The 72,089-nt window shown below is 41.9% G+C and overlaps 1 pseudogene; it reads left to right on the top strand.

Moving 5' to 3' along the window:
- The first annotated feature begins 36,059 nt into the window (after nt 1-36,059).
- On the top strand, nt 36,060-40,970 carry LOC140716314 (kelch repeat and BTB domain-containing protein 4-like; annotated as a pseudogene).
- The last annotated feature ends 31,119 nt before the right edge of the window (nt 40,971-72,089 follow it).

The following is a 72,089-nucleotide window of genomic DNA, read 5'->3' as shown; positions in this document are numbered from 1 at the left end:
AGTAGAGATTGGGAGCGCATTTAGAAACGATATTTCAAAAATGATTGGACTCTGGCTTGGTACCGAAGGGCTGTAAAATTTCAAATGTCACCACACTTTTAAGAATGGAAGAGAGTAGCAGAAATAAAAAAGGAGGTAGCTTGATCTCAGTGCTTGGTAAGAAGTTGGATCAATTATTAAAGATGAGGCTATGTAGGCTTTGGTGGCACAGGAGAAGATAACAAAGTCAGCATCGTTTTCATCAGGGAAAATCTTGGTAGAGGTACCTAAATAATTAATTGAGGAGATTAAAAGTAGGATGGATATAGTAGGAAGGAAAGGATGTTGCATATTTTTACTTTCAGATATACTGTTGACATGGTAACACACATGAGGATGCTTATCAAGTTAACAGTCCATTGCATTACAGGGATTTTATTGGCATGGTTAGAGCATTGGCTCATTGGTCGGAGGCAGTGAGTGGGGATAAAAGGATCCTCGTCGGACTGCTTTATTTTTAACTGTGTATCAACGGTTTAGATGATGGAACAGCTGGTTTTGCTGAGTAATTTGCAGATGACTCGAATATTGCCGGAAGGACAGGTAGTTTTGAGGAAATATATAGGCAACAGAAGGAGTTAGACAGATCAGCATAATTGGCGAGGAAATGACAAATGAAATACAATGTTGGAAAGTGCGTGGCATTGCATTTTGGTAGTAGAAATAAACGCGCAGTCTATTTTCTAACAGGGGTAGAAAATCCAAATATTTGAGAAACAATGGGAGCGTCATATTTATGCAAAACACTTTAAATCTTAACTAGCAGGTTTTGTCAATGGTGAGGAAGGCAAATCGAATGCTAGCATTCACTTCAAAAGGTCTGTCATATAAAAGCAGGTTTGTGATTCTGAGGCTTTATAAGACATGGGTGAAGGCATCACCTTCGGTATTGCGAACAGTTTTTGGCTCATCATATAAGGAAAGATCAGATAAAATTGGGCAGCGTTCAGAGGAGGTTCCCAATGGTGTTTCGGGTAAAAAAAAATGTTTATCATTCAAGGAGATTTGAAGCCTCTGTGTCTGTACTCACTGGAATTGACTTGGATCAGTGTGATCTCATTGAGTAATTTCGAATGTTGAAATGCAGAAATAGAGTAGATGTACACAAACTGTTTCCAGAGGTGGGGAGTCCAAGACAAGAAGACACTGACTCATGATTGAGGGGAGTCCATTAACATCAGCGGTACGGAGACATTTCTTTAGCTTGAGAGTGCTGAACTTGTGGAATTTCAATGCGACAGGTAGCTTTCGAGGTTAAGATGTTGAGTGTATTTCAGGCTGCGACTGATATTCTTTTGATTAAGCAAATTATCAAAGGTTACGCGGGGATCGCTAGGGAGTGTGGCTGACTTTAGGAAAACTGGATCAATCATGACTGAATAACGGAGCACGCTCGATGGACCAAATAGTCTATTTCTGCTCTTATGTTCATGGTTTTATCTTCCAGGAAATGATTTTGACACAATTTTAATGCACGGATTTTATATGTCCACTGAAGGCAAACCTAAAGAATAAATTACAAAAAAAACCTGTTAATCTAATATGTGTGTGTATCCTGATTGTTTCATCGTCTGTTTCGATTAATAATTAGCAAGCGGGGACAGAGAGAAAAAAAAAACAACAGGATAATTTTTATGTGTGTAGAGAAAGTAAAACTCATTGATCCTGCTTCATCCACTATTAGCCATTGCAAAGATAAACATGTTTATGTTTCAAAATAAAAACAGGTTTCCAAGTGAAATAAGTTTTTCTGGAGATTTCAGAAAGGAATATTACAGGCAAAATATGACTCCCATCTTGACGGGAAATGAATAAGGACGCAGAGAGAACCGCCGTTGTGGGAGTCCGACATGCAGTTAAACCGATTCACGTCCAGAATACATTGGCTGCTGCCGCACGAGGAACACAGCTGGTCAGGGAGCAAAGGCCATACTAGGTCATGGTTCCCCGATGAGGTGGAAATGCATAAGAATGAGTGTAGCCTCATACTATTAATGATACCGATGGACTGTGAAGTCAAACTTTCCTTCATCACGATGGACTGGCAAGAGTCCTGAGGGCTGGAAAGGGATGATGTCTTATGTCACCTGCAAAACGAGACTCGGTTGCAAGGATCAGTTGCGGGAGGTTGATAGGACAGTACAAAAGGAGCCTGCGACTGAGTTTCATGCGAATAATACTTGTTGAAATTTGAGAGTCCAGGGGACACGCTGAATGGCTATTGCTGGGGTACGTAAGAAATGGCAAACGTTGTTGACAATGATATATAGAATTCATACATTTCCAGGTCGCTCTTCAATGCGTTATACAGACGAGACTTGAAGGAGTAGCACCATATAATTGATTCAAGAGTGAGTATGACGATCAGATTTGCTAATTTATTTTATCCACAGCGGGCACCCAATTCCTGCAGAATGTATTTGATTATCCTATCTCCAATTTCTTTTTTTTTTCCACGTCCATTCACAAGTTAGGGGTGTTTGCAGTGGATATACCAGTGTTGGTTGCGCTACGATGGGTGGAGAAAGCTAGACGAGACAATGTGTTGATATGCTCAGATTCATCCTCAGTTCTAGCAAGTTTTCAATCATACAGCCGGTAAGGTGTACTTTATGAAGCCCTTAAGTCAGTCACAAGAATTGCGAATCAGGGAAGGCAGGTAAAATGCCTGTGGTTTCCAGCTCATGATGGGGTGAACGGGAATGATAGGGTGGATGAGTTGGCAAAGAGGGAGTTAAGGAAGGAAATACAGAAATCCACATTAGTATCAGTAAAACAGAGGCTCAGTGGGTAATCTGAAAAAAAAACACATCCAAATGTGGCAGTGAAGAGCGGACAGAGTGGGGAAAGGGAGACATTTATATCAAATACAAAAGGGTGTCACAGCTACTAAGGTAGGCAGTGGATACAGAAGAGAGGAATTTATGTGGACTAGGTTAAGGGTCGGGCACTGTGTAATAAATAAAACAGGGAACATGATAAGGAAACACCAGACAGGTTTGTGTGAGGAGTGACAGGAAGAGGACTCAGTACATCATGTAATTTTGAATTGCAGGAAGTATGGGATCAGAGCAAGATGATGAGAATTTTTAAAGGGAATTGGGATTGCAGAAATTCACATTTAAAAGGGTTACTGGGCATGAGTGAGAGGCTACAGGTCAGGGTACATTTTGCTTTCTTAAGGGATACTGGGTTTTTTATAGGATGTGATAGATAAGCAGGAATATGGTTCTAGGATGCCCAAAGATCGAAGGATAAAGTATAGATTAGGGTGTGGATTAGGATTTGGAATGTAAGTCTATCGTCGGATCCACAGTCCGGAACAGAAGGTGCCGATAATGCACCATTAAACTGGATGCCAACTGTCGTAAAACAAGAAGAGGAGGACGAAGAAGAAGTTATCCCTCCTAGATTAGTAACTTATCCATAACCTCTCACGGTTACTGCTTGTTGCACCATTTCATCAGATACAATATTCCTCAATTTCTTGTCTTCTATTCCTATCTCCTCCAAACTCTTGATATTACTCCTATCTCCTCACGCCACCCATTCTGACGGTCTCGCACCTCGACTCACTCATTACAAGGCCTCTACCTCCAATACCCTCCCTATTATTTTGGGTTCATTCCATGTTCATCTTGTGCTGATGAAGGGCCTCCTGATGGAATATCTGGTGATCACTTTTTTTTCCATAAATGTTGTTTACCTTCTTTAATTCCTGCAACATTTTGTATGATTTAACTTCAAACTTTACAGTCTCACTCCCGTATAATGAGTGTGTTTCACGTACTATTCTCTGACACTGTTTTGTTTTTGGTTTGCACAACATTTGCAGGTATTTGCTGATTAATGCTAATGGGAAAAATGCATTTTGAGGCAAGACAAATTAGGCATATTTACTGACTCATCCGTGGCGGGTTACCCAGGTCAATCTGGATTTTTTTTTGAAACGAAAGCTATTCGAATACTTCGTTGCCGCTACACCACAAACGACGTTCAAAAGATTTTTTCCTACTACTGGCAATCTAAAGAACTGCATTACACACTAAAAAAAAAAAGAATGGAATGGAACCTTTGCAACAATATCAGATTTTCAACACCCCACTACAGTTGAAGCTACAGGCAAATTTCATCCATAATACTGAACCTGACTAGACATAAACTTATTCCCCAGGGTAGGAAAAACACAGAGCTGAGCTATTTACAGTGGACGAATTGACATTGCATGAAAGCAAGTGTATACCTACATTCGCAGTGGGGCTGCAAGCACAATGCAAATGACAGTACTTTGATTGGACGAGTAATGGTACAAACGGAAGCAAACTGGATGGAATTAACTTAGTAGGGTGCAGTCAATGGAAGTCACGTGCGAAGTGCCTTGCAAACACACACTGAAGAAATTGAGCAGAATGGATGAAATTCCGTGGATTTTATCAAAAGTAATATTCAAGTTTGGTGACCAGTTTGAAGAGGATTACCCCTCTCTGCATTATATTAACTCACCTAGGTCTTGAGTATTTACGAAGGCAACGCTGATGACAAGTACATTCTAAAGTCTCGCAGAATATCAGAAATATTATTCTCCCAGAAGAAGCGTTTTATACTGACACAAATGTCTGTGCCTTTAGAGTTGTTCTGGAGTGTTAGTGACCTGTAAAGAAGAATCCAATTTAAAGGAGGAGGATGTAAATTTGACTCCAGCTTCACTTTTTTATTCAGAAGTGAGACGGGACCGTATACCTTGGTGGAGTGATAATGAAAAGCATTTATGCATTTTTACAGATAACCCGCAAATCATCAATAAAGAGTAAACTTCAAATCCTTATAGAGTTCATTTTAACCATATACAAAATAATTTAAAAAATACTGCCACTATACAGATATCCACAGCATGGCAAATTTTTAATGTCCCCATGCGGGCTGGACGATTTGATCGCTGTGGAGGATTTCGTACATTTGCGGAATAAAGTCCTTTCTAACAGTTTCGCTGTGCCTCTAAAGTGACCCTTGAAGCAATGACAAAGTCTGATTTTATGGGACATCCTCTGTCGTGCTGCCAGCTCCCGACCGATCTTTTAAAGGACCAAAATACTTTATCATACCTTGACCTTTTGTTTTTGCCTGATCTTTCAATTTGTCAATTTTTGCTGCAAACGCATTGCTTCCTGATCTCTACCTACCTCTCCATCTATATTCGTTTCTTAAAACATAGAACATAGAACAGTACACCGCAGTACAGGCCCTTTGGCCCACAATATTGTGCCGACCTATTAAACCCTTCCTCCTATTTAACGCCCCACCTTAAATTCATCCATATACCTGTCGAGTATTCTCTTAATTTCACTAATGTGTATGCCTCCACCACTGACTCAGGCAGTTCATTCCACGCACCAACCACTCTCTGAGTAAAAAACCTTCCTCTAATATCCCCCTTGAACTTTCCACCCCTTCACCTTAAAGCCATGAGCTCTTGTTTTGGGCAGTGGTACCCTGGAGAAGAGGGGCTGGCTGTCCACTGTATCTATTCGCCTTAGTATATTATTTCTCCTCTAATGTCTCCTCTCATCCTCCTTCTGCCCAGAGAGTAAAACTCTAGCTCCCTTAATCTCTGATCATATTGCACACTCTGTAAACCAGACAGCATCCTGGTAAATTTTCTCTGTTCCCTATTCAGTGATTCCACATCCTTCCTATAGTGAGGCGACGAGAACTGAACACAATACCTCAATTGTGGCCTAACCAGAGTTTCAAAGAACTGCGACTCTTAAACTCTATCCCTCCACTTATGAAAGCTAACTCTCGATAAGCTTTCACAGCAACCCTGTCTACCTGTGGACATGTACCCCCAGATCCCTCTGCTCCTCCACCCTTCCAAGTATCCTCACATTTACTTTGACCTTTGCCTTTGAGTTTGTCCTTCCGAAGTGTACAACCTCACACATCTCTGGGTTGAACTCCATCTGCCACTTCTCAGCCCACTTCTCTCAGCAATCTTTGACAATTCCCAACACTATCCACAAGACCACCGACCTTTTTGTCGTCTGCAAACTTTTTAACCCACCCGTGCACCCCACATTCGGGACGTTAATAAAATTCACGAAAAGTAGATGTATTAGAAACGATCCTTGTGGGACACCACTAGTCACAAACCACCAATCCGAATATACTCCCTCCACCATGACCCTCTGCTTTCTGCAGGGTAGCCAAATCTGAATCCACCTGGTCTGGCCAATCCTCCCTGGATCCCATGCCCTCGGAATAAGCCTACCGTGTTGTACCTTGTTAAAAGCCTTACTAAAATCCATATAGATCACATCCACTGCGCTAGCCTCATCCGCAAAGTTTGCCAAATACCATCAAATCCGTTCTCTAAATCATTGACTTACAATGTGAAAAATAGGGGTCCCAGAAGTAATCACAAGGGGAAATTACCAGACGCCTCTATTTATTCCCATCCTCTACCGCCTGCCTTGCAGCCATTCCGCTATCCATGGCAGTATCTTTCCTGTAACGCCATGGGATCTTAACATGCCCAGCAACGTCATGTATAGCATCTTACGAAACGCCTGTCAAAATGCAATGCAAATGACATGCACTACCTGTACTTTTTCCACCCTGATTGTTACTTCCTACAGGACTTTAATAGATTTGTCAGGCGTGATAACCCTTGAAAACATGATGACTTTGACTTATTTTATCATTTCATTCCAAGTCCACCCCACACCCACTTTCATAATAATAATCTTTCCAACACTTTACTAACACCTAAGTCAGCCTCACTGACCTATCATTTCCGCTTTTTGTCTTCCCTCCTTCTTAAATTGTAGAAAGAAAGTTGCAATGCTCCAGTCCTGAGGAACCATGCCAGAATCGACTGATTCTTGCCACATCATAACCAATGCACAGTTATCTCTGCAGAAACCACTCTCTGGACTCTAGGGTGTCGTTAATTTTGTTAGGGCACTATCCACCTTAAGACGTTGGTTTTGCACAACACTATTTCCTTTGTAATGGCGATAGGACTCCATCTTGCTTCCTGAGCCTCACTGGACTCTGGCACACTTCTACTGTCTTCCACAATGAATACAAATGCAAAGTACATTATTACGCCCAGCTGCCACTGTTTTGCTCGATCCCCATTACTACCTTAACAGCATAATTTGTCAACAGTTCAATATCAAAACTCAACTCTCTGTTACTCTTAACATTCTTGACGAAAAAAAAGATTTTGTATCCTACTTTACGTTATTAGCTAGTCTGCCCTCATATTTCATCTTTTTTCCCCCTTCTTCCAGTTTTTTCTTGTTGTGTATTTGTTGGATTTTGAAATCTTCTCAATAATCCGACTTCACGCTCACTTTAGCTAACATATATGCTCTTTCTTTGTCTTGCATGCATTCCTTAAATGAGTTTGTCTCTCACGGTTAGCACGTACGGCCATTTGAAAGTAGTGTATTTTTGCTAGTTTGAATTTTGCCTCTGTTGTCTAATTTAACGCTTCGTTCTGCGTGTATTTGTACCAATTCATTGTCGTGTCCTGCCTTAAAACTATATTTCACCCATCATCCAGTTGTAAACCATCCGGCTCATCGTCAGCCCCATTATACTTCCATATCATTCTCAATCTCTCCCAATTGCTCTAGTAAATCTGCTCGCAAGAATATTGCTCCCCTTTGGATTCAGGAGCAACGCGCCATATGGAGAGCTCCCACCCTCCCAAGAATTTATACCAATTAACCGCAAATCTGAATCGCTGCCCCATGCCCCAAATCTTGAGACATGCATTTATCTGCTACCTCATTCTATTCCTCTCCTCACTATTGCGTGAAACAGGCAGGGAATCCCTAGATTACTACCTTTGAATTCCTGCTTCTTGGATGCAATCCTAAATGTCTGTATTATATTTTAAATTTATTTCTTCTACCATTTTCTTTCTATGTTGTTGGTAGCAATATACACCACGGCTTCCGTCTGCACACCCTCCCCTTTCAGTTTATTGTGGACGCCCCAAATACGTCGCAGACCCTGGCACCTGAGAAGCAAAGTACCATCCATGTTTCTGTTCTCCCCCCACCCCCCGACTATAAAGTCCACTATTACTGCTGCCATCCTCCGCAGTTGCCTACCTTTCTAAGACACATGACCAGACAGTGACAGAGGCACGGTCGTCATTCTTTTCCCAGCGTGTACACAAACTAGCGAACTTATTACGGACGTGTCAGCCACAGGATAGCACTAAACTATTAGACATTTTCTGTTTCCGCTCCTAACAGTGATACATCTATTTATTCTTCAGTACTCTGGGAGTGACTCACACCCTGTGCTTCACTCTCCCTTCAAAGTCAAAGGTCATTGTCCGTGTGTCACTCTCACCATGATCAGACATTTTTAATCAACGGTGTGCAGTAACGTTAGTCCTGACGATGCGTCTCGGCCCGAAAAGTCGACATCGTTTCTACCTATAGGTGCTGTCTAGCCTGCTGTGTTCGACCAGCATTTTGTTTGTGTGGCAGTGTATTGTTGCTGCATTTTCTGCGAGTTTTCCCTTTAAGCGGTATTTGTTTGTTGCATGTGAGTCACAACGGAAACAAGATCTGTTCGGACCAGTGCGCCTCCGTCTAGCCGTTGCATTTTGTATAGGCTCACTTTAATTCCTGGCTAATTATACCAATATAACAATGACAGCCGTCTGCCTCGAAAAGAAAAGCAGTGTGCACTTTTGGGCAGTTCAGTTTAGACCTGTCCAGCGCACAAGCATTGGTGGAAGCAATGCAAATCCTGTTTTGCCCTGTTGTCAGGTTCCGGCTACCAGCATCACGGGGTAAGCCAAAGGAAGTTGAAGAATACGTTTGGCACCAACCTGGCTGAAGTAGTTGCTGGAAGGACGTTCGGCGACGTCCAGCCGTCCTCCGCTGCTCCTCTCCACATTTTCTGTCTGCGTTTACTCCCGCAGCCTTCTTCTCTCCCGAGGGTCAGTGGCGCATTTGTCCATAGCTGTGAATCTTAATCTCCCTTACAAGAGCGTGTCTGTCCCTGTTCTCTGCGGATCAGAGTAAGTCTGAATAATTTTCATTGTCATTGTTTCGTCAGCGAGGAAGTAACACATGAAGTTTGTAGTTGGTGAGCCGATGGACTGTTTGGAAGAGACGTGCGTGTTCATCTCTGCTTTTTGCGAGGCTGCTGGGCAGTGGTGGTAACTGAAAGCGAGAACGACTAGCAGTGTCCACAATACCACTACAGGAGACACGTCACTACAAACGTTGGCACAAATATACGAATATCTCAGCCAATAATTACGCTTTTCTCTTTAAATTGCCGACCCGTGGTCTCTAATAATGATACATATGGAAAGTTTTATTTGAACTGAACGACCTGAATAAGATAAGCCCTTCTGTATTTGCTCGATAATGGATTGTACACTGTATTTTTGGTTTCCGATCCGCCGGAATGCTTCAACTCTTCAGCATGGACTCACAATTTCTGCAGGATATTTATTTTCAAGAATACAACACAGAAACTGATAACGCTGCTAACGACCCATCAGATTCTCCGACAGTCTGTGCCCTGTGGAATTGAAAATAGGATCGGACAAGGAAATATTTTCACTTCTTTATCTAAGACGTATTTCGGTATCTGTGCACACAATGTAAACAATTTCCATACAAGAGTCCCCTTCAAAGCTATGCCATAACGGGAATTGTCCCATATATTTAAATAGGTATTGACTGAAGAAAAATAAAACAACTTCCAGAATATTACATCCGAAAGGGGAAGAATAACATTTCCTCGTTTTCCTCTGTGATCCTGAAGTGCAATGGATCATCGGTCTCCGAACCTGCACGACTATTTACAGTCGAAATGCGCACACTGAACTGGAGACTGTTCATATGGAAATTAGACATGGATGTAAATTAACCATTCAAAAAACACTTCTTCTCCAGCTTGAATGCCATGTAGAAGGTTTCTTGTTTGATTCAGACTGATGGAATCGCAAGATGAATTTCAGACACTGAGATGCTCCTGAAAAATGTTACCACGAGGTAGTATATGCTTCGATGTTGGAAGGTTTTTGCTGATGAGCAGTATGTGAATTTCAAACTCACCAACCTATATCAGATATGCTGCTATCGACGACCGTTATGTCTCTCTTACTCTCTATGCACCTCTTCTCCTGTTCAATACATCTCGCTTTCTCAGCAGTGGTTTCTAGTTTGATGATTCTGCCAGTTTTGTTTAATAAATAAATCACACGAACAGTTAAACACTGAAACGCGCTGTGTCCAATGCATGATTTATTACGCCTTTGCTGTCCTCGCCTTCTGACCCAAATGCGCATTCTGTGAAAGGACGGAGAGAAACATCCATCTTCGTTGAATTTCTGTCTGCAAGTTATTTCTCATACCGTCAGTCATTGATGTCATGCAGTATGTTAGATTGGCAAGGTGCAAAATAAGCATTTTTTCTAGCCTTCCTTATCGAGACCGTGTTGGTTATTAACTGTTATTATATTAACGGAAATTGTATTTATTATTACATTAGCAGATATCCCTCTTTCACCCGATTAGTGATCCACTCTGCTTCCCTTATTCACTATTCCAGCAGCACTGAATTTGAATGCTACCAGTTTCCTTCAGAGAAGAATAAAAACCACCACAGTTTTCCAGTGTCGTGACTACGTAAACAGAGGACCTTGTTATTAACGCGAACAAAACCACTGCTCAAACTCTTAAGGCTTCAGCATATATCTGTGCTATGACACAAGATCAGTGCAACTTAATCTCCCCAACGAGTTCATGCGTGTTTACTATTCTGCCGATAACATTAAACTCTACCTACATTGTGTCTGCAGCAGTTTCTTAAATATATGTTTTGCAGTGGGTTCGAAGGGCTTTCTCTCAATTGGAACCGACACATTTGAACGTTTTTTTTTCCCCCAAAATATATTTTCTCTGATAGCTTCAGTTCAGTAACATGGTCTTGCTGTCGTTTCGCGTAGCGTGTGAATTTATTTCCCTCATCATAAGCAGACACCAGAACTTCACGAAAGTCTAAAATGATAGGACTATTTTCCTTGCATAGAACAGAGGGAAATTGTCCTGAGAAAAAAATGGAGACCGGTCTTCTGCTCGGAAATAAACATCGGCAATACATATCTTCTAAATTTTAACGATTTTGGATATGTTGGAGGAATTCATCCGATAAACATGCTGGCGAGAGTTGCAATTCAGTTAAATGGATGATCCTTCTAAGATCATTAATTAAGACTAGTCCTCGGATACAGAATCGACGCATGGAATGTGTGAAATTTCGGAATGCCGGCCAATATCTTCTGACAGACAGATCACCTCAGTTGATATTTACTGCTCAAAACAGCTGTTATGATGAGGGAAAGCAATGGCTCCAGGTGCGAGCACAGACAGGTAACAAACCGCTCATTTTCATGTGCTATCTGTGCTTGAAACAAAAGAAGATCTCCGATGCTCTCAGTGAATTTGTCCTTACACGGGATTGGCTGAACAATCTCTGCCGTACTGGCGCATAGAGTGCAAGTTGGTCTCTCGATTTATCTCTCGCTCGCTCGCTCGATCTCGTCTTTAGCCCACACACTGCGTCATAGTGATATAACAGCATAGCGTTAATAATTTATTTACATAACAATAGGTAACAAATGCCTGGGCAACTAAGCAAGGCAGGCAGCATCCGTTGAAACGAGAACTGCTGAAGTTTCTGGCCGACACCCGTTGGAATGACATGAGAATTAAACAAAAAAATGAAGCTGAGTAGATATAAAACTAGTGAGAAGGGAGGCAAAAGCAAAATATTACAGTAAAAAAGTCGTGGTAGTAATGCAAAAAGATGAAACGATGATTGGTGAAGGAAGTATAGGGCTGCAGAAGTGGGAGGCAGACTGAAGAAATAATACAGGAGCACAAGAGGGCGGCTACCGGCACCAAGGAGATAACGTGAAAGAGGGAAAAAGGGATGTGGTACAGTGAAGAAGTGAGGGGGAAGGGATTACCATAATTTCCAGAAATAGATGTTCCTGCCAACATGTTCGTTGCTACCCAAGGGGAATAGAAGGTATGTTTCGTCCAACCTAAGTATGGCCCCATAACGACAGTGTAAAATATTATGGATAATCATATCAGAGTGGTAATGAGGAAGTAAAATGGGGCCACTGGTAGATCTCGCTTTTTGTGGCCGGAGGACCACAGCTTTTGACGAAGCGGCCTACTAATCTATGTCGGGTCTCATCGACACAGGAAGCCATTACATTAGCTATGTGACCCCGTCAGATTCACGTGTGAAGTGTCGCCTGTGAGGATTGTTTGAGGCCCTGAATGGAAATGAGAGCGGAGGTGACGGGTGTTTATTACATTTGATTACGCAGGAAGGGAAACAGCTTTCTTTGAAAACCGACGACATCATAATTCTGAGTGTAGATGCGGCGGGGTGCGAGGAATTTAGAAAAGAGGATAATATTTTTTCATGTAACAAGTAAGAAGTAAACCATTAGATTAATACATAGACTGTTCCACGTAACTGACAAACAGGAAGGAATAGCTGATACCCATGCTAGTGCCCTGGATGAACCTTTTACTTGATTCCCATTCTCTAGTCATTTATCTCTTCCTTCAATTAGCTCCCTGGATCTTTACTTCCCCCTCCCCTCCCTGTTTCACGTGTAACCTTGTATTTCCCCCATGCATCCCCGGACCTCTCAAATCTATTCTTCATTTTATTTTTTGTCCAGTTCTGCTGAGGTCTCGGACCGAGTAGCCGACTGTACTCTTTTCCAAAAATGCAACCTTGATCCTCATGCATTTTCTGCGTGTTTTCCTTAACTGTTAGGGTTATCTATGTTATGCTCTATTCCGCAGGAGCTTCTCTACATTTGAAGATTCATTTACTACATCCACGTTTGGAATTATGCTCTACAATCTAGGCACTGATGGTGATGAGCATGCAGAAAGATTTCACTAGGATATTACTTTTTTTACATACCCCGTGGGTATCTTGTGACTGTCTTATGACCACGATGTAATTGAATATCTTGTGAGCATGATATAATGCTCTTGTGTTGGTGGGGTGATGTAATTACCCGCCAGTGTGAGGTCACGTGATGGCATTTTCTCAACAGGTACATAACTGGAAACCCCTTTTGTTACACATTTGAGTCGTTGTTTGAATTGTCAGTTACTCCATTATGCTGCGTATTTGTCTTATGACGCAGTTTCGTTTTAAAGTGGAGTTACACTTTCTACTGTAAGGTACAAAATCTTTGTGCCGGCAGTTTCGTCAATTGCCGTCAGTTTTGTTTGGTGTATCTTTGATTTAATTCTAAAGTCTAAGTTTGGAGAGTGAAGACCTTACTAAAGTACGGGAACCCGAATGATCGACTAAAGTCTGTGTCGTTCGGTGATTTAATATAGGATCAAACTTATTGAATCTTCTTTCAGAAGTCGTAACCTGCATCTTAGATAACCCCTGCTTGTAAGAGCAGGAAGGTTTACGCAGTGTTAATTCGCCAAGAAAAGTATCAGATCCTTTAAGAAGTTTTTATTTCCTTCGTCGTGAATCCTTTGGACAAGGCATATCTCGACTGTGATCAGAAGATTAGTCACTTTCTTCAGATAAATTGTTGCAGTAAAGTCTCTCATTACTGAGTGTATAAATCTCTTGCACTTTCGAGTTTACCACTTTAATAATGTGTTCGGAATTACCACTTTAAGACTGTGTTCGAATTTACAACTTTAGGAACTATTCCAGAGTTAGGCTATTTGCTAAGTTGCCGTATAACATCTAACTTACGGTTAAGTTAGTAGTTTGTTTACTTTCCATTTTGTTGAGCAGACTTTAATAAATGTTTCTGTTTGTTTATAAAACCTGACACAATTCTATATTCATTGTTGCCGAATATGTAACAATTACATGAAGAAAATCTATCGGACATTTGCAGTACTTCAGACAATTTCCAAATAATTAAGGGAGCAGCCTAAAAGACTATAATTTTTAGAAATTATATTTGTTTTCAGCTTTAAACTGCCTATCTCAGTTGCAAAAAAAGTCGGGTAAGCAATAATTTGGGGTAAATGCACTCAGTGAATCTTCGGAAAATATTTTTTGAGATGCTTCAATTTGCAGGATCTTTTTATTTCCGCAGCGCCTTTGATTATGCCACGTCTGAGCAGCTTGGATGGAAACGATTAAATAATTTCGTTATAAGACTTGTGGAGATGAAATCCTTAACTACGCCCATGGACTATGCAGTAAATAGCATCATCTTAGATCCACAAATAGAATCTCTCCCTCTTCAAATTCGAATAATTTCGAAAGGATGATGTTGCTTGTGCGATTCCCCATGAAGACATTGAAAGAGCGGATGTCACTTTGGTTTAAACGTTTGTTTTGAGGAGACGTGGCTTTTTACTGCCAATTCTTGTTCTGCGGGCAAAGGTACAGTACCTGCTAAATAAATTCGAAAATGTCACAGCAGTTTTCTGTTCTGAAGAGATATTGTGATTTGTTGCCTTTTTTTGGTTTATTTATTTTCTGAAGACTTCGACATGCTCCTCCATTGCTTACACAGCAATAACTATTAATAGCTTCACAATTCACGCCAAGATAGTACTGCTGAGTATGTGTTCTGATCAATTAATTCTGTTGCACAAACGTTGTAGTGGAGTCGCAGTCCTGCTTATAGGACTTGTAACATCGGGCGATCAAGTGTCTTCCATATTACATGCCATGTGAGTTTCCTGTCATCACCCTCGTAGCTGTGTACATCCCACCTATGCACAGTGTCAAACAGGATCTATTTCAAGTGAGCAACGGAATCAATAGGCATGAACATCGCAGCATGACAACTTCAACATCATTTTGTCATACCTAATACTGGCTAGCCTGATATCGAAATAATTATTGCCAATATAACACTTGAACAACCAGAAGAGACAACAAACTGGACCACTATTACACTACTGTCAACAGCACTTGCCGTACTTTGGAAAATTGTATTGACTGATTATACTTCTACTCCTGGAGCATAAGCAGAGACTAATATTCGCAACAAAAGTAGTGGTAATCAAGAAGCCACTGCATGAAATAATGATATGCAACAGCGCTTGCATTATTGAATCGCCAGACTGGACTCTATTTAAATATTGATTTCTAGTCTGAAAGAGTATGTCACAATTGTCAGTGTAGTTATTATATTCGGTGTGAATGAGTATGTGATTCCGAGAACATACTGTGCATACGTGAATCAAAAGCTGTGGATGAATATAGACTTTCGAGTTCTGCTGTGGGGTAGTTTGTGGCATTCCGTTCTGGTGATACTGGAGAACAAAAGAAGGACAGGTCTACCAGAGAGAGCAATCATAACCCAAAGGGGGAAAATAAACTAGGAAGAGTGTAATATATCCGAATATTACGGTAAATCTTCCGGGAGAAGTCTCTTTCACAAATTTATGTTTTAAAATGTGTGTTTCTTAAGACCACATGTAAATTCTACTCCAGGAACTTAAAGTGCTACAGGGCTATTCCATCACTGACCTGTTCGTTCATCATAAATCGGGACTTCTGTTTGCGATGGAGCGGCCGTGGTTTCGAATCGGCTGATCATTATTTTGGAGAAGAAGGCGGGCTGGATATTTTGAAGGAAGTTCGTCGAAAAGTCGTCGGAGCTTGCTGGTATATCTCAGGAACTAGACTGCTGTTTTGGGGGTGAGGGTATGGCTGACCTGGGAGCAGATCGTGTTGCTGCCTTCTACTTGAATGCATCAGAGTTGGTGTGTTATGACAGTGTGCAGAACAACCTTGGCTGATTTCAGGGATATTTTTGCGATTATTGTAACACTCTGTTGGACAGTGATAATATATGTTTACGTAAGTCTGTTAGATATGACTGTTGCACGACGATATTGAACCTATGTACTCACAGTTGTAGTGAAGACTAGGCATTAGATAAGCGTTCTTGCGATAACGACTGACAATGCACATTATATTAATGACACTGGGATACATTGATCAGAAATTCTTACTTCCATTTTGACAAGTTGCTGGAGAGGATGTTTCTGTACGGCGTAAATGAATATTTAGAGATTAATGGTAGACGTCCTGCATTTGGAAGTAGAATCTCATTCCTCGCTGGACATGAGGAAGAGGCAACACAAATTCAAGAAAATCGAAGAAGTGATGCTGTACATTGTACTTTAGTAATGCATTCTACTAAATTCCTGAAGTATGCTGAGGAATTTATTAAATACAGGGAACGGTGACTGCATGGAATCAGAATTAACCTGTATACAGAAGGCATATACTTGTAGTAAATAGAGCGTATCCATCTGGAGGTCCCTGACGAATTGCGTGCGATGGGTATCTGTTCTGGGATCCTGGGTCTGTATGATTTTCTTTTTTTTTGTAAGTCCCCTCACTGAATTAGTAGAATGGTGGTTAAATATTTTAAATTGCATAGCCTAGATAACGCTTTAACTGGAGTAGAATGTCCTTGCATGTTATAGAGGGAGTTTCACGGAATGTGCAACTGGAATGAGGTTTGGCAATACACTGAAGTTGTTCAATTTACAATGTCCAACTAAAAAACAGAATGCGAGGTGAATGAAAGAACATCAACTGTTGGGGATGACAGAAAATTAGATTTCAGTTTTATAAATTCTTCATTTTTGGCGCCATTTGATAAGATGGACAAGATGAACCTTTGGCGTGAAGTAGCGCGCCAAAGGTTAAAAAAAAGAGAGGAAGCGTTCAACGGTCCTTTGCATCGAAGCAAGAGGCGGAGAGGGAAGAGATAAAAGAAGCTCGGAGAGAAGCTGTTTTTTTAACTGATCGGGGCATAGAGGCTAGACTGCGCAGGCGCGTGTCGTAACGCACCAAAGGTTCAAAAGAAAGACCGCCATATACAGCGGCCATCGGCGTACGGCCATCGTCCGAGTGGACTGAGGCAGAGTGGGTCGGCATTGGCTCAATCATGCTTCGGCGTGAACAGGCAGAAGCGAGGTTTGAACGGGGCACGACTGCGCACGCGCGAGAAAGTCGGCCTGTGAGATCAGCGGGGGAATTTAAAAAGCAAGCAGAGGCTGAGTACGAGCTTCACTCCAGGTGAGGTAAGGCCGGATAAGCTCCTTTAAATAATTAGCTTAGGAGGAGGTACTGGAGGCAGCAGTTACGGCAGTTGAGTGCTCGGTTTGCAGTATGTGGGATGTCAGGGCGAGCACTGCTAACCCTGATGACTACACCTGCAAAAGGTGCATCCAGCTGCAGCTCCTGACAAACCGTGTTAGGGAACTGGAGCTGGAGCTGGATGAACTTCGGATCAATCGGGAGGCAGAGGCAGAAAAAGACAAGAGTTTCAGGGAGATAATCATGACTACGAGTCAGGAGACAGGTAGTTTGGTGACTGTCAGGAGAGGGAAAGGGTATAAAGAGGAAGAGCAGAGCACCTCCGTGGCCGTTCCCATCAACAATAGGTATACCGCTTTGGATATTGTTGGTGGGGACGACCGACCGGGGCAAGTTGCAATGGTTGCATCTCTGGCACCGAGACTGGACACAGTCAGAAGAGAAGGAGGGAAAAGAGGAGAGCAGTAGTGATTGGGTGTTTGTTAGCTGGACAGATAGGAGGTTCTGTGGCAGAGATCGAGAATCCCAGATGGTCAGTTGCCTCCAGGGTGCCAGGGTGTGAGATATGTCAGATCTAGTTCTCAGTATTCTCAAGAGGGAGGGTGAGCAGCCGGATGTCGTGGTCTATGTAGGACCAATGACGTGGGTAGGAAGAATGAGGTGGTCCTGAAAGGTGAGTTTAGGGAGCTGGGTGCCAAGTTAAGTGACAGGACCTCCAGGATAGCAATCTCAGGATTGCTACCAGTGTCACGTGCAGGTGTGTTTATAAATAGTAAGATAGTGCTGATCAATACGTGGCTGAAGACATGGTGCAGGAAGGACGACTTCAGATATATAGATAATTGGGCAGTTTTACAGGGAAGTTTGGACCTATTCCGCCGGGTCGGTTTACATCTGAACTGGAGGCGGACAAATATTCTTGCATGTAGGTTTGTTAAATAGTCTCCAGTGATTTAAACTAGATACGAGGTTGGAAGGGCAACAAGAGTGTAGGAACAGATGTATGGGGGAAGGAAGGAAAAGAAAACACTGATAAAAAGAGAGAAATAGGAGGAGAATTTCTTAAATGCATTTATTTTAATGCTGGCAGCATTGTCAGAAAGATGGATGAGCTTAGAGCATGGATCGATACCTGGAAATGTGAAGTTGTAGCTATTAGTGAAACAGGTTGCAGGAGGTGTGTGATAGGCAACTAAATAATCTTGGATTTCGTTGCTTGGGGTGTGATAGAATCGGAGGGACAAGAGGAGAAAGTATTGCCTTGCCTGCCAGGTAAAACAATACAGAGGTGCTCTGGCAGTGTAGATTACAGGGCTCATGTAGGGAAGCTATTTGGGTGGAATTGAGGAATGGGAAAGGTGCAGTAACACTTATAGGGGTGTATTATAGACCACCTAATAGGGAGCAAGAATTGGAGGAGCAAATTTGCAAGGAGACAGCAGTTATTTGTAGTAAGCACAGGGATGTGATTGTGGGAGTTTGTAATTTTCCACACATAGACCTGGAAGCCGATACTGGAAAAGGGATGGGTATTTTGGAGTTTGTAAAATATCAGCAGGATAGTTTTTTGCAGCAATACATTGAGGTAACGACTATTGGAGAGGTTGTGTTGGATCTGCTGATAGGGAATAAAATAGGTCAGTTGACGGAGTTGAGTGTTGGGGAGCACTTGGGCCCAGTGATCACAATGCCGTTAGTTTCAATATTGTTAAGGAGAATGATAGAACTGGACCCAGGATTGAGATTTTTCATTCGAGAAAGGCTAACTTTGAGGAGATACGAAAGGATTTAGAAGAAGAGGATTGGGGCAATTTGTTTTACGTGAAGGATGTAATAGAAAAGTTGACGTCATTTAAAGGTGAAATTTTGAGGATACGGAATCTTTATATTCCTGTTAGTTTGAAAGGAAAGATTAAAAGTTTGAGAGAGCCATGGATATCAAGGGATATTGGAAACTTGCTTAGGCAAAACAGAGATATCTACAATAAATATAGGCAGCATGATTAAATGGGGTGCCCGAGGAATATCTAGAATGTAAGAAGAATCTTAAGAAATAAATTATAAAAGCTGAAAGAAGATACGAGGTTGTTTTGGGAAGTAGGGTGAATATAAATCCGAAGGGTAACTACAGTTATATTAATAGCAAAAGGATAGTGTGGGATAAAATTGGTCCCTTAGAGAACCAAAGTGGATAGCTATGTGTGGAGCAGAAAGTGATGGGGGAGATTTTGAACAATTTCTTTCCTTCTGTATTCACTCAGGGGAAGGATTTTGAATTGTGTAAGGTAAGGGGAACACGCAGAGAAGTTACGGAATCTATGACGATTAAATAGGAGGAAGTACTGGCGATTTAAAGGAATATAAAATTGGATTAATCTCCGTGTTCTGACAGGATATCCCGAGGAACTTGAGGGAAGTTAGTGTAGAAATAGCAGGGGCTCTGACAAAAATATTTCAAATGACAATTGAAACAGGGATGGTGCCGGAGTATTGGCGCATTGCTCCTATGGTTCCATTGTGTATAAAGTGTTCTAAGAGTAAACCTAGCAATTATAGGCCTGTCAGTTTGACGTCAGTGATGGGTAAATTTATGAAAGGTATTCTTAGAAATGGTACATATAATTATCTGGATAGGCAGGGTCTGATTAGGAGTAGTCAGCATGGATATCTGCATGGAAGGTCATGTTTCACAAATGTTATTGCATTTTTGAAGAGGTTTCGTGGAAATTTGCCGAGGGTAAAGCAGTGGATGTTGTCTATATTGACTTCACTGAGGCCTTTGACAATGTTCCGCACAGAAAGTTAGTTAGGAATGTTCAATCGTTGGGTATTTGTATTGAAGTAGTAAAATGGATTCAACAGTGACTGGATGGGAGATACCAGGGAGTCATGGCGGATAACTGTTTGTCAGGTGGGAGGCCTGTTACTAGTGGTGTGCCTCAGGGATCCGTAGTGGATGCAATGTTGTTTGTCATATGCATTAATGATCTGGATGATGGGCTGGTAAATTGGATCAGTTGGTATGCAGATGATAGTAAGGTAGGTGGCGTTCTGGATAATGAAGTAGGTTTTCAAAGCTTGCAGGGAGCTTCCGGCCAGTTAGAATAATGGGGTGTACGATGGCAGATTGAGTTTAAAGCTGATAAGTGTGAGGTGCTACATTTTTATCGGAATATTCCAAATAGAACAAACATGGTAATGGTAGGGCATTGAAGAATGCAGTGCCACAGAGTGATCTAGGAATAACGGTGCATAGGTCCCTGATGGTGGAAATTCATGTGGATATGGTGGTGAAGAAAACTTTAGCAATACTGGCCTTTATAAATCGAGCATTAAATATCGGAGTTGGGATGCAATGGTAAAATTGTGCAAGACATTGGTGAGGCCGAATTTGGAGTATTCTGCTCAGTTCTGGTCACCGAATTATAGAAGAGATGGCAAAAAATAGACAGAGTACAGAGATTTACTAGAATGTTTCCTAGGTTTCAGCACCTATGTTACAGAGAATGTTTGAACAAGTTAGAACTTAATTCTTCGCAGCGTAGAAAGTAGAGGGGGGGACTTGATAGAGGTATTCAAAATTATGAGGGGGATAGATAGAGGTGACGTGGATAGGCTTTTTTTTCCATTGAGAGCAAGGGAGATTCAAATCAGAGAACATAAGTTGAGAGTTAGGGGGCAAACGTTTAGGGGTAACAGGTTGAATTTGTTTACTTAGAGAGTGGTAGCTGTGTGGAATGAGCTTCCAGTAGAAGTGGTAGAGGCAGGTTCGGTATTGTCACTTAAAGTAAAATTGGATAGGTATATGGACAGGAAAGGAACAGAGGGTTATTGGGTGATTGCGGGCAGTGGGACTAGGTGTGAGTAAGCATTCGGCACGGACTAGAAAGACCGAAATATCCTCTTTCCGTGCTGTATTGTTATATGGTAATATGGTTATATGAAATGGTGTGTTGTCCTTCATAAACGGAAAGCAGTTTAAGAATTTAATGTTAATATTGCAGCACCATAGAACTTTGGATAGACCACACTTTGTATCATGAGTATTGTATCCAGTTCTTGTAGCATCGTGATAGCAATAACTTAAAAGCTATGGTGAGGATGGAGATTGTAAGTACCACTAGGCTTTTTCGGATTCTAAATCCTGTCATGTGAGTAAAACTTGGGCGAGCCAAGGTCGTTTCCCTTTAAGAGATGGGTATGAGACGGGATTTAGTTGTGGCATTAAATATGAAGGTGTTGTTGAAGAAACTGGACAGCCAGAGAGGTTTTTTTCACTCGAGGTTGGAAGTAGCAAATATGAAAATGTGCAACTTTAAGGCGCTTGTAGGAATGCTTATTGGTGCTCTCAAATTTCGTCTTCCTTCTATGCAAAATGTGGCAGTGGTGTGAATTGCTAAGGGTCGTAGCCGAGTAAGATAAATATAAGATGCTTCAAGATCTTATATTGGCTCGGATCTAATAAAAGAACATTATACGTGATGGATGATTACATTGATTTTGTGCGAAGTAGTTGCGCTAATATCATAAGCCCAAGGTCCTGCACTCATCAATACTAATGTAAACATCGCGTTGATTTTACATTTTCTTCAGAGCAAGTAAGAGATGTTCAATATATACAAGTCATGTCAATGTCATTCAGATTTCTTCAGCAGTCTCAAAAGTATTCGGAAGCTAATGCAATAAGTCATGGGGGGATATCGTCGCCAATATGACAAATTTTGATTTATTTGTGTGTAGCAGGATCGCCGACAAGATAGTGTCTCATACAATACAAAAACTACAGAAGGCTGGAGCTCAAGCACGAATCACATTACCCTAAAACACACAGAGTATCCGTGACATCTATGGAGAACGTGGAGATAGTTACAGAAGCAAACGGCGCCTCATTGAAGAGCGAATTTCAGACTGGACTGGACAAAGATAAATGCACTATCCCTGATTAGGAATCACCGACAGGCTACGCAGCGACGAAGCCAACGAAAATGTATACAGCTATTACAGATTTCCTCGCAAACAGCTCAATTTATGATGGATATATTGCACCGTTGTCCTTTTTCTGTGACTCGTCAAGCTGCCCAAAAATATTAGTGAGTGTTTCCCAATGTAGCTCTTTTAAATAATGAATGAAAGGACGATTTGAACCGCAGTCGCTGGACACTCTCAGATAAGGCATTTGTTTCTGATTTCCAATGTCCGCATGATTGAAGCAGTTTCGGCATCACAATAACAGTTTGATGCAGACGTAAACAGTATGATTTGTGATATATGAGCCAATAATGCTCCACAGACACGCCGCATTTCGGCCACAGGTCTTCCAAGCACTACCAGCACAGTTCTCTCACGATAGTGTTTTATAAAAATATTTATATTCATGTTTATACTAACATTATACGAATACAATTTTTATCTGATAAACCTTTCCGTCGCAAACAAGAGAAAATCTGCGGATGTTGGTAAACTGAACAACACACAAAAATGCTTGATGAACCTAAGATGGCTGGCAGTAAGTTGAGTGGGGTGGGGTGTGGATTCAGTCGATGGTTCAGGACTGGAGAGAGAATAAAAAAAAACAATGCGGCGGAGATTTGAAAGATATGGGAGGGGAGAGAGTAACACCAGGAGATAAGTTAAACTTGGAGGGGGAGGGATAAAGCAAAGAGCAAAGTAAAAAGGACAGAAGACCGCAGAAGAAATAAAAATGGGCGGGGGTGGAGCACAGGAAGGAAGTGATTAGCCGGCTGGGTGATAACATGGGAGTGAATATGGGACGGAAAATGGTGAAGTAGTTGAGGCATTATTGGAAGTTTGAGAAATAAATGTCCATATCATCAGGTTGGAGAAGAACCAAACGAAGTATACGGAATAAAAGGTTTTGTTCCTCCAACCTATGTGTGTCCTTATCAGAACAGTGAATGACGCCATGGGTGGACATATCGGAATTGGAATGTAAAGGGGAACCAAAAAGGGGGTGAAACAGTAAGAAATCACGCTTCTTCTGTCGGAAGGAGCATAGATATTCGGCGACCCACAGACATCGATCTGGTGACTTCAATGTACTAACCTGTAGAGTACAGGGATGTTTTTTTTAAAGTCAGCCAATGGATATTGAAGAGCCTGTGAGATGGCAGAAAATGAGTTCCCACCGTCAATACACGCAGCTGAAATTGAGCGTATAAACCATTAGAAGAAGCGGTGGGTTATATGTTTACTGGAGAACATGTATGCAATCGACTTGCTGAGAAATGCCGTCAGGTTCCGAATGTGCTGCCACGCGCAGAATGCTACGGTGACAGTACAATACTTGATTGGATCCACTGTTTCTCTGATAGTCCTTGATAGTCACTGAGCAGAGATACAAGGCATAGTCAGAAACAAGAACACCGGAGATGGTTAAATGTACCCTCTTATTTTCTCTCTGATAAGCAGCCGAAAACCCCTTTGAAACACGTGCTGACCGATTCACGGAACGGCTGCTGGAACTCCTCTGTATATATTTTGGAGATTCTACTTGACATTGAATGTACCAGCAGGCATTATAACTAACATATGCTTCAGGGTAAGTTCATGTCAGTGTTAAGATTAGTCCTTTTGTTAACCATTAATACTGGGCTCTTATAACATCACCAAAGGTTCCTGCGACACATGACAAAGATTGTGATAAAACCGTGAGTGAATCAAACAATCAAACCCACAACCAGCAACACACACAAAATGCTGGTGGAACACAGCAGGACAGGCAGCATCTAATTTAACTGTCAGTGCTTCTTCTTTAGATGCTGCCTGGCCTGCTGTGTTCCACCCGCATTTTGTGTGTGTTGTTTGAATTTTGAATTTCCAGCATCTGCAGATTTCCACGTGTAAACCCACAACCAGCATTGGAACAGGGACTCCTGGGGGACAGAAAGAATAATTATAAAAAGTAGCCAAATACACAGCATTACCACAGCTTCAGTAATAGAACTGAAAGACTTGAATAAATGCTCCGTGTTCATGATTCCATCGTAATGAGTATGTTTAACGACCAGGGACAGTTTTAGTTTATCATCTACAGAACCGTATTCTTTGCTTGTATTTGGCTAGTACTTCACTGCTGTTATTGTTTGAGTGCAACTTTCTGCCATTATGTGCTCTGAACTATCTGACTCTCCTCCTTTATCTAAATATCTATATATAAATGTAGATATCTCCGACTCTCTGTCTCCCTGCCTCTCTCGATCTTATCATTTTACCATACCGCCTATGCTCCATTCCTGCCTCAGTGTCTCCTGATGTTGTTTATTTTTTTTTATTTTATTTCAGCAAAGATGCACAAATTCTTTCGCAACTGCGAATAAAGCAGCATGTATTTAACAGTCAAAGATACAGACCGAAGCATTTCATTATGACAGAGAGAAAGAGTCAAAAGCTGAATAAAAGGTTGTGGATGAGGGCAATTGGCGTACGATAATAGAATCCATGTGAGACACCGAAGAGGGAGGGCGTCCTCAGATAATCTTGAAATATACTGAGAGTATGCGGGTTGCGACGGCAAAATAGGAAGAAATCAAAATACAAATGGACAGATTGCTTGCAATAAAAGCACTGAAGTGGGACAGGAGAGGGCGGCTAATGACTAGGGGGAAAAAAAAAGATTGCAGGAAATGAGAGTGGAGTGTTTACCAGAACCTGAAAGTACACATTAGTCAATGCAGGCAACCAGTTTACATTCTTATCTTCACAGAATGCTCAGGGTCAAGTCTGACCCGGACCAAGAATCCCCTTATAACAAGCTTATATACCAAATTTTGAACCACAGAATTATTCAGAAGGTATCAATTGCCTTTCTGACAGTAATCAATGGGTGATTAATCCTTACTTGATATTTCAGAGATCTAAAATCCATTTCAATAAATACTGGTCTAATTTGACATTGAACAGCCTCAGTGTACAAAAATTTGTACACCTGTACAAAAGTATATATTTTAATATATTAATTTTTTGCGCATTTTGTGTCACTTTAGGAAAAGTAATCAAATTTCGGCTAAGAAAAATGGTATTCAGAGTGTCTTACTGCTGTCAGATGTAAAACCGTTTCGAATTTGACCCGAACAAAATGTGCTGGATAATGCGGTCATTTTTTGGTGATTTCATTAAGGAATATTCGCACGATGATACCGATTTATTTTAAGAATGACCAAAATTGGTCTGCAACAAGCTTTTCCATTTTAACTGACGAAGTGTACTGCAGCATTGGCCTTTGAGAAGAGGCTTTTCACAATATCGACAATCTGTGAAGCTGCAGTAGAAGCAAATGAGAACATTTGTGAATAAAGCCGACAGGAATCCATTGTCAGGGTAATACAGATATTTCCAGGGAATGACGAGAAGCAGCTCTTGACAGCTTCTGGACGTGTAGGCATCTAATACAGTGTGGAAAGACCCGACTAAGATTTTACTGCTAATGTTGATATTATTATTTCATCAATGGCTTTCTGTAGAAGCAATGTGTTCTACATGTTGTGTTCTGGTTACTGTTAAAGATAAGTGCTTGTGCCGATCAATTATAGGAATGTCTTGTTATCCAATGATGATGGAAGAAGGTTCTAGGGAACGCTGGACTGTCCGTCTGAGTTTGCGTCTGACATTGTGGCAGGTCAATGATTTTTATATATTATTTTTTTGGCCGGGTGACTCAGAGAGAAGCAGGTCGAGAAATCTGATTCACAGATTTCAGCAGCTTCACAGATGGCCGATATTGTGATCGATGAATAATAGTTGGCCCGAGGAAATGCCAGACACATCGAGCTTTGTAAGATTTTATGCCATGCGCGATCAGGTATTTCTTGCCGAAAGACAAAAGCGTGGGGGTGTTATTTACACAGTATTCAGATAAATCGCGGTTTACATGGGCGACGCCTCAATACATCACGGTTTCAGTGGAACCAAAGCCAAACAGAATTAGCAGCGAAACTTTTGGGAGGCTCTCTCACCGCTGTGGTGGTACTTGTTAGCGAATGTGAGGTGTAATCGAGTTGCATCTCCTCAGACACTGATTAGAAACTCTTGTCATTCTGGGGTCTCGCCTGGAACTTAATACGTGATTACAGGATATGGTAACGTCTGCCACAGCGATCAAGCATTGGTGCGATTTAAAAGGGATTACAGGAAAATAAGGCTGCTGCGAGGAACGGAATGGATATCATCAGCGGAAGTACTGATGAGAGTTTTAAGTTCGGTTCCAATATTGCGGAAAGTAACAATCATAGAATGGCAGCTTGGAGAAACGGCGTGCAAAGATGTTCTTTTAGTTCAGACTAACAAACACGTCGAGGGAGTGGATCTGGATGTTATGCTTGTGGTTCCTGGAGAGGAGAGGCCGTCAGTGAAGTTGATCGTGTCGGCAAGGGTGCAAAATTGGAAGTTCAGACACTCCTAGTTGAGGAGGAAAGTTTCAACACTTGTTTCTTCCGAGTGAGGGGGAGAAGTTGTGCAATAAGTGCTTCAGCGACAGTTGAAAAATTTGAATCGTGTCGGCAATTACGCTATGGGTGGATAATGACAACGTCCGCGGTAACTGAATTGTAGGCTGAGTATTTTCTCGGAGGTGAGGTCAACCACGAGAGTTAGGAGGAATATATGACTTCGGTGGAGAAGACCTCAAACATACTGGATTAGTGGCAGTGCTCCGATAATGTGAAAATACAGCGACCGGCAGAGAGTCCAAAGGGTCCGGCTGCTGTGATGGTAAGCTTTTGGAAGACAGCCAACTCATTTGCCGCTTCTGCGTGCAACTCTCAAGGTTTAGAAAGCGATGTCGGCACGACAGGAAGTGTAATGAAGCTTATGTCGGATTTTAGCAACATCTTTCAGCATAAATGGGAGAGGCATTCAGCCGCCACCTTTTCTGATAGACAGACAGTTGCAATCTTGCGGCTAAAAGGAGCATTTCATCTTGCTGAGTGGCGAAACGTCGCCCAGACACGGAGTGTGATTCATTAAGAGACCGATTTTCCCGTAGGATAGGCCCCCTCCATCATTTGTTGAACTGATCAGGAAGGTAAAAATTGGAGAAACGTGCTGGAGTAGTAGGAGGATTCTGTCAGCAGGGCACATTCCTCAGTAGAAGCCTCTGTTGCGAAACAGATCCCTGATGTCAGGCAACGAGCTGTTTACTGGATTTCTTGAAACAGTTTCAAGCCGAGGTATGTCGGATGATATTGGTTGGAACCATCAAGACTGTTAAAACCGACAGGGAGCCGAGCCAACTGCTTGGACGTACTAAGCAGCTAGTGAACTGTCCCCTTGAAAAGGGGAGCGGCCAGTATTCTCTGTATAACTGTGTTGAGAAGCGACATTTCAAGGGAAAATGCATAGTACGGGAAAAACATCAAAATGTCAATCAAAGGTTACTCAAACAGAAGGACAAAACAGGGAACTTTGAAGAGACCAACTAAGGGGACGTCCTGGTGTCTCGGGAGTCGTAGCGGGGTGTGGACGCTCCAATCAACTTGTCAAGGAAAATTGCAAGGTGCCAAACCCTTTTCCTGAAGGCGTAGTGGTCCCGGCTCCAGCTTATCGCTACAGATTGAACGCATTTATGCTAGACGCACATTTGAAATCGGTTTTCACTTTATTCTGCCATGTAGATCATTCCGCAATAGATATTTCACACATCAATCAGTGACGTCACGCCTTACAGTGGAGCTTTGGGGATTTTATGGTTATGGCTACCACTATGATGGTTATTTGTCGTTGAAGCGGCAGTTTCCGATGCAGACTTTGGAGTAGCCGAACCCCTTGATATTTAACGTTGGACAGACCGGTATTCGATTGAGAAGGGTGAAGCTTCATTTCTTCTAGGAGCAGATATTCCTAATGTGAGGAGGCCACTGGGAGTCTGCAAGGAGAGAGTTGGAGAAGGTTTTCTGAGAAGCTTTTATATTAACCCGACGTACAGATATACTTTGAGAAATTGCAAGACCATCTTCGGCAGGAAGATCACCGGAAATTAGTAAATGTGCTGTACTTCCGGTACAAACCTTCATATTGTGGCCTGTGGATGTAGTTGGAATGACAAACTGAGGAGGCATCTGAAATTTCCCAGAAGGCCTGATGTGGAAGCAATCTTTGTAGTCACATCTTTTTTTGTGCGTGTAATAGTGACGCCTGGTGTTCCTTTGAGAAAACCAGGAGGGCACGATCCTTTGCATGAAAGAAAAATACAGTTTGTTCATTCATCTTTCGTGACTCCCCGGTACCTAACGACAGGAAAGATAGAAGGATGGAAGCATGTTAAATTTCGAAAATGCCTTTTCTACTGAGGGGTTGATGTGCGTTGTTTCAATTGTACTCCCGACAATATCCGAGAGACAGAGGATGTCGTTTTTCAGATAAAACATAGAGAGCGGATGTTTGGAAGCTTCTGCTGTAACAGAAGGAAGCTGGCATTATGAATGAGTCACGGAGTCCCTGTTTCTCCCCGATAGATGTAGTGTCTAAGAGGTACGTGACAACAATACGTATCGCCTGTTGAATCTCACGTATTGAACGGATCAGTATACTACTTTGTGGCTTCAGGATTGGAAGGCTTACCTGCGGGAGCGAAATTGTTTCTCGTGCGGGACCTAAGGAATGAGTATTATCGTATATCTATGGGTGAAGCTGACAAACAGAAAACGACATTTTGAATGTGAAATTGGAATCTTCCATTTTCCACGAATGCCCCAGGACATGTCGGGTGTACCAGCCTCGATCCCACGCATCGTGGAGAAGAAGGTGGACACATGAGCAAATGTACATGGATGGTCACATATTCTCCATCTCCAACCACAATGTGCGCGTGGCGATTCTACCGAAGATGTTAGGCCGCCTGAAAACTGAATGGTTAAAACTGTGTCCTTACAAGTGCCTGCTCTGCAATATGTGTGTCAACTACTTTGGGCACTCAAGATACAAAGTGGATACGGATCCTTCCAAGGTAGAAGCTGTGAAACATGTCCATAGCCAGGGATGTGAGTGTGTTAATCACGTTACTTAGATTTTGAGGGTGCAGCTGGAAGTTCGTGAGGACTACCGCAATGTAAGCCACCCTTTGAATCAACCACTCTGCGTTTACCCTGCTTGGGGAAGAAAGGGAGGAGGGCAACAGTGGAAGATGACGAAGTTTATCTTTACTATTCTTAGCCTTTAGGAGCAGGCTAGGGTGAAAACTAGAAAAATAACAACAAAAAAACTTCTGGTTTCTGAAGGAGCAACTGCCAATAGAAACTGTGCTGGTCTTGGCAGACCCAAAATTGCAGAATGCATTCCTTGCGGACTCCAGTTGAGAGTGTTTAGGCCGAGTTCCATTTCAGAAATTGGCATATTCCTGTTGCCTTGAAGTCGCACGTGATGAAGTCCATGGAGCGGCTGATAATACAGAATCTGAGGCCACAAACCAGGCACGCCCAGGATCCTCTTCAGTTTGCGTATAAGGAGAAGGTGGGAGTGGAGGATGCTATCACGTATTTGCTGCACAAATCACTCTCTCACCTAGAGGGGATCAGTTGTGCTGTGAGGATTACATTCCTTGACTTCTCTAGTGCCTTTAACACCATCCAGCCCAAGATCTTAAGGCACAAACTAACGGAGATGGGAGTAGACTCTCACATGGTGGATTGGATAGTGGACTACTTGACAGATAGACCTCAGTATGTGTGGTTGGGAGACTGTAGGTCTGACACGGTGGTCAGCAGCACAGGGGCGCCGCAGGGAACCGTACTCTCTCCGGTCCTGTTCACCCTGTACACATCAGACTTCCAATATAACTCGGAGTCCTGCCATGTGCAGAAGTTCGCTGATGACATGGCCATAGTGGGGTGTGTCAGGAATGGACAGGAGGAGGAGTATAGGAAACTGATACATGACTTTGTGATATGGTGCAACTCAAACTACCTGCGTGTCAATATCACCAAGACCAAGGAGATGGTGGTGGACTTTAGGAGATGTAGGCCTCATATGGAGCCAGTGATCATTAATGGAGAATGTGCGGAGCAGGTTAAGACCTACAAGTATCTGGGAGTACAGTTAGACGAGAAGCTAGACTGGACTGCCAACACAGATGCCTTGTGCAGGAAGGCACAGAGACGACTGTACTTCATAAGAAGGTTGGCGTCATTCAATGTCTGTAGTGAGATGCTGAAGATGTTCTATAGGTCAGTTGTGGAGAGCGCCCTCTTCTTTGTGGTGGCGTGTTGGGGAGGAAGCATTAAGAAGAGGGACGCCTCACGTCTTAATAAGCTGGTAAGGAAGTCGGGCTCTGTCGTGGGCAAAGTACTGGAGAGTTTACCATCGGTAGCTGAGCGAAGGGCGCTGAGTAGGCTACGGTCAATTATGGATAACTCTGAACATCCTCTACATAGCACCATCCAGAGACAGAGAAGCAGTTTCAGCGACAGGTTACTATCGATGCAATGCTCCTCAGACAGGATGAAGAGGTCAATACTCCCCAATGCCATTAGGCTTTACAATTCTACCGCCAGGACTTAAGAACTTTTTAAAAGCTATTATTAATGCTTTTTGAGATAGTGATTTAGATGCATATCATATTTTTTTACTGAGTTAAGAATTGTATGTAATTAGTTTTGCTACAACAAGTGTATGGGACATTGGAAAAAAGTTGAATTTCCCCATGGGGATGAATAAAGTATCTATCTATCTATCTATATTTTTGAAAACTGTCGATTTCGTCACCTGCACCTTGCAGCCTCTGAGCGAAACTTCTACAAAGACAAATTGGTGTTTCTGTCATTGAAGTTGCTTGTGGTTGGGTGTTATCAATTTGGTGACAAGACAAGTTCGAGATCAGAAGCGACAACAAGCCAATCACTTATATCCTGACCTCGGGGAAATTCGATACCACAGTGCATAGTTTGTTGGCGACGTTGTTTGCCAGTGATATCAGTTTGACTACCGGCTGGGAAGCCGTTCCTCTGACGTTCGCATAAAGGAGCCGGAATGACAAGGCTGGGTAGAACAGAGCTGTGCATCATTTGTGAGCTCCTTGTTATGGCATTTCACAAACTTACTGCAACTAGAATGCCCTGAATTTGAAGTAGTTGCCTGCTTTGAGCACTGAAAAAGTGGCAGTAGCTCCGAGATGTGTCCCTTCTACAGTTACCATTTGCTCCGCTCTTGCGAAATAGGATATAACTCAGGTTAAAAGTCGAAACACTCTGCTATACCCCTACTGCTGAGAGAATGGAACAGACTCGAGTGGTGAATCACGGTTCTATAGGTGGTCATGTCTCTTCTCGACATGACATATCATTCCTACCTGTCTTTAGCTCAATTGTTTAGAAGTCGCCTCATGATGCTTAACAATCATTAAGAGACCTACCGTAGGGGATTGGGATCTCTCCTGTATATTCCAGCTTTCTATATGGCCATGTAGCCATGAGACAGAATGGAGTATTTTCCGTTTTCTCTTTGTAATTACTCTGCCGTAATAGGGAGGCGTTTATTTTGTGTTAAGGAGAATGATTCAAGAACACTGAATTCCTTTGCAATTGTTTTAGCTATATCCTTTTACAAGGGTAAAGGAGACAAACGTTATCATGAATATGGACACAAGTGGTTGATGATCAGTAATGAGCGTAAACATATTCCAGTATAAGCACCGGTTAATGTTTTTTTTTAATGTTATACAATTTTCAATGCCGCTCTAGCAACCTGTGCCAATCTTTGAAGCGGTATGAGAATGTGATGTAAAGTCCATGTTACGTTCATTCCATCACGGATTACTTGTGATATGACTTACGTAGGAAGAAAAAAATCACAGGCAAGCATGATAGGACGAAATGTTTCGTAGTGTCTGCATACAGTGAGTGCCTCTAGTGTTGTAAAAAAAAGAGATAGTAAGTGATTTGAAAGTGAGAGGAAGTGTGGAAGACCCGAAATGATAGGAGAAGAGAGCTGGGGGAGGGATGAAGCCATGAGCTCGGAAGTTGATGGACAAAAGGGATACAGGGCTGGAGAATGAGGAGTGTCATGGGACGGAAGGACTTGGAAGAAGGACGCGGGTGGGGAGCACCAGAGACAGATGGGGAAAAACAGGGAGTTATTGTCAGAGGGAAAGAAAGGGGGAAATAAATAAATATATAAATAAATACATGCATACGTACATATATAGTGATGGTAAGACGGAGAGGAGGGGCATTAACGTAATTTACTGTAATCAATGTTCATGCCATCAGGTTGGATGTTTCTCAGACGGATTATAAGGTTTTGTTCCTCCAACCTGAATGTGGCTTTATCTCTAAGGCAGAGGAGGCCATGGATTGACATATCGGAATGGGAGTGGGACATTGGATTAAAATGTGTCCTCGGAGCGACCCTGCTTCCTCTGGCGGACAGCCCGTAGATGTTCAGTGAAGCAATCTCCCAATCTGCGTCGGGTCTCACCAATATATAGAAGGCCACACCGGGAGCATCGGACACCGTATATCACACCAGCAGACTCATAGTTGAAGTGTCGCCTTACCTGGAAGGACCGTCTGGGGCACTAACTGTTGGCGAGGGAGGAAGTGTGAGGGCAGGTGTAGCACTGGAGACAGTTTATCTACTGATGTCAATCTCTGAAGACAGTTTATCTGCTGATGTCATTTCCTTGATCACTCTGTCTTTCTCTCTGGTGATAGCTTTTCCACTGATGTCAACTGTAGCCGAAGCACAGCGGTAAATCACTGATAGCTCCTCTTATTTAGCACTCGAACATGACCCCACTAAGGAGCACCAGGCCATTTTCTCCCACACCATCACCGACCTTATCAGCTCTGGTGATCTCCCATCCACAGCCACCAACCTCATAGTTCACACACTCCGCACTTCCCGTTTCTCCCTCCTACCCAATATCCACAAACCGGCTTATCCAGGTATACCATTGTTTCAGCTTGTTGCTCCCCTACCAAACTCATTTCTGCATACCTCGACACTGTTTCATCCCCTTTGTTCAATCCCTTCCCACCTATATCCGTGACACTTGTCATGCTCTGGCTTTTATTTTCAATAATTTCAGGTTCATTGGCTCCATATCGTCTTATTTTCATCATGGGTGTCCATACCGTATATACCTCCTCCCTCCACCTGGTAGGTCTCATAGCTCTCCGCTTCTTTTTGGATTCCAGACCAAACCCGTTTATTTCTACCACCAGTCTCCACCGTCTACAGAAATTTGTCCTTACTCATAATAATTTTTCCTTTGGCTCGCCCCGCTTTATTCAAACTAAAGGTTTATCCCTGGGCTCCCGTATCGCTCCCAGGTAAGCCTGCCTTTTTGTTGGCTATGTGAATCAGTCCATTTTCCATGCCCATGCAGGTATTCGTCCCCCACTTTTCCTTCGCTACATCGACGACTGCTTTGGCGCTGCTTTCTATACGAATGCTGAGCTCGTTGACTCAACAAATTTGCCTCGAATTTCCACCATGCCCTCAAATTTACCTGTACCATTTCCAAAACATCCCTCCCCTCCCTTGATGTCTCCGTCTCTACATCTGGAGACAGTTTATCTACTGATATCTTCTATCAGCCCACGGACTCTCAAAGCTACCTGGTTAATTCCTCTTACCACACTGTTACTTGTAGAAATGACATCCGCTTTTCTGAATTCCTTCATCTCCGCCGCATCTGCTCTCAGAATGAGGTTTTTCATTCATCTCTCCCATTTCACCCTCATCTGCTCTCACCCGATCCTCCGCCACCCCACTAGGGATAGTGTTCCTTTTGCCCGCACCTAGCACTCCGCCAGCCTCCGTATCCAATATATAAATCTCCAGAACTTCAACTGGATCCTACCAACAAGTACAACATTTCCTACACCCCCCTACTTTCGGCTTTCCAAAAGGATCCCTCCCTACACGACTCCCTTGTCCATTCGTTCCCTTCCCCATCACTTCCCAGCGATCTACCTCCTGGCACTTATCCTTATAAGCGGAACAGGTGCTACACACGCCCTTACACTTCCTCCTTCACTACCATTTAGGGCCCCAGATAGTCCTTCCAGCTGAGGCGACACTTCACCTGTGAGTCTGCTGGTGTGATATAATGTGTGATATATTGCTAAGACCCGACACATTGCGAGACCGCTTCGCTGAACACCTATGGGCTGTCCGCCAGAGGAATCAGGATCGCCCAGCAGCCACACATTTTTATCCAACGTCCCATTTCTATTCCGAGATGTCAATCCATGGTCGCCTCTGCTGTCGACATGAAACCACAATCAGGTTGGAGGAACATCACCTTATATTCCGTCTGGGTAGCTTCCAACCTGATGGCACGAACATTGATTTATGTAACTTCCTTTAATGCCCCTCCACCCCTTCTTATCCCATCTCTAATTTATCACATTTATTTACTTGTCTATTTATTTAGTTATTCATTTATCTATCGCTATATCTGTTTGTTTGTCTATCTATCTATCTATCTATGTATGTATCTATCTATTTATCTATCAGTTTGTCTATCTATTTATGCGTGCATGTTTTTTTCTTATCTCTTTCCCTCTCCAATAACTCCTTGCCTGGTTTCCGTTCTCCTCTGGTGCTGCACTCCCCCTTTCTTTCTTCCAAGGCCTTCCGTCAGAAGATACTTCCCCTTCTCCAGCATTTCAGGCGTGTCTGGTGTGCGATGAGAATAGTGAACCTGTGTAGTCATGGTCGTAGCGAAGGCGAGGCCTCAGCTAATGCTGTTCATACATTCACGAATAGCATTGCACATGATATGGATGACACGGGAAAAGACAAATCAGTAACTCACACTTCAATAGAATGGTGCTATTGGAGGTGATTTGTCGTGACAGGATTTATGACATGTAAAAATCATTGGGGATTGTAACCTTGCATTTGGGATTGTAAGTTCAAGTCCTACTGGTCTAATTGAACTCTTTGAGTAAGTAGCAAATGAATTTATTGAAAAGAGAACAATTGATGCAGTACAATTGTATTTTAGTAATATTGTATTGCCCTTAAGGCATTAATTTAACTGATTATTTTTGTGCATTAAATAAGTTGTTTGTAAATATTTTCTAGTTAATGGTAAAAGCTGATAACTACGTTACAGTTTAACAAAAGTTAAAATTCATTGTCTATGGTACATCACGGCATGTGATGACGTTACCTCCGGTTTCGGCGCGTTTTTGGGTAACTTCCGGTTCGGAGAATAAGAACAGGTGGGGTCCCTGCCTTACGGCATGAACGTGAAAAGATCCATGTCTACCCACAAATCATCATTATAGAAGCAACGTTGTAACTTCATATGAGAGTAGGCATGTTAAAGTAAGCATACTAACGCGGATTCTGTCAAAGGATACGAAATTTGATGAGGTATATTTTCTTGTGCCATTGAAAGCATTGCTAGAAGAATGGTGTTGCCGTCTATCTAAAACCGTTGATGGTCAGTACACCGCATAAATGCTTAAGCAGATTCTGCCTATATGTTGTACTTTTGACGAAACTCCTTTGTAATACACTTTGTTATAGTTTAATTTTATCAATTGTTTACGATGCAAATGTGGTCTTAAGAATGAAACACACTGTATATGTTTGCATTATTTTATCAACAGTTTTCACCATACGATGTTAATGTGCAAGAGTCAATAGTAACTGGTCAACCTTACTACGACTCTGTCTTCATTGGCTCTGGTTTAACGTTGTATTTAGTCAGTGTTTCAATACACTGCACGAGAATATTTCAGTGAAAAGGTGGAATCATTAGATGTTTTGACAAGTGGTACGATGACTTCGCGATCGAGCACCCGGTCGTTTCCATCCGGCGCCAAGAGCAGTAGGACGTGGCTGCCACTGCAAAAGCTAAAGCAGAAGCTCCCAAGGTGCGAGCGTCTTACGCTAACCAACAGGCTAGAATGAAAATGGAAAAGGCTGCTCGAGAAACAGAACGTATCACAGCAGACGCACAAATTCAAATGGAAAAGGCTGCAAGAGAAGCGGAAAATCAGTTGGAAAAGGCAAGGAAAGATGCAAAGTTAGAAGTGCTGATCCTACAACGAGAAGCTGATGTAGCCGCAGTGGAAGCACAAGTGTTGGAAAACGCTGAAAAATTTATCGTTCTAGATGAAAAAATAAAACCTCTATCAGAAAGGGCCGTATCAGAGCACAGCAACGAATATGTCCAATCTCAAATTGACATGCAGATTTATTCTCCCTCTCCGTACCTGCCTTTAGCGTCCCATCACATGTGAAATCAGAGGGAAACTTCGTTGCATCGAAGACAACTAGGGAAGACAACTCACAATCTCAACCCTGCAAGAAACTCAGGTCTGAAACGGCTGACTACAAATACTTCCCGACACCAAATTTACCGGATCCGGCGAAAGCAGAGGCAAAGGCCAAACTCTGAGCATCGAATCGCATCATGAACGTACAAGCTGGAAACATTTCCAAGGGTGTCAGCCAAAGACCACACTAAATTAGGAGAACTCGGAGTTTCATTCACGAGGACTGAAGGTGCTATAGAAGACGAATATTTAACTGGCCTGTTTTATCCGGATACTTCACAATGAATTGGACCAATTTTGGACAAGCTTCCATTTGGGCTGCAGGAAAGGTGGGTGTCTATTGACTCAGGGTACAAGGAAAGGACGGTGGTCTATTCCCTCCCTTTGTGTATTTTAGTAGGTTTGTGTGCAATGAGACGAGGAAACGAAATAACCCTAGCTCTATCAATCAAGATAGCACCACAACTCACACCAAGCCAGTCAAATCCGTTTTGAACAATTTTGTCATCAATAAACGCGTCTCTGTGTACAAAATCGAAGTCTCCACAAACAGCGATGACCCGAGCAAGAAACGTCCATTGGACAGTAAACTCCACCCCCCTCAAAATACAGAATGTTCAGAAACTAACCTTTTGACGAAAGAAAGGCCCTTCTCAAGGGAAAAAAAATATTTTGAGTGCTGTTCCTCTACCGTCCACCTCGCCAAAGAGTGTCCGTTCCCCGTAAAATGCTCGGATTGCAACAACACTAATCACGATGGGGCCATGCATCTCAGTCCGTCACTGCAAACTGTAAAGGCTCCTTCACTCTCACAGGTGGACGCTGGGGAGTGAGAGGATAACTGCGATACAACTATTGTCAGCTAGAGATTCACAGAAGATTGCTGTCCATGTCAGTTACCCCGATGTTGGTCAAAGATCTACCTCACTAAGGTATACCCTAAGGGAGCCAAAGACAAGGCCATTACAGCCTATGAAACCCTGGAGAACTAGAGCAGCGTCTCACTAGTTAGACCAGAGTTTTTTCGAGTAGTTTAGAAGAGTGTATCCATTCCCATACTAGCTCAGAACATCCTCTGGCATCACAGATTTATATATCAAGAAGGCAGAAGGCTTCCAGCTCGAGTCGCTGGACGGCAAAGTTGTCATCTGTCTCCCTGCATCCTTAGATTGCAACGGAGAGCTTGAATAACCGATCCGAGATTCCGACGCCAAGCGCATTGCTACGCCTTCCCCACTCTGCCACATTGCAAGCATATCCCAGAACTGGATCCAGAATCAGAAATAGTCCGGCCACTCAGTAGAGACGTTCTTAACGTGCAGAAAGTCAGGCAGCTGGTCAATGAATCACACCACGCCCACTTTTCCCATCGTCTGGATCTGGGCTGCCTAGTGATAGGGGAGGTGTGCCTTGGAAAAGTGCACAAACAGACAGTTAACACGCTCAAGACTAACGTGCTAGATTGCGGCCGCCATTCAATTTTTCTGCCTTGCACAAGCGTTATGTGTATCAACGATGCACAACAAAAGCAAAAACATTGAGTAACTGAGAAGACATAGAGACAGTCAGTCTTCGCTCAAAGTGAGCACGACAATAAATTTGCTCCATCAGTGAAAGACACCATCTTCTTAAAAATAATGGACACTAAGGTCTTTAGAGACGAAGCAAACAATGGAGTCGCCCCACTACCGTTCAGAGAGCCATGCCGACGCTTGCCAAACAACACCGAGTAGGCTGTCATGGAGGCCTTCACACCCGATGACTGTGCTCCAGCGATCAAGGACCTAGATCAAAGGTGGAAAACTATGCTCACACAAGGAGTTTGGGTTACCTTTGGGAGATCACGATCGACACATTCACGTTCTCCGTGCCGACCACCAACAAACCAATCACCCGCCGTGGAATTCTCTCCACTCTCAACGGCGTTTTCGAACCCTTGGGACTACTGTGGCCGGTTACGATCCAGGGAAGAGCCCTCCTCAGAGAACTTATCTCCGAGCTCTCCGACTGGGATACTCCGCTACCAGAAGACGAGCAAAGCAGATAGGAAGCTTGGACAGATTCATTTCAAGACCTAAGACAGCTTCATGTCCCATATCGTGTTCCCTGCTCTCTGAAACCAGCCAACGCAATAAAACGCAAACACGAGGAAACCTCGATTGGTCATGACAAGGAAGAACGAGCAAAATAATTTAAGAACCTCGTATCCAGTTTAAAGGAAATTGGTGAAATTGTCCATATTTACCTGAATTTTAAAAAAAAATACACTGGGATACGCTCACTGGTAGGATTTTTGCACTGCGTTGATGATGCTATCTGTGACCGTTGGAAAAATCGATTGCGCCAGCATATTACTGCTGCATGCAAGCATGGAGGTGACCTGTAAGTTGTAGGTGGCCCCATCCCACGACGGATGTGGAAGTGCAGCATGGAGACACTGGACTGGGAACAATGCACATCACTGCCAAGTGATCGTCTTCAGCACACTCTTGTATCTGTCCCGGGTGAAGATGTCATTTATTCAGTGGGTGGGAAAAACCTTCGCGATACACCTTCCATCCAACACTCTATTATGTGTTGTGTGATAATGTGTGGATTGAAACTACTGAGCTGGAGACTGTAGGCTATTGTGTTGCCGGTATTATCGTCAATGGAACTATCTGTCTACTGGGCAAGGAGGAGAATGATCTGGACTTCTGTACCAAATTGTCATGATGTGGTCCGTGAAATCCGCATTCGGGTTCATGGTCCGGTCCATCCATACTTACTCCGGGTTTTCCTGTTTTCACAGGTTCCATTCGGTGCCTTAATTGAGGCACCTGATTCTCGTTTTGTGCTGGCTCCATAATTAACTTCGGGATTCAGCTTCAGGATGCTGTACTGTTCCCTCCGGTTCCTTCCTTCTGAAGCCTTGCCTGGTACCTACGCCTGAAGCCCTGCTGCTAGTAGTTCCTCACCCAGCCTAGGAGTGCCTCACACAGCTCAGGAGTGCGACGCCCGGCCCCGGTGTACCTCGCCCAGCCCGATGCTCGAGATTCCTCGTCTTGTGCTGGGTCGTCCCCATCCGTTTCCTCTACAGTTTACCTCGGCAAGTACACTAGACAACATCCCGGCCCTCCGTCTTAGACAGCATACCGGCCCTGCTCCTAAGAAAGGGTCCCAGACCTGCGTCTTAGAAAGGGGCCAGGACCTGCTCCGTACTCAGTCTCACCAACCCATCGAAGAGCCGAGATAAACCTAGTTCAAGAGCCACGCTGTGTGCTAGTGATTCCTCGCCAAGCCCGGCGCTGGAGTTCCCTCGTCCTTTCCTGGCGTCTCTCGTCCTGTCGAAGACAAGTCCGAGAACCACGTCCAGTCCGAGACCGGTCTTTCTATTCTCCTCCTGTCCATGTGTCTCGTCCGGTCCTGTAGCCACACCATGACCTGTAGCCACTTCATTTCCTAATCTAAACCCGGGTTCCTGTTCCGAGTCAAGACCGGGGTTCCTAGTTCCAACCAAGACATAGGTTCCGTGTCCTTGCCCTGACTCTGTTCTGTAGTACTGTGTTCCCTGTCCATTTCTGAGCTTCGTGTCCTCATCCAGTTCTGGTGTCACTTCCAGTCCATGTGCCTCACCCAGCCCAGGTGTACCTCGCCCAGCCCGGTGCTGGAGATTTTCTACAATCGTCCTACACTGGAGATTTCTCGTCCAGTCCAAGCCACGTCGAAGAACCTCGTCCTGTCCAAGCCAAGTGCAAGAGCCTCGTCTTGTCCAAGTCACGGCTTTGTGTTCCCGTCCCGTCGATGTGCGTCGTCCTGGAGTTCAACGTCCAGTTCTGTAGCCTAGCCACGTCTAGTCCAGTAGCCACGTTTGTCCTTGCCTAGATCCGGGGTCAGAGCCCGAATAGTGAAGACCGAGGTTCCATGTCCCAGTCCAGTCTCCGGCCAGGGGTCCTAGCACAGGCACCTAATTCCTAGTTTCTTGTCGTGGTCCCGCGTTCCCCATCTTATTCGTAGTCCTGGCCCTGAATCCTATTCTTGTCCAGGTCCTATGTTTCAATGCCCATCGTCGTTTCTTCCTTACTCACTTTGCTATCTCTATAAACCATGTGTTGTTTCTAACACTTCAGTGTCTGTGTTTTGCATTTGGGTCCTCTACATCGACACCCAGCTTGAAACACAAAACATCTCGTCTCATTCTGTATTTTGACACTCGTTCCAGGAAATTCAACTTAAAGTCATATCTCCTCCCTTTTGCAGGCCCTATGCATGCTACTATTCACCAAGACCTCATTTTATATTAGCTGAGGGAGATTCTCTGCTATGTTACAAGCCACTGCTCGACAGCTTCACCAGACTGTTCTTCCAAGAGATTTGGAGTCGTGTGCCCTCCCTGTGGAAGATTGCCAGCTGCAACGGGTGCATTTCTGTTTTCAGAGATAACTGTAAAAAGGGGGATGCCAAAACATTAAAACAGAAACCAGCAAATCAGTAGTATCACTGATAAGTGAGGTTGAGATATTGCTGACAAATTGTTTTGGCGTGATTTTAACCAAGTAGAGTAAACTGCAGTTTTTAGGTCTTAATGTGTTGAATGCACAAAGTTATTGTTTATTAAACTCTTGCAGATGACAACAAAATTTCAGTACTATGTTTGTTTTCTAAGATATTAATTGACCTAACGAATGTCAAACTATTGCCATGTTCTATTCTAGACCGAGACTAGTTGCAGGGGTCGTTTTACTTCTACCTAAAGACTGGTCTAGAGACTACCGTTCTATACCATTTACATTGTGGCCTCATAAAGATCCGGTCTGGAGTGTGTTGCCCTTAAGGCATTTATTTAACTTTATTAATTTTCCGCTTTAAATAATTTGCAACTTTTTTTCTAGTAAAAGTTAAAGGGTGATATCCACTTTACAGTTCAACAAAAGTTAAAATTCATTGTCTATGGTACTTCGCGGCGCTGGTGACGTCACTCCCCGTTTCGCCCTGTCCTGTCGGTAACTTCCGGTCGCACCGCGTGCAGCATGAACGTGAATTGATCCATGTGTGCCCACAAAGAAACATTATAGAAGCAACGACGTAAGTTCATATGACAGTAGAAATGATATAGTAAATATATTAACGCGGATTCTGCTAAAGGAAAAGACGGTTAATGAGGTTTATTTTCTTTTGGCATTGAAAGCATTGGTGGAAACAATTTTTACAGTCTACCAAAAACCGTTGATGATCAATACATTGCATAAATTCTTAAGTGATTCTGCCTATACATTGTAACATCGATCAGACTCCTTTGTAATACAGTTTGCTTTAGTTTTACTTTTACCGTATTTGTGATGCAATATGGTCTCAAGAATGAAAGACTCACAGTATATATTTGTGTTATTCTATCAACAGTTATCAACATACGATGTTAATGAGGAAGAGTGAACAATAAATGGTTAACCTTACTACGACTCTCTTCATTGGCTCCTTTTAACTTGGTGTATAGTCAGGATTTCTACTCACTGCAGGAGAACACTACAATGGTAATTGTCAAAAATCCTCATGTACACTTATTTGGAATTAAGAAAGTGCAGGGAAAATTAACTACTTGAAATCGTAAGTGTCTGGTATACGGAACGCATATACAGTTAGTAACGGGATGCTATCTGTTTGGAGATCCAAGATTAGCAGTATGCCGTAGGTATATGTTGTATCCCAGACTGTTGTTTACGATTTTAAAAATGCCCTTACAGGAGAATTGGGAATGAGCGTAAATATCTTTACACATGCCATAAAATGGCATTGGATAGAAATTACTATTCAACGATCTAGTTAGGGTCTACTCTTACGATACGGAAGGATTTCGAGGGAATGCGCAGCTGGGAGAGATTTGCAAATTATGTCCATTAAACGGGCAAAATACGAGTTTGTTTGTAAACATATCAGCTGGTAAGGATCAGAGACATATTGGGCTTCACATTTATAGTCCCCTCAAGGATGCACGGTGTTACGTATTCAGGCAACAATAAATGTATGTGAGTTAGGCAAGGGTTTTTATAACAAATTACACGTTTATTAAACACTGAAAACAAACCCCCTAAAAGTAAACAAACAGTAACGTAACCGGAAATCAGCTGCTGTGCAGCAGCTTAAACAGTTCTTAAAGCGATGCAGCTCAAAAATTTCTTAAAGCGATGTTGCAAAAACAGTTCTTTAAAGTGGTATTGCCAAAAGTTCAAAATGCTCACAGTCCATTTAAGAAGGAGAAACTTTTTAAGACGATTTAAATTCTCTTTCACGTCGTTTTTCTTCAGTTTTCAAAGGCGAACTCTTCCCACGAAGAATGTTATGAAAAGTGCCCTTTCCTTTCACACTGACCTCAATCTTTTCTGCTACCCAGCAGAGATTAAAACAAGAACAGTCAACGAATTCCTTCTGAATAAGGATCAAATAAGGTCGAACCTGCTTCACCGTCGAATTTCGATTCTCTTCGATCTTTAACTCCCGAACTCCGATCTTCACTCTCCACTGATTCTTAACCAACAGTATTGTAACGAAACTGCTGGCAATGACCTGTTAAACTTTAGGCATGAGATAAAACTTCATTTTTTAACTAAACTGCGTCATCACATTAAATCACGCAGTAGCATCAAGTCAACTTGGCAAATCCATCCACGAACTGCCCCACCTCACAGGGAGGGGTCCTCCTTTTGTACCCTGTAAAAAAAAACCTGTAACATGATCTCTACTGGTGGGAAAATTACGTCACTCCACCATCACAAGACCGTTACCTCAATTCCAGTATAGCACCAATGACAAGGGTACCACTGTCACTTGTCACGAGTGCGTAACAACTCCCTCCAAAAAAACATTTTTGGTCTGACAAGAACAAAAATTTTAACAATTAATTATAAGAAAAACAAATGTATAAATTTTGTAACATACACAATATACAATACCATCAGATAACATCTTACAACTCACAATACAGTAGGAGTGTTACAATTGGGAAAAAAAAACTCCATAAAAAAATTACATTGTACATTCAACATCGTGATAGACAATCAGCAACCACATTATCTTTACCTTTAATATGAGTTATCACAATATTGTACTCTTGTAACATCAAACTCCAAATTAATAATCTTCTGTTTTAATTTTTCATCTTACTCAGAAAAACTAACGGATTATTATCAGTGTAAACAATAAGTGGTTTTTGAGTTGTACCAACATATACCTCAAAATATTCTAAAGCTAAAACAAGAGATAAAAATTCTTTCTCTATTGTCGAATAGTTTCTTTGATGCTTATTAAATTTCTTAGAAAAGTAAGCTACTGAATGATCAACCTCATCACCCTCATTCCTTTCCATTAATACTGCTCCTGCAGCCTGATCTCTAGCATCTACAGCTAATGAGAAAGGTTTTTCAAAGTCAGGTGCTTTAAGCACAGGTTGTTAACATATCATTGTTTTCAATTTTTCAAATGTTTCTTGACAAGGCACTGTCCACACAAACTTCACATTCTTCTGCAAAAGGGTAGTTAATGGAAGGGGAACATTAGCAAAATTCTTACAAAATTTTCGATAATATCCCACCATTCCCATGAATCTTCTGAGAGTTTTTCTTTCCACGTTGGAGTGGGAATCTCTAAAATTGCCCGAAATGTTGCCTGAACAGGAGCTACCTTACCTTGACCCACAACATAACCAAGGTAAGTCACAGTGGCATGTCCAAATTCACTATTAGCTAAATTAATAGTTAAGTTAGCTTTTGAAAGCCTTTCAAACAATTTCTCCACCGCAATAATTTGTGCTTCCCAAGTATCATTTCCTGTCACTTAATCATCAATATAATCATCAGTATCTTTCAATCCCTGAATCACAGTGTTAATCATCCTCTGCAAAGAACCTGGGGCATTCTTCATCCCAAATGGAAGAACATTATATTCATATAGCCCAGATGGAGTTACAAATGCAGAAATCTCTCTACCTCTGTCCGTTAATGGAACACACCAATACCCTTTCAATAAATCAATCTTTGTAAGGAACTTTGCTTTTCCAACTTTATCTACGCAATCATCTACTCTAGGAATTGGACATGCATCTGTTTTTGTTACAGCATTCACCTTCCTATAGTCCGTACAAAACCTAATACTACCATCTGGTTTTGGCACCATAACACATGGCGAACTCCAATTCGAGTTAGAATGTCTAATAATATCATTCTCTAACATGTATTCAATTTCTTTCTGAGCAAGTTCACATTTTTCAATGTTCATCCTATATGGATGTTGTTTAATAGGTTTGGCATCTCCAACATCTACATCATGTGAAGCTATATTAGTCCTTCTCGGAACATCTGGAAACAAATCCTTATATTTAAAAATTAATTCCTTCATCTGTTGTTTCTGCTCTAGCTGTAAATGTGCTAATGTCTCATCAATATTTTCCAGAATGGTTGAATTTGATAACCTAACAGAAACAATGTTGGATTTAGAATGAAATTGAGATGAATCATCTATCATGTTCCTAGTTACATCAAACTCATTCTCACTAACCACAGCAGTCACAGTATCAGATTGTTTCTCAAAATATGGTTTAATCATATTTATATGGCAAAGTTGTGTTGACCTTCTACGATCTGGAGTTTTTATTACGTAATCCACATCATTGATTTTAGACACAATTTCATAAGGACCATGAAATATAGCTTGTAAAGAATTTGTCTGCACTGGGAAAATAACCAACATCTTATCTCCAGGATTAAACATTCTTATCATAGCTTCTTTATCATACCAAGTTTTCATTTTCTCCTGAGCCAACTTTAAATTTTCCTTGGCTAAGCTACAAGTTCTATGTAACCTCTCCTTAAACTTCAAAACATAGTCCAACAAATTAGTGTGTACTTCCGTACTAATTCACTGTTCTTTCAATAAAGCTAAATGTCCTCTAACTCTATGCCCAAACACAAGTTCAAATGGACTAAAACCTAAAGAATCCTGTACGGATTCCCTTACTGCAAATAAAAAGTAAGTTTAAACCCTCATCCCAGTCACTTTCATTTTCCACACAACATGTCCTAATCATATTCTTGAGGGTAGAATGAAACCTCTCCAAGGCACCTTGCGATTCTGGTTGGTATGCAGACGAAGTGATTTGCTTAGCTCCCAATTTATAAACTATCTGTTGAAACAATCCAGACATAAAATTACTGCCTTGATCAGTTTGTATTTCCTTAGGTAATCCAAAATAAGTAAAGAATTTTATAAGAGCCTTTGACACAGTTTTAGATTTTATATTCCTAAGTGGTACTACCTCTGGAAACCTAGACGAAGTACACATGATAGTCAACAAATACTGATAAGCAGTTTTTGTCTTTGGTAATGGACCAACACAATCTACAATAACTTTAGAAAACGGTTCACCAAATGCTGGAATAGGTTGTAATGGAGCTACTGGTGTAACTTGGTTTTGTTTACCCACAATTTGACAAGTATGGCACGTTTTACAAAGCATCGCCACATCTTCTCTTAGACCAGGCCAGTAGAAATGTTTTAAAATCTTGTCAACAGTTTTCCTTACCCCTTGATGTCAACCTAAAGGCACACTATGAGCTAAAGTCAAAATCTCATTTCGATAAACTTTAGGGACAACTATCTGGTAACCAACATTCCATTCCTCACTTGCAGGAATTGTAGGCGACCTCCACTTCCTCATCAACACTCCTTTCTCCAAGTAATATCCTACTGGCACCTTCTCAATTTCACTATCTAGTAAAGCTTGTTCTCTTAATTTTATAATCTCGGGATCTCTATTCTGCTCTGCTATCATCTCCTTCCGAGACAGAGATAAATCTTCATAGTCAGACTTACTGCCAGAATCTTGTTCAAACAACGAAGGAAAGAAAGTCTCTGACACATCCTCAAAAGTCGAATCCTGAGTTGAACAGTCATGAGTAACAACCTCCTTCTGCACATCAATCTTTTTAGCCATAGCTCTAGTCACAACACAGGAAGAATCTGTGTTAGAATTCATCTCTGGTTCCTTAGTCTCCATTGTCAAATGCACTTCAGGAAATACTTGTCCACCTGCCAAGCCATTACCTAACAATAAAGAAATACTCTTCACAGGTAAGCTATGCTGTAATCCTACTTTAACAAATCCTATAACTAACACTGATTTTAAATTTACTTTATGTAAATGTACAGGCATAAAATCACCCCCAACACCTCTTATGTAATTTACCTTACCAGTATCAGTCACTTCACTAAACTTCACCACACTGTCTAACATCAGTGATTGAGAAGCTCCAGTATCCCTAAGGATTTTTATTGGCACCAGAGTAGATCCTTCTTTCAAGGATACAAACCCTTCAGTTATAAAATGATCATATCCCTTATTAACTTGGTCAGACTCTAACAAAACCTCAGTTGTGTTTCTCAAACCCTGTAATTTTACAGGTGCCTCAGTATGTTGCACACAAACATCTGGAACTGCTTCCTTCTGTTTCTTTTTCAATTTGAAACAGTTAGCTATTATATGGCCAGGCTTCTTACAATAGTTACAAATAAGACCAAACTGTCTTTCCTTCACAGGTTGTCCTTCCTCCTTACCTTTCTCATTAACCCCTGATTTAATTTCTGATTTACCTTGAGTCTCCATGTTACTTTTCCTCTTAAAAATTCTGCCCTGAGGAAATTTATTCTTATGGATTAAAACATTCTCATCAGCTAATCTAGCACAGTCCTGCAATTTATCAGTATCCCTCTCATTTAAGTATGTCCTGACTTCAACATAAATGCTGCTTTTAAATTCCTCCATCAAAATCAGCTCTCTCAAAGTATCATAGTCACCATTTACATTTTTAGAAGAAACCCATCTCTCAAAACACACAGCTTTATCATAGGCAAATTCCACATGTCTTTTCCACAGACTTCTTCAAACTTCTGAATCTTTCTCTATATACTTCTGGGAATAATTCGTTCGCTTTGAGATTATGCATTTTCACAATATCATAATCTAATGCTTGCGCAGCAGTTAAAGCTGTATAAACTTGTTGTGCTTTGTCTTTAATTACACTCTGTAACAACAGTGACCATTTATCTCTCGGCCACCCTGACATCCGAACAATAGTCTCAAAATGTTGAAAATATCTTTCCACTTCTGTTTCACTAACTGGAGGGACCAATTTAATTTCTTGACCAGCAACAAACGGCTTTTTAGAACCAGCAGACTGATTCCCAGACCTTAATTCCTCCATTGAATAATCAAACTCCCTCTTCCTTTGAACAGCTTCTAACTTACAACGCTCCAATTCGGCTTTACTTTGATCCAACTTCATTTGTTCAATTTGCAACTGCATCTCTAGATTACTTATTGGAAAATACTCTAAAATCGATTCATCAAAAATACCCGAATCCACAAAGTGATACGCGATTTTTCTCTGTACTACAACCTTTGACATAGTCTGCAAAATACCTTTAAGATACTATTTACCAGCCTTCTCAGATACCTCAGTTTTTTTCCGCCTTCGCTAACAACTCCGCGCCTGGCGAAGCCAGAAACTCATCAATATTCATCGTTGCCGAATACCACTCACAAGCCAATCAAACAAAATAATCGAGTATTCCCCGTTTCCAAAACAGCGATTCAAAATTTAACAAGCATATAAACTCAAACGATCCAATCCGGACGCAGCCCCCATATTTATGTTACGTATTCAGGCAACAATAAATATATGTGAGTTAGGCAAGGGTTTTTATAACAAATAACACGTTTATTAAACACTGAAAACACCCCCCAAACGTAAACAAACACTAACGTAACCGGAAATCAACTGCTGTGCGGCAGCTTAAACAGTTCTTAAAGCGATGCAGCTCAAACAGTTCTTAAAGCAATGTTGCAAAAACAGTTCTTTAAAGTGGTATTGCCAAAAGTTCAAAATGCTCACAGTCCATTTAAGAAGGAGAGACTTTTTAAGACGATTTAAATTCTCTTTCTCTTTCCAAAGTCGAACTCTTCCCACGAAGAATTTTATGAAACGTAACGGCTTAAAGGCACTGACCTTTCCTTCCACACTGTCCTCAATCTTTTTTGCTACCAAGCAGAGATTAACACGATAACAGTCAACGAATACCTTCCGAATAAGGATCAAAAAAGGTCGAACCTGTTTCACCATCGAATTTCGATTCTCCTCGATCCTTAACTCCCGAACTCCGATCTTCACTCTCCACTGATTCTTAACCAACAGTATTGTAAAGAAACTGTTGGCAATGACCTTTTAAACTTTAGGCATTAGATAAAACTTCATCTTTCAACTAAACTGCGTCATCAAATTAAATCACGCAGTAGCATGAAGTTAACATGGCAAATCCAGCCACGAACTCCCCCCCCACACACACACACAGGGAGGGGTCCACCTCTTATACCCTGTAAAAAAAAAACTGTCTCATGATCGCTACTGGCGGGAAAATGACGTCACTCCACCATCACAAGACCATTACCTCAAGTCCAGTATCGCTTCAATCCCAGTCACGTGACAAGGGTACCACTGTCACGTGTCACAAGTACGTAACAACGGCAATTTGATAAAATGGATGGAATGCAAATGTGTTTTGGCAGTCATTAGTCGGGAAACTGATCAATATAAGGAAATATTGCAGCCCTGTGAATCTGTATTTCAACCACATTTTCTGTTGTATGTGTCCATTTCTTGTCGCTTCTGGATAGGAAGGATATGGAAGCTGTAGTGCGGATGTAGAGGAGTTTTACCAGTCTGATATCGGAATAGGAATCATCTCTATAAGAAAACGCTGAACGAGCTCGGCATGTTTTCGGTGGAGAGAATGGGCATGAGAGGTATTTTAATAAATGGGTTCAATATGATAACAATCACAGGGAGAGTGGACAACTAAAGGGTTTTAATCCACGTCAGATGTGACTGTAACGTTCTCGCTCGGGTGTGAAGTAACGCCGAGGTAAACGTCGAGATAAACCAGAATCAATGCAAACGAGACCGCAGTAAGATTAACCATTTACTGTTCACTCTTCACATTAACGCATGGTGAAAAACATGCGTTGAAAAACAATACAAGATTGGTACAGTGTTTGTTCCCTTCTAAATATCACATTTACATTGTGAATACTTGCAAAGGTAAAACTACAATAACTACATTACATTAAAGTGCAGCATACAGTCAGAATCTAGCTGCTCCATTGGCTGCTTTAGATACACTTCAATACAAACTATCCCGACTCTTTAACTGACGAAAAGGTAAACCTTACCGACCTTCGTTACTTTTAACAGAATCGGCGTTAACATTTTAACTCAAAATACCGATTATCTAATGACTTACAGCGTTGCTTTCACTGTGTCTTTGGTGCATAGAGAGACCCTAGTCAGCGTAATGGTGGCACATGTGAGTGACCCCCACCCTTGCGTGAATCTCAAACCGGTAATTCCCCACAAGACGCGGCGAACCCGGATGTGACGTCATCGCAGCCGCGCTGTATTACAGACAAATCAATTGATTTAAACAATCCTAACTTTAACTAAAAAAATGCTAACAAATTACTACGCGAAAATATTATAACCTAAATAACTGCCATAAAGGCAGCACACTCCCCGCTTGACCTTCGTAAGGTCACAATGAACATAATACAAACTTCAGTCTCTAAATCAGTCATTAGGTAGAAGTAGAATGAGTTCTGTAACAGGCCTTTGGTAAATTTTCCCATCGCCTTGGTAGGTAGTTTTCAACTCGACTTTCCTGACATGTCCATCCCTACTAGGGAATGTGGCAGTGATTCTGGCCATTGGCCAGCAGTTGTCGGCGATTTGCTTGTCCCTGAGCAGGACTAAATCTCCAACTTGAAGGTTCCTTCTCCATTGCTTTGTGTACAGGTCCTTATCGGAGAAGTCCCCTGGTGGAGGGGCAGCTCCTGCCTTCTGCGTAAGGAGCATTGATGGCGACAGTATGAAGGGGTTTTCCGGGTCAGAAGACACGGGTAGGAGTGGTCGTGCATTCATAATGGCTGTGACCTCTGCCATTGGTGTGCCCAGTACCTCGTGGGTCGATCGGATGCTTTGCTGCATCTCAGGTCTCCTTTCCGTGGTTTTTTGCAAGGGCGTGAACCGCTTGACTGCCTGCTCTTTGTTGTTTGGCAAGCACTGGCGTGGTTCTCTGAAAGGTAGTGGGGCGACCCCACTATTTGCTTTGTCTCTGAAGACCTTGGTGTCCTCCGTTTTTAAGATGATGGCGTCTTGAGCCGATGGAGCAAGTTTATTATCGTGCTCCTTATGAGCAAAGACAGACTGACCCAGCGTCTCGTCAGTTACTTTGCGCTTGTTAAAGCCTTGTGGTGCTTCCTGGACGCACATGGAACTTGTGCGGGGTTGAAGAATCATATGGCGGCTACTCTCTAGCACATTGGTCTTGAGTGTGTTAACCATTGATTTGTGTTCGTTGCCAGGGCACACCTCTCCTATCACCACCCAGCCCAGATCCAGGCGTTGGGCAAAAGGGGCGTCGTGTGGTCCATTGACCTGCTGCCTAACCTTGTGTACCCGGAGAACATCCCTCCCTAATAGCAGGAGTATTTCTGCTTCTGGATCCAGCTCTGGGATGTGTTTGGCGATGTGGTGGAGATGTGGTTGGTGTAGCACCGCACTTGGCGTCGGGATCTCAGTGCGGTTATTCAAGATTTTCTCGCACTCTACCAGTGGGGGGAGACAGATGAGGACTTTACCATCCAGGGACTCGATCTGGAAGCCTTCGGCCCTCCTTCCGTAAGTTTTCATGTTGCCTGAGCAAGTTCTAAGGTAGTATGGGAACTGCTCACTCTCAATGTTGAACAAGTTAAAGAACTCTGGACTGACTAGCGAGCGGTTGCTCTGATCGTCCAGAATTACGTAGGCTTTGATGGCCTTGTCTTTGGCTCCCTTAGGGTACACCTTAGTGAGACAGATCTTTGAACAAGAACGGCTTGCCTGAGCTTGACCGCAAACTTCCGTACAGCTCGAGCTGACAACAGTTGTCCTGGAGTGAGCTTCTCCCTCCCCGCCGTCCTGTTGTGGGGGTGAAGGAGCGTTGTCGGTTTGCGGTGACGGGCCAGGATGCATGGCCCAGTCGTGATTAGTGCTATCACATTCCAGGCACTTCACGGCGATCGTACACTCTCTCGCACAGTGAGAGGTCGAGGAACAGCATCTAAAGCATATTCCTTTCTCCTCGAGGAGGGCCTTCTTCTCTTCAAGGGGTTTTTCCCTAAACGTTCTGCATCTTTTGAGGGGGTGAGGTTTGTTATGCAATGGGCAATTCTTGCTAGAGTCGTTGTTAGTTGTAAGGACTTCAGTCTTAAGCGCTGAGACTGGTTTAGTAATGTTGGAATTATTCGAAGTGGATTTATCTGGCTTGGTGTAAATTGTACTGCTTCCTGGACCTATGAGGCTAGGATCGTTTCGCTTCTTCGCATTCTTGCACACAAACCTGGTGAAATACTCGAAGGGAGGAAATCGACCTTCGTGTTCTTCCTTGTAATCTGAGGCAACGGACAACCACCTGTCCTGCAGCCCAAATGGAAGTTTGTCCACGAGTTGTCTAATCCCGGTTGGAGTGTCTAGGTATACTAGACCAGCTGAGTGGCCATCTTCTTTGGCGCCTTGAATCTCCATGAGTAAATCTCCGAATTCTCTTAGCTTGGTGTGTTCCTTGGCTGACACCTTAGGAAAATTTCCCAAACGTTGGCATAGCGCCGCCTAAATAATTTCGGGGGCTCCGTAACCCTCCTGAAGTCTCTCCCATGCTTTCTTCAATGCTAGCTCGAGTTTGTTGATGTACACTGAACGCATGCGTCTCACCTGTTCGCATGATTCTTTTCCCAGCCATTTTGCCATAAGAACCAACTCCTGGGTTGCTCTGAGCTGGACTCCGTCGATAGCGTTGGTGAAAGTGGAGTGCCATGCACGGTAATTTTCAGGTTTATCGTCGAACTGGTATAGTCCTGAAGTGACGAAATCCCGTCGTGCGAAATACCGTGATACGGATTCGTCTGCAAGTGGCGTGCGGGCTGGGAGAACATGTCCACAGGTACACGACTGAGGGCGTATACCTGTTATGGGATTTGCTGGTCTGGACTCAGTCTTTGCCTCTCTTCTCCCCAAATCCGGTAAGTTCGGTGTCGAGAAGTACTTGTCGTGAGCCTTTGCATTCCTGGGTTCATCGCGGAGTTGCGAGGGTAAATTATCTTCCTCGGATGGACGTGATGCCGTTGGGCCTCTCCAAGACTCCTCATGAAGTGGGACGTTATTGAATAAGTAAGGAGAGGAAGAAAGAGTCTTCCATTCCATTTGAGATTGGACATAGTCCCTTGTACGTTCCAATCCGATCTTTTCTGAGGTAGATTTTCCGTCATTCGGATCATGCATTTCTTCGGCATCTTCTATTAACTCTGCTTCCACCTCGGCAGCTGCTGCTTCTCGTTCTAGCTTCAGCGCTTCTAACCGTGCCTCTACCCTTTTCCTTTCCAATTCGTTTTCGGCTTCTCTGGCAGCCGCTTCCTTCTGGTTCTCGGCTTCTCTGGCAGCCGCTTCCTTCTGGTTCTCGGCTTCTCTGGCAGCCGCTTCCTTCTGGTTTTCGGCTTCTCTGGCAGCCTTTTCCTTCTGGTTTTCGGCTTCTCTGGCAGCCGCTTTCATCTTTACTTCTAATTCTTCTTTGGCAAAGCGCGCTCGCACCTTGGCGGCTTCTGCTTTCGCTCTTGCTTGGGTGGCCTTACTTGATGCGCTACTGCCCCTGTCGCAGGATGACGATGACTTTGACAACGACTTGATGCTGGATCGGGTTGACATGGCTGCACTTTAAACACCTGATAATGCTGCTTTTTCACTGTAACGTTCTCGCTCGGGTGTGAAGTAACGCCGAGGTAAACGTCGAGATAAACCAGAATCAATGCAAACGAGACCGCAGTAAGATTAACCATTTACTGTTCACTCTTCACATTAACGCATGGTGAAAACTGTTGAAAAACAATACAAGATTGGTACAGTGTTTGTTCCCTTCTAAATATCACATTTACATTGTGAATACTTGCAAAGGTAAAACTACAATAACTACATTACATTAAAGTGCAGCATACAGTCAGAATCTAGCTGCTCCATTGGCTGCTTTAGATACACTTCAATACAAACTATCCCGACTCTTTAACTGACGAAAAGGTAAACCTTACCGACCGTCGTTACTTTTAACAGAATCGGCGTTAACATTTTAACTCAAAATACCGATTATCTAATGACTTACAGCGTTGCTTTCACTGTGTCTTTGGTGCATAGAGAGACCCTAGTCAGCGTTATGGTGGCACATGTGAGTGACCCCCACCCTTGCGTGAATCTCAAACCGGTAATTCCCCTCAAGACGCGGCGAACCCGGATGTGACGTCATCGCAGCCGCGATGTATTACAGACAAATCAATTGATTTAAACAATCCTAACTTTAACTAAAAAAATGCTAACAAATTACTACGCGAAAATATTATAACCTAAATAACTGCCATAAAGGCAGCACAGTGACAAATACGAAAAGACATAACTTTAAAACGCTTCAAGAAATCTAAGGGTGAATGACATATGCAGATTATTCCTGCAAATTGGGTACGAGTCCAGTGGTCGTGTTGTTGTCTGGTAAAATTAGGAAATTTCACGGTCTCTCAGATTGTAATAATTATATGTTATTCGGAATGGATGGATTAGTCTCATTTTTGTGTGATTAAGAGGAAAAGGCAAAAGCATGACCCTATTAATCCTAACACTCTTAAGCACAAATGTAAACACCGTGTTCATTTACATATCGATCAAAGCAGACTCAGTTGATTTTTTTTCAACATATAAAGCCATATCAGTGTTAACCAGACTCAATATTGAGAATATGATTTTTGTGTCATTTTCCAGGAATTCTTAAACCACTGAACTGAGAGATGGGGCAATATCATCACCAAATTGTGAAGTCAATGTGAGCAGCAGCACTAAGACTACGTATTCTCCAACGAGATAAAGAGCATTTTTAAGAGAGTATCCGAGAAGCTGAGGCGAAAAGCCTGACGTCAGTGGTGGGGAAGATGCTGGAGTCAATTATAAAAGATGAAATGACGACACATTTGGATAGCAGTAGAAGGATCAGTCCGAATCAGCATGGATTTATGAATGGAAACCAATGCTTGACTAATCTTCTGGAGTTTTTTGAGGATGTAATAATGAACATGGACAAGGGAGAGCCAGCGGATGTAGTGTACCTGGACTTCCAGAAAGCTTTTAATAAAGTCCCACATAGGAGATTAGTGGGGAAAATTAGGGCAAATGGTATTGGGGGCAGAGTACTGACATGGATTGAAAATTGGCTGGCTGACAGGAAACAAAGAGTAGCGATTAACGGGTCACTTTCGGAATGGCAGGCTGTGACCAGTGAGGTACCGCAAGGATCGGTGCTAGGACCGCAGCTCTTTACAAATTACATTAATGATTTAGATGAAGGGATTAAAAGTAACATTGGCAAATTTACTGATGACACAAAGCTGGGTGGCAGTGTGAAATGTCAGGAAGATATTATGAGAATGCAGGGTGACTTGGAGATGTTGCGTGAGTGGGCAAATGTATGACAGATGCAGTTTAATGTGGATGAATGTGAGGTTATCCAACTTGGTGGCAAGAATAGGAAGGCAGATGACTATCTAAATGGAGACAAGTTAGGAAAAGTGGAAGCAGAACGATATCTAGGAGTTCTTGCCCATCAGTCAATGAAATCAATCATGCAGGTACAGCAGACAGTAAAGAAAGCTAATGGCATGCTGGCCTTTATAACAAGAGGAGTTGAGTATAGGAGTAAAGAGGTCCTTCTGCAGCTGTACAGGGCCCTGGTGAGACCCTACCTGGAGTATTGTGCGCAGTTTTGGTCTCCAAATTTGAGGAAGGATATTCTTGCTATTGAGGGAGTGCAGGGAGGTTCACAAGGTTAATTCCCGGAATGGCGGGACTGTCATATGTTGAAAGATTGGAGCGACTGTGCTTGTATACACTGGAATTTAGAAGGATGAGAGGGGATCTGATTGAAACATATAACATTTTTAAGGGATTGGACATGCTGGAGGCAGGGAGCATGTTCCCGCTCCTGGGTGAGTCCAGAACTAGAGTCCACAGTTTAAGAATAAGTGGTAGGCCATTTAGAACAGAGATGCGGAAAAACTTTTTCACCCAGAGAGTGGTGGATATGTGGAATGCTCTGCCCCAGAAGGCAGTGGAGGCCAAGTATCTGGTTGCGTTCCAGAGAGAGTTAGATAGAGCTCTTTTAGATAGCGGGGTCAAGAGATATGGGGAGAGGGCAGGAACGGGGGTACTAATGGTGGTGCTGGCTAGAAGGGCCGAATGGCCTACTCCTGCACCTATTCTGACTATCTATTCTGAAAATCATGTCAGACTAAACCACATGAATACATGTGACATCTTTGAAGAACTTGGAGCTGGTTATGGAAGCAAAAGCTGCTACATTGACGAGTGAATATATAATAATGATACCAGACCTGATTGGATGAGCAAAATGCTTCGTTCCTGATTAGAATTACTGACAGACTGCTTGGAGGGGAAGCCAACGCGTAGGTCGAATACACAGCCGTCTGTTTTTCATGACGTTTCTAGTTCTGGCAAAATATTATTGAGAACTTACACCTACAGTTTAAAAAAAAATCATAGATCCCTTCTAAATGCACAGTCATTTGACTTTCTCAAACACGGTATTTGTTCCTGCTTTCAAATATCAGTATTATTCAAACAGGTTCAGTCTCAAGGAAGCTGTTGGAACTCAATGCAAACAGCGTCCGAAGCGATATACCAGTCAACAATACTCCAGGAAAACTCATCTATTCAGTCACGGTTTTTAAAAGCAGTATCATGACATCCAATACACGACTGTGTGTTCGTACCATACACAAATCCATATCTATATCAACAATATACAATTTTTTTTTAATCTCACAATCCTATACATCAATCCACTGAGTTCGGAGGACAAATTGACACAGGACACAGGACTTCCATTCAGCAGTTAGGCAATATGCTTGGAGAAATGAGCTCCCCAGCAAAGACAGACAGTTGGAAATGAGCGTATATACTCCATTCGTTAATAAGGAAATAAATTTGTATATACCATCAGACACATCTGGAAGTTGTGCTTAATAGAGAAAATAAAATTCTGCACCGATACCCAGGGAAGAGAGAATATAAGGGTGAAATGTTTGGGAGCTTAGAATTTCAAATTCAATTCCCCGTATGTTGATCTCCTGATCGTAAAGGCGGAAATTTTTTTTAAAAAATGTCTTTGATAAAAAATAAAGGAACTTGATCTGCCCCACTTTGAAAATAATGACAGCTCTTAGTAAGGTCGATTATCCTTCAAGCACAAGTGAAAATCAAGAAACTTATATGCATGTTGAAAACTAAGCGCTTTCAGGTATAACATTAAATTGAATTTTAAATTCGTTTTTGGATGGATCCGGAAACACCAACTCACATTTTGGAAAACAGGATAACCGCGATTGGTCAAATTTACTGGAGAGTAGGTCTGTAATGGATTTGCTGAGAACTGGCGTCAGCTTCTTAATTTCTTCTCATTCTTATACTGTTGCGGACGCGATCTGAAGAGCACTCCCACGAACTGCTGCAGTTGGTGTTTTTGTACTGATCTAATCAATGTCTGTTGCACTGTGGTCCTCATTGCGCAGAGATACAAGGCAGAGTCAGAGACAAGGACACCGGCGATGGTTAAATGTAACGTCTTATTTGTCCTCTGATACACAGCCGAAAAACGTTTTGAAGCTTCTGCTGACTGGTCTATGGAGCCGCTGCTGAAAATCTTCAGTATATATATCGGCGCTTCTTTGGGAGATTGGATATACCAGAAAGCAGTGTCACCATCATAAGCACCAGGGTATGTGCAGGTCAGTGTTAAATTTCGTCCTTCTTCAACCATTAACTCACGCGGATACTGCGACATTACATCAACGCCAAAGGCTCCTGCAATGCACCGGAAAGACAATTATTATTCTGCTGGTGAATCAAACCGAAAACCGGCATTGAAACAGAGACTCACCGGGAACAGCTGGGATAATTATCAGTAACGACCGAAGACAAAACATGGCTATAGAATTAGTAGCAGAGCTTAAATTGAAGAGAAAATGCATCATTCCCCGGCTTCCGAAGCATAGCTTATGTTAGACCAGCAGAAGCAATTTATATTGTTCAAGAAAAAAAGAGGCGTTTCCGTTGTGTTTGATTGGCTAGTATCTCGGAGCCCATATTGTTTGAGTGTGCCCATGCTATTATGTGCTGACTTATTCTCTCTCTCTCTCTCTCTCTCTCTCTCTCTCTCTCTCTCTCTCTCTCTCTCTCTCTCTCTCTCTCTCTCTCTCTCTCTCTCTCTCTCTCTCTCTCTCTCTCTCTCTCTCTCTCTCTCTCTCTCTCTCTCTCTCTCTCTCTCTTACTGTCCATCTCTCCGTACTGCCCCATTTTTGCCTCTGTCTTCCACCATTGCTTTATTTCAGTAACTTTGTTTTGCTTTGGTTTTCGTTATTATTCCTGGGATTTACGGGGTGTGAGAGAGGGGTAGCACCTCTGGTGGAGGAACATGTCACGTACATTTCAAGAATGATAGTCCACCTTTGGTATCCACCTGTCATTCAGCTAGTCTCCCCGTAGCTATTTGCATGTTACAGCGGCCACACACCGGGCAACGGCTTGGACAAGCCGGCTAAACTATGTGAGGATAGCCAACGTGTCTCAAACTCTCGGTGATATAGAGTTGGATATCTCAGTATGTGAAAACAGACTCCGGCGGATTTAACGGACGAGGCCAATGGAAGGTCCAACGGTCAAGAAGGCTGATTCTGCAGGTGTCATGGAACGTGTAGAGTAGGACAAGACACAGAAGTTGTCCTGGTCATCCACTGCGTGTAGTCCCATCTCCAGTCGTCTCGACTCTTGTCTTGCCACTGGATCCAGAGTGGAATTGGGAAGAGAGTCAAGATGATACTGCCCAACTCTCCCTCACTTAAATCCAAATAAAGCGCTAGACTCGACACCATCATCGATATAATGGTTTCGAGGTCTTCCTCGATGACGACGATGGACGAACAACATTATTATTCCTATCAACACACGTAGATTCTGAGGCAAAAGAGTATTAGATAGGCTGTGTAAAGAAAAATAAACATTCGAATTTAAAGACCGAGGCTTTTCCTCCTGACAGAAATAAAGTGATCAAATGCTAGTATCCGGGGGGTTCAGCAGGAGCTGGCGAGTGATAATAGGATTCATGTGAGATGGGAATGCAGCAGTGCCCAGGAATCTAATCTTGCAAAATACTGAGGGTATATGAGTGGGGACGGAGATGAAGTAAAATAAGAAAACTAATAGGAAAATACAGGTTTCATGCAATATTAGTAATGACAAGCGAAAACAGAGCACAGCTGTTGAGGACTGATCAGGCTGTAGAGTGGGGACTGCAACGCGGAGAAGTAAAGAGGCCACAACAAAACCGAAAAAAAGTGTAGAGGAAACCAGGATGGTGTGCCTACCAGAAGCGAAAAAAAAATTCTTAATACAGTGAGCTTCGTGTTTCTAATCGCAGTACTTGGTGTTCTTCCCAAAATATGCAACTAGGTTGCACGTGGAAGTGAACGAGACCACGGATGGAAACACCGTTGTGTGGGTCGGAAATGCAGTTGAAGCGGTTCACTACCAGAAGATATCGTTTGCCGCAGGTGGTGCAAAGGGACTTGAGGAAGTGATGGCAAATCTAGGTCATGTTTCAGTGACGCAGATTTCGCTGTTTAAGACTGCGGAAAACCTTGTACTATATATGTACGTGAAATTTTGCCTCATCCTGATAGACTAGCTGTAGTCCTGAATGTCGGTGAGGAATGATAATTAATTCCTTGTGTAAAATGTACCCCAGCTGCAGTGATTAATGGCTAGTGGTTGATAGGGAAGGAGATAATATGCCAGCAAGAGAGCTTCAGGAGAGCGAAGCTCTTAGAAAACAGTTGGAATAATGGATGGAACGAATCTCTGATGCTTTTGTGCATTCAGTCTACCATCCTATATTGAACACTTGTTTCTCGAAGTCTTTAAGGTTATTGTATATTCTACCATTCTATCAGATAAAATATTCTTTAACATTTGGCCGTCCAGTCTTATTACATCCAAATGCCTGATATTGGACCTTATCCCCACCGGCACGACGGTGTCAGTCACTCACCCGGATTCGCCCAATAAAATGCTCTTCGTTCAATCGAGTCCCTATTGGTCTGAGATCTTTCACTTTCTATTCCTGTGCTGCTGAAGGGTCCAGGGACCTGTTCACTCCAAAGGTGTTGGTTATCCCCTTGAGTTCCTCCAACACTTTTTTTTGTGTTGTTTTAAACTCAAACACTGTGTTTCGTATCTCACTTGCTCCTTTGATGTACTATTTTCTCTTTCTGTTCTCATTTGATTCGGACAGCACATATTCTATCGACCTGAAGGAATTGGCTGATTAAAGCGAATGGAAAGACTGAACTGTTAAATCAAGTGACAGACAGACATATTTACTCACTTACGTGCAGCTGCTTACCCAGTTCAGTCTGAATTATGTATTTTTTCCCTTTTGAAATGCAACTAATTCAAATGCTTTGTCGCTGTTTTGCAACTTGAAACTTGTTAATTATAAATTCAACTGAACAGAGGAAAGTTGCCCATGGATGGACATATATGTAATTTCTGCACTGGCATTAATAAAATTCCGTTCGTCAACAAATTCGAGTGAGGTAGCTGGTTTATCAGAGAATGAAAAGTTTGTTAAAGGAAATGCCATTGCGGTAAGAGTTCAATAGATAAGCATTTTCATAACAAAAAAAAAAGATTCTTTTCAATAACTAAAGTCCATAAACTGTTTGCCATGAACAATGGTAAAAAGACAATTTCTCGAATTCTGACAATCAATTGAAAGGGAGCACTGAGTCAATAATGATTGGAAATGAAGCTTTTAAACAATGATACATATTCGACACCTCACTGAAATGGGGCTGCGATTAATTATGCAATATTATTTCCTACGAGACACATAGTTATTGCTGATAATAGCAAAAAATAAATACTTAGCAGATGCTAATTATTGCAGCCGAAATAGCATTGCACGAAAGGCAGGATATCTGTGCATTCGCAGTTGTGTTTGCAGCAGAAAACAAATGCCGCTGCACTACAAATGAAGTTACAAAGGAGAGAAAACTGGATTGGTCGAACAACGTACGCAGCCCTTGTTGGGAATCACATGCAAAGTGGCTTCCGAGGAAAGCACTGCAGAAAGTGGGCAGAAACGATGCTTCTTTAAAAAAAACTGAAATAAATGCTTTGCTTACCGGTTGACTGCAAATACCTTGTCCGCGCATCTTTACATTAAACACCCCACCCTTTGAGATTTATGAACACATTCTGATGTCTCACAAAATGCCACAACGTTTATTGTCCCAGCTGTGGCAGTCGTCCGAGTTTTTAAAAGTTTATTCTGTTATGTATGTGGCTTCAAAATATTACCCGAATTTAAGGGAAGCATCAGAAGTCGGAAGTGCGAATCTAAATTCGCTTTTATTTTATTTCAATGGAGCAAGCACGGATCACTTGGCGTGATTATGTATGTCATTTATGTACTTCTATAGATAAATTTCAATGCGATCTGAAAACAACTAAGTATGCAAAATTAAACAACGTCTTCTCAATAATATTCAAAATTACTGCAATATTTTAAATAGCAAAGTTCCTCCCTCCTGAGTTATAAACTCGAAATCTACAGATCAGGTAATTCTCATTCTAGCCCGGCTGAAGTGCAGAACACTTTAATGCTGTTATATTGTCCATCGGAAAGCATTTAATTCACTGTGATAATCACGTTAAACAGAAGTTCTTAAGATACCTAAACTACACATAATAGCAGTGAAATTCCTACAACATCCAGTGCAGTATTGGCGTCAAGTCTATTAACAATCAAAGAAAGAAAATCCTCCGTCGTCAAAATAAACCGGATCAGATTTCTCAGTGAACATCTAAACCGAGAAGTGATTTATCTAGATTTAAAACCGCTCTCACATGCACTGAATCGGACGAAAATATATTTTCTTATGAGAATCACGAAATCGAATGCTACGTTGACATACATGGACGACCTGAAATTATATACCTCTTCCTCTGTAAATCTTAAGCAATTACTTCAGATAATGGAACTACTATTAAAAAAGGTATAAGCATACCCTTCGGACTAAGCAAATATAGGACATTAAACATGAAATGTGTAATAACATTAGTGATATATAAAACAGAGCTGCGAAATAAAATACAAATGACAGATCAATATGACATTTATTAGACATTTGAAATATATTGTAGTGCGATTGAGTGAAAAAAAAACAGACAAAATTTACATCAACGGTAAAGAACATCTACAATATATGGGATAAATTATTTCGATCGACCCACATTAACGTTTTCATTTGGCAGAATCTGTCAAAACAGATCTGGAAATTTTACAAAGATAAATAAGGACTGAAATGAAGAAGAAGAAAAAAGGAACAGTGAACCCCCTGGGCAATGGAACGTCTTTAGTTACCTATGTCAGAAAATAATTAAGACTAACATCTTTTTTTCAAAATATACAACTCTGACATATATGAAATAAAAAAACAATCAGAAGATATACTTACATCAACTCAAATGCAATTCAACAGTACATTCGAGCATCTGCAAATCTGATTAGATGTGCAACCCCTAAACTTAAATGTCAGCAACACCCAGAGAAATATTATAAATAATCAATATAGAAATAAAAGATATCCAATGTTAGAGTGTATCCAATGTTACAGAGTAAATTTGCAGAATGCTGCCAGTTTATTCTCTTTGCTATGGAGGCCAATTACAATAATTCGACGTCACTCTGGAAGAGCTGTCTTCGGTGATTGTTCAGAACTTCTGCAACTCTGCAGCTGTTTTGGTCTCATGGTATAACGATACTTCGCTCTGTCGAAGGCAAAGTCCAAGAAAGTAGTTAAAACAACTTTCGAATTTGTTTTTTTTTAAATGAACTGCAGAAAACTCGTCGAAATTCGTCAAGTTGTATGACCGTTTCCTGCGGCTGCTGCGAATTCCTCCCAATTTCAGAAGATACGTGATAGGGCATGTTATCGTGTCACGTGAACGTGCGGTCACTTGTCGATTTCTCAGAGCAATTACCTCTGATTTGATATGATACAAACAATGTTTTTAACTGCATCCTGAGATGATTCGGTGTCCGATTCAAATTATACCATTAGAATTGTGGTGCAGGAACTTTAGGTCCAATACGACTCGTTTCAAGACCAGCTATTATCCCTGAAAATTTAGGCCTTTGAAACAAAGTAGATTACCTCTCTCATCCAAGCATGGTTATCCCAACTGCTTTCATAATAATATAACTGCACATTTAATTTCAATTTCAAGTCAGAAGAAAAAAAAAACAATTCTCATAATGCAACATTCAAGTCTGAATTCCCGGTACGTCCCACATTACAAGATCAGATCTCTCATGATCATGGTTAGTTTCGGTTTCTGGGTCAGAACTCGGTTTATAACCTTCCTTAACAAGTCAGACTCGTGGAAGATTGAAATTCGTGCAGGTATTAAATGTGTGAACTACTGCCATGTATCGAGGACAGGTTTAATAAATGTAAAGTAGTTACAATGCTAAGATGAAAGGTGAAACAATTTCACGCATTGACATACTAATGAACTGTGTTCTGGACGATAATATAATCTATGAGACCAGTACTCTGCAACTAATACATAATTGATTCCTAATAGCTGAGGATGCTGGCAAAAGAAATCTGAATATAAATTACATTATGTTATGCAGTATATGAGGAAGGAAATAAGTAGCCGCCATTTAGGATCTGTTTAGAGCATTGATCAGTCGACGTCAGATTTCACTGGTATGTTTTCTTGCTATATATCAGAAACCCGACTGTGGGTAACTTGCAGAAAAATCGGGTTCTATGTGTAGGTTTATAGTTCGATGCAGGGAAATGGAAAGCAAGATGAGAAACATATTCTGTAATTCCACAGAACAATAACCGGAGATGTCACTGAACTGTAAAACAACAACAACAGGGGAAATAATCCGAAAGGAACTCTCGCTTTTCTTGCAAAGGCTCTCATTTGGAAGTAAAAAAAATGTAATGCGTCTTACGTTCTGTATATAGTTGTTGTTTAGCAATAACATCAGAGCAACATGTTGAATAAAAAAAAAAAGGACTGAATGGGTATAAAAAAGAAAGGCCTTACAAGCGAAATGGAGTGCTCATATAGGTATTTAGCCATTCTGGAATGAATGAGGTGTACTACGTTCAGGTTTTTAACAGGGTGGCTTTACCGAAACATTTTGAACATATTTTCGATCATACAGAATGTCGACTTAACGTTGAAACATATCAACTCCTGACTGAGAAGTGACTTTGATACGCTCCTAAATGCTTATCGGCCTAACAGGTCCACAGCAGATGCTATTTCGTTAACTGTTCACCCAACGCTGTACATCTGGACAGCAAAGCTTCTAAAATCAGGATATTATTTATAGAATACAATTAGGCACTCATTACGACTATTTCCTCAAAAATAAGCTTCCAGAGATTGACATCAATACCTTCCTGAACAATTGCATTCTCCATTTCCAATAATTCAAAGATTCAATTTACTTTTCTACTCTAAATTTATACTGTATATGTGAGAAGTTTTGATTGGTGAAACGCCCTTTGCCCAGTTGATCGATCGCTCAGTTTTCAGAGATTCCAGGCATGTACATTATTTTAGTTGTTTACTTGAAGAATATTCGTGATCCATGTCCATAACCCTGACTGCATTATAAATCGCAATAAGGCAGAGGGACGGAAAGTAAGAAGAGACTGGAGATAGCTATGTGCACTTACACCCGAAGTGCTATGAAATTTCGGACCGTTCTGGTTGTGTTCAGTATTGTTCAATTCTGTCGATCTACATCAATCTTCCTCGGTAAGTCTAATTGTTTAAAGCAATTATATATTGACTTTAGAACAGTTTGTATAGATTGTTATTACTATTAGGACTATGTGTACCACTTATTAACTTCAGTATGTTATGTGCGCTTGAATATTTATACCTATTTAGACAATTATTATAGACAATAGACAATAGACAGTAGGTGCAGGAGTAGGCCATTTAGCCCTTCTAGCCAGCATCGCCATTCACTGTGATCATGGCTGATCATGCACAATCAGTACCCCGTTCCTGCCCTCTCCCCATATCCCTTGACCCCGCTATCTATAAGAACTCTATCTAACTCTCTCTTGAATGCATCCAGAGACCTGGCCTCCACTGCCTTCTGGAGCAGAGCATTCCACATATCCACCACTCTCTAGGTGAAAATGTTTTTTCCGTATCTCTGTTCTAAATGGCCTCCCCCTTATTCTTAAACTGTGCCCTCTAGTTCTGGACTCACCCATCAGCGGGAACATGCTTTCTGCCTCCAGCGTGTCCTATCCCTCAGTAATCTTATATGCTTCAACCAAATCACCTCTCATCCTTCTAAATGCCAGTGTATACAAGCCCAGTCGCTACAATCTTTTAACATATGACAGTCCTACCATTCCGGATATTAACCTTGTGAACCTACGCTGCACTCCCTCAATAGCAAGAGTGTCCTTCCTCAAATGTGGAGACCAAAACTGTACACAATGCTCCAGGTGGTGTCTTACCAGGGCCCTGTATAGCTGCAGAGGGACCTATTTACTGTTATACTCAATTCCTCTTGTTGTAAAGGTCAACATGCCATTATCTTTCTTCACTGCCTGCTGTACCTGCATGTTTGCTTTCATTGACTGATGTACAAGAACACCTTGATCTCGTTGTACTTCCCCTTTTCCAAACTTGACTCCATTTAGTTAGTAATCTGCTTTCCTATCTTGCAACCAAAGTGGATAACCTCACATTTATCCACATTAAACTGCATCTGCCATATATTTGCCCACTCACCAAAACTGTCCAAGTCACCCGGCATTCTCAAAACATCCTCCTGACAATTCACACTACCACCCAGCTTTGTGTCATCGGCAAATTTGCTAATGTTACTTTTAATCCCTTCATCTAAATCATTAACGTATATTATAAACAGCTGCGGTCCCAGCACCGAACCTTGCGGTACCCCACTGGTCACACCCTGCCATTCCGAAAGGGACCCATTAATCGCTACTCTTTGTTTCCTGTAAGCCAGCCAATTTTCAATCCATGTCAGTACTCTGCCCCCAATATCTCGTGCCCTAATTTTGCCCATTAATCTCCTATGTGGGACTGTATCAAAAACCTTTTTGAAGAGCAGGTACAGTACATCCACTGGCTCTCCCTTGTCCATTTTTATAGTTACATCCTAAAAAACAAACTGCAGAAGATTAGTCAAGCATGATTTTGCCTTCATAAATCCATGCTGACTCGGACTGATCCTTCTACTGCTATCCAAATGTTTCGTAATTTCCTCTTTTATAATTGACTCCAGCATCTTTCCTGCCACTGATGTCAGGCTAAAAGGTCTATAATTCCCTGTTTTCTCTCTGCCTTCTTTCTTGACAAGTGGGACAACATTAGCCACCCTTCAATCACCAGAATAAAGTCCACGACTTTATTTTCATTATCTATTAAGAAATCTGATGACGTGGCGAACAAGCTTCTGAAACATCAATTATCTGTTTCCACCTTCCTGTATCTCCTACTTGACTCTAACTATTTGAACAATGCGTAGACCCTCCATACTAGACAGTGATGCGACCACTGAAATGGACCTCCGAAGTTCATATGTAGAAATTTGTGAGATTATTTAGCGAGTTATCAGTTCACCTCAAACTCCAAATGAAATGTAGTAGCTGCCGTCCTTTCTTTGTAAATGCATGAATACGTCGGTCCTGGATACATCTTCAGAGATGCTGATGCACAGGAGTTTGATTCTGTTCACCTTTTCCACTGCTGGTCCGTTAATGAGTACTATTCTATATTCCCTCGACTGCCTCTTGCGTTGTTCACAAACATTTCCAGGGAGGTACAGCTGTTGATTGGAAGTTTGTTCTTGCAACATTACTGAAACAGCTGATTTGACACAGAACAACTTTACTCTCTTCGACCTCTTCCCTGCTGATCATCCTATGAGCAGTATTGTATGTTTCTCAAACTCCTTTTTCTCAATCCACAATCGATTCCTTGTTGTAGTGACTTTCAACACATTTCCTCTCTTTTTTTATTTTTAACACATTCTATTTAGCCCCTGTATTTTTCTCATCAGCACCTAGAATTCTGCGAACGCTAGTTTTCTCATCCTGAAAATTATAGGTGGCGTTTGTTCTGTGATAGAGAGAGAGGGATGTTGGGAGCTGTCAGAATGATGCGCCAATTGCCTATGACAAGCTACTCATAGATCAAGGGAGCGCCTTGTGTACTTTCAATTGTACAGACTGATTTACGTTTCATTTCCAGTCTCTGAGCCGAAGCATGTACATCCTGTAAAAGTTCTAACCTGATGTCATGCGCTCCTCATATTACATAATTATTACTATTTTACTGCTACCCGGTGAGTCTCTGTTTATCTGCTCCTGGTGTCTTTCGGCGGTGTTACTTTCGCGCTGCTCACACTTATTATATATCTTGCAGGAACGTCTGGAAAATACCCTGTCTCCCAGTATCCCTCCGAGATAACAGTTGTGGAAGGAGACAGCATAACTGTGAACTGCACTTATCCTGTAACTTTGAATGCAGATACCTCTGTCTGGTATGTTCAAAACCTCGGGGAAACACCGAGATATTTGCTGATGAAAATGAGAACTGGTTATGAGGATCACTCGCCTAATTTGCCAGACAGATTTTCCACAGATTATCACAGCAAAAACCGGTCGGTTACTTTATCTATCTACGGGGTTCTTGTCTCCGACTCGGCCATGTATTTCTGCGCAATAATGCCCACACTAATGCAAGAAAGCAACAGACCCGCACAAAATCTTTCGCAACAGCTCCTGGCGTTGCTCAATAGTGGGCGCTTTCGCTGGAATATGGAAAGGGTGTAAAAAAACACCGGAAAACTACAATGCATCAAGTTTAATTTCTTTCCACAGATATACCTTAGTTCACTGAGACGCCGCCATATCTCACTGTCCTCTCACCCTCAGTCTTATGTTTTCTTTTGGCTCCCGAGGATCTGAAGCAGCTAAGAACATAAAACAACATGGAGCACGGAGACGTACTTCAGAACACAAGTATTGCCGCCTAACCAAGCAATTTGACAAATGAATAGCCAACAACGAAACAATTCCTATCTACACATTTTTCGTACCTATCTAATTTGCTCACCCAAGTGCTAATCGGAACGTCCCTTAAATGTTCCAAATGTATCGCTTCTGTTTGTACCAGCAGGACAAGCAGCGGATTGAAAGGATTGTCCACTCTCTGTTGAAAAAAAAATGATCCTTATTTCTCCTTCCAAATTACTCTCGGCCAAAGCAACTTCCTGCCTAATGCTACTGCCTTTACAATACTGTAAAAAAAAAGGTACGGTGGTGTGTCCTCTGTCTATGCCTTACTATGTTAAATTATCTTCAACACCTTCGATCAGATATCCGCTTAGCCTCGGCTGTTCCATTTTAAAAGATCCAAGTTGTTCGGCCTCTTGTTACAGCATATACTCGCTTATTAGAGTACAGCATCCTCGTAGACCTCTTCTACACTCTCGCCTGATGCTCGGCTTCGTTTCTAGAATGGACCAACCAAAACTACATGCAACCATCCAGATGCAACCGAAATCTAATCCTAAAATTAGCTTCAAATTTGACTTTGAATTTGAGATTAACCGATTATTGATGAAAGCTGAAAAATGTCATCTTTATTTATTGAGCTCAGTATCACTGATAAAGACAAGTATGTACATGCCTTTTTAACTCCTTTATGAACCTCTATAACAATTTAGAAGAAGCTATGACCTTGGAACCCACGACCCCCCAGCTCATCGAGGTTCACTTTACCTCTGTCTTTAAAAGTGTCACACTTAATATTTGGCCTGGTTGAACGCCATCAGCTATTTGCTGCACGTATTTGTTACTGATCCTGTCATGAGCCCTGTGGCTTACCAAAGGACATTGCAATTCTGGGGCTTATAAACGCCTGTATTTTAGAACCATTATCTTGTATTTCAGTGTAATCTTGTTAAGGTAATTGCGACTGGCGCATGCTTCAGTCATTGTATGATCATTTAAAGAGGAATCTCTTTCAGTTTTCTGGTATGGTACATTGTGTCAGTGAGAATTAATTGTCTCCTGGTTTTGCTCAGACCCTCCTCCAGACTATTAATACTATTAAAATATCTAAGCTCCTGTTTACGTCTCTTTCTGATGATGCTCTCCTCATGTTTCGAGCTGTAAACTTGCTGTTCGCAACACGTGAGATGAGCAGGTTTGTGTCAGAGCGGATGAAGTACATCGTGGTGTCGCTAAGCCGCTCCTCCGAGGCTCTGATTCCGTTCTCCAGGCTCTTGTTTTCGTCCATTGTTGGGGATCCTGTCGTACCTCAGCCCCTGGTTCCAGACCATTGAGATGACAAAGTGACTCACAACAGCACAATGGGTTCACTCTAATAAACCCAAACGAGTTTCTGAGAATTTTCAGTCAATGTTCAAGATTATTTTCCGAGGCATTCAGGGTCAACAAGTTTCGTAAGGTCTTTCACCACGTTATTTTTTTGTACCCGAGTTATGCGCTCTGTTCCTTCATCACGTAATGTTTCTTGATATTATGCAATGCTTACGAGTTTTGGGTGGCTGGTCCGGGTGTAGTGCCGTGCTTCTAGTCAAATGCATCTTCCCCATTAGCAGATCTGTACGGGATTCTCACCGCTGCTTTGAGCTCCAGTTCTGTCTTGTGTTTCACAGATCTGCCTCGGGAGCTCCACTGAGATACACATCCGCGTTGATTTTTCCGGACTTGGGAACATTCCACGAGGTCCTTTTCTGATGTGAAAGCTCTGCCCCAAGCGATGTGCCTCGTAATTTTTCAGAACACCTTCAGAGGCATCAGAGCTATTCAAAAGTTGGAATATAAATGAGTGACTGAGGGATAGGAGCGGCGGCTGGGATTCACATTTCTGGATCATTGGCACATCTTCTGGAGCAGATGTGCCCTTTAGAAAAAAGGACAGTTTGCACTTTGTCACAGGGGACAAATATCCTGGCGGGGTGGTTTCATAAGGCTAGTGGGGACAGTTCAATCTACAGTTGCTGGGGGAGTAAGTTTGGGAACCAAACTGAAGTGACGGATGTTGGTGGTTATGGTTGACAAATAGAGAACGTCTGCCGACAGTGCGAAAGGGAGGGCTGGCACGTGATTGAGAATGGACATGTTAGGTCCGTCGGTTTGAGATGTGCCTATTTTTATTAAGGTAGTATTATGAACAAAGTAAATGAGCTAAAAGCGTGAATCAGCATTTGTAGCAATGATGCTTTGGCCATCATAAAGACATTGATGATGCAAGGGTAAGCATGGCTACTTTAACTGCCAGGCTTCAGATGTTTCAGAAAGGACAGGGGGGTGGTTAAAATAGTTTGGGGCGTGGGATTGTTGATCTAGGATAGAGTCACGGCTGCAGAAAAGGAGGAAGTCATGGCGGGGTTTTCTACTGAGTCTCCTTGGGAGAAAGTTAGGAATAGGAAGTGGTCAAATTCTCTACTGGCTGCTTTTTATAGACCACCCAGATGTAGATAAGCCTACAAGAGGAAAGGCTAAACATGATCTGGTTTGGGGAAATTAACCCGGTTATGTGTCAGGACTCTCAGTGGGACAGCATTTTGGAGACAGTGTTAATAATTCTATCTCCTTTACCAGAGCATTGGGGAGGGATCAGAACAGACAAGTTACGGAACCGTTTAAGTGCAGTAATGGGAAATATGAGGTTATCAGGCAGGAATTTGGAAGCCTATAGTGCAAACAAATGTTCTCAGGAATACGTAAGGAAGAAATATGCGAAATGTTTAGGGGATATTTACGTGGGCTTCTGCATAGGTAAGTTCCAAAGAGACAGGGGAAGGATGGTAGGATGCAGGAACTGTTGTGTACAATGGCCATTGTAAGTCCAGTCAAGAAGAAAGGAAGAGCTTAGGAAAGATTGAAAAAAACTGAGTAATCATAGAATCTAGAAGATCATGAGGATAGCAGGAAGGAGCTTCAGAATGCAATTCGGAGAGCTAGAAAGGGTCATTGCAGAAGGGTTAAGGAAAACCTCAAGGCATTCTACAATTATTTGAAGATCAAGAGGATAATACTTGAGAGAATTGGAGCAAATCATGTGTTGTAGGGGCAAAGTGTGTATGGCAGTGCCGTCGATCCAATAGATCCCTGATGTTGAAATCTAAAAGCAATATTACTCTCGGAAGCTTCGCAAACATCCCTCCAATCTGTTCCCAGAAGGAATGAATTGTCTAATACTGTTAATCTTCTTTCCTGTCGCATCTTCACTTAGCTGCATATCCGGAGTTGGTGCCAAAGACCTGATTGTTGTGGCATTGCTCTATATGTTTGCGACAGTTAAAATATCATGTTGAAAACAAATTGCGATTTTTGAGTGTTTTTCCTCTATGGCGAAATTAATGGAACAATCGAAGATGATGTCGCTAGAATTTTTTATTTATTTTATTTATTTTATTTATTTTTTTGCACAATTGCTCTGGATGACAGAAAAAAAGTACGAAGAGAGTCGTGGTTAAAGAAACTGAACATGTGACATCATTCATGGAAAAAAAATCGATTTATGTGTGCATGCTATGAAGTTTTAATTAGTTACTGTAAAGTTACAGTGATGAGCATTCGAGCTTTAAAACAAACAAAAAAGTCAGTCTATGGCTTTGTCAGCTTCAAAAGGTGTTGCATTCTTGCTTTTTAATTCGGATGTGAATATTTCAGCATGAAAAATCCCCTGTTTCATATTGTCACGCTATAACTTCACCTGTGAAAACAAGAGAAATATAAAAAAAAAAAAATGCATTAATAGTCTGATATTTTAGCGCCCGCAAGATGTTAGTGTCAACGACGTTTATTCATCATCTCCAACTGCAGGGAAGATAAGTGAAATAAATTTTCTCACCTTTACTAAAGTTAGGGCAGCGCTATATGAAATACTCAGGAAGAACAAAATGGTGAATGTGGAAGCAGTTGCCCATAAGTTATCTTTGTCTTCGCCATAGTCTTCAATCCGGATGTCTTCTGCAAAATCTACTGAGAGCAGAAATGTAGAGTCACGTTGATGCATACTACAGGATCTCATTTATTTGTTATTTTGCTTATTTTAACACACTATATTTGTACTTACATAATAAATTTCCCAAGAAATTTTAGAATCAGTGTAATCATTATTAATAATAAGTGGAAAAAATGTTGGATTTGCGTGTTGCAGTGAAAATGCGCGAGTTGTTAAATTTATAAAGTACTTATTCTCGAGCATTCTTATTTCTATAACATTGTGTGTAACAGTTAACTCTGGTTATTTCTGAGCTATATTTAAATGTAAATAATGTTGTTGTGCGCAAGAGATCAATTGTGTATTACGT

This window comes from Hemitrygon akajei, chromosome 25, assembly GCF_048418815.1.
Source record: "Hemitrygon akajei chromosome 25, sHemAka1.3, whole genome shotgun sequence".
Taxonomy (NCBI): Eukaryota; Metazoa; Chordata; class Chondrichthyes; order Myliobatiformes; family Dasyatidae; genus Hemitrygon; species Hemitrygon akajei.
This window is presented reverse-complemented; position numbering and strand designations above follow the sequence as displayed.